Here is a 72,089-nt window from a genome sequence, read left to right as displayed (position 1 = left end):
CCACAGGGGGAGCACCGCTCAGCCAGAAGCCAGGCTCATGGATGGCAAGCACAGCCGCAGTGGCAGGAACCTCTCCCTTCTCTGCAGCAGTGCTAAGGATGTCCAACTGCCGACTTAGGCCCTTTCCCCATGAGAAGTGTGTCTAAGCCACCAGTCGGATATCCTCCGAGGGCTCCCAGACTGTGAGAGGGCATAGGCCAGACTGAGCCCCCGCCCCCCCCCCCCCGAGTGCACAAATTTTGTGCACCAGACCTCTAGTATAAGCATAATTGTCAACCACTATTGTCCAAAGTAGCTAAAGGAGAAGTGGATTTTGGTTTTGTTTCAGCTAGAGACAATCATCTTGACAGAGCACTGTACTTCTTTTTCAATTTTCCATTCTATAGGTTGGTATTATATTTCTTCTTTTTCTGCTTGTCCCACATTAATGAGAAATATTGAGTGGATCTTGAGCTCCCTGAGAGAAACCCAATATATTAACAGAAAGTGGTAACATGGCTATAAGACTCCTTTAGTTGTTCCAGGCTTTATTTAATTTCATTTTTAAAAATTTTCCCACTGTTGTTAAAAAAAATATCAATAAACCAACTTCCACCAAACATTAAAACAAACACAAAAAACCCCACCAAGCTATAAACCCAAGTATCTATTTCTAATCACATCAAATATCAAGAAGTCCAAGACTACAAAGCATTAAAAACATGTGTGCCTTAATTTTGATGTGAAACTACACAGCATAAATAGGTAACCTGTTACTGAAAACTAATTTTGGTATTTTTTTCTTTTTATTCAAAGCATTTTTAGTTTTTTAAAAGAAAAAATACTACTCATTATTTAGGATTTTTTTAATTTAAATGAATTTCTACTCATTACTCAGGATTTGATTTTTTATTTAAATGAATTTAAATAAAATTGAAAATATGCTTTATAAATGTTAAATAAGTCACACGTTAAGATTTTTGCACATACCAATCTTTGTGTTTTTTGTTTTGTTTGTTTTGTCTTGTTTTCTCTAACCTGAAGAATGAGTAGTTAAAACCAAGTTTGGGACAAATAATGTCAAAATGGAAGTTATGTGAGTCATATTAATGGTTAATATGCAACAGCACCAAGGTTCAGTATCACAGGCATAACTTTTAAATAAAGATAAGGAACCTATTATTAATTTTCCTAGAAATAACTTTCCTTTGCTTTACATGTTTAGTGCAAGTCAATAGAAAATTATTATTTATTATAGACTGGTGGCCCGGTGCATGAAATTCGTGCACAGGGGAGGGGGTGTTCCTCAGCCCAGCTGCACTCTCTCCAATCTGGGACCCCTCAAAGGATGTCCTACTGCCAGTTTACAGGGATCAGGCCTAAACCGGCAGTTGGACAACACTCTCGCAATCCAGGACTGCTGGATTTGGGGCCTGGGGCAGCCTGGGTGAGGGGCTGATGGCTGTTTGCAGGCTGGCCAGGGCCCTGGGCAGCCCAGTCTCCCAGACCCTCCTTGAGCGAGGCCACAGAGGCTGGAAGCAGGTATCTGAGATTTATTTATCTTCTATAATTGAAATTTTGTAGCCTTGAGCGGAGTCCACAGCCAGCCTGGGCAGGTGGGAAACTTGGCTTCCTCCATTGCCGGGGGCAACCCAAGCTTCCTGTTCGCTCCAGCTCTGTGGCTGCCGCCATCTTGGTTGGTTTTATTTGCATACTCACTCCTGATTGGCTTGTGGGTATGGCTTGTGGGTGTGGCTTGTGAGTGTAGTGGAGGCATGGTCAATTTGCATGTTTCTCTTTTATTAGGTAAGATAATCTGCTATCAATAATATCAAAAGAGAAATATTTATGTTCAAAAGTAACAACTTCAAAAGCTGTCTTCAAGGCTGAAGGCACTCCTGTCAGGGATACTTTTCTTCACAGGCTGGTGGAATTGACTAGATTCCCATATTGTTGGAGTAAATGAAACAAACAAAATATGTTAATTATTGAAACAATCATCTTTATTAGATCAAATAGATATTTGTTATAAATACTTATTCTACATTTATATGTGCTTTATCTAAATATATGAAAATGTGTTTGTATAGGTTTTCTATTTATATACTAGTGGCCCGGTGCATGAAATTCGTGCACGGGGGAGGGTGTGTTCCTCAGCCTGGCCTACACCATCTCCAATTTGCGACCCCTTGAAGGATGTCCTACTGCCAGTTTACAGGGATCGGGCCTAAACCAGCAGTCGGACATCCCTCTGGCAATCCGGGAATGCTGGCTCCTAACCACTCACCTGCTTGCCTGCCTCCCTATCTGATTGCCTCTAACCACTCTGCCTGCCGGCCTGCTCTCCCCCAACTGCCCCCCCCCTGCTGTCGGCCTGCTTTCCCCCAAATGCCCCCCACCAGCCTGATCACCCCAAACTGCCCCCCCTGCTGGCCTGCTTGCCCCTACTTCCCCTCCCCACTGTCCTGCTCATCCCCAACTGTCCCCCTGCTGGCCTGTTTACTCTAAACTGCCTCCCTGCTGTCCTGATAACCTCCAACTGACCCCCCACTGATGGCCTGCTTGCTCCCAACTGGCCCCCCTCTTGGTCTGCTTACCACCAATGGCCCCGCCCCCCACCAGCCTGATCACCCACAACTGCCTTCCCCTCTTGGCCTCTAACCACCTCTACCTCGGCCCTGCCACCATGCTTTGTCCAGAAGAACATCTGGAAGGTCTCCTGGAAGGTCTCCCAGTATAATTAGCATATTACTCTTTTATTAGTATAGATATATTTGTCTGTAAATATGATTATGATTGCAGATATGAATAGGACCAGATAAAATTTTATAGAATGGGCCTTTTATTACAGATGGTTTGCCATGTATACATTTTTTCTAAAGAAGTAAAAATTACTTTAAAAAATGTTTCAGGAAGACTTTGAGAAATTTACAGTATCTGCTTTTCTTCCAAGAAAGTTGTCACTTTTATGCCAGAGTGAGAATTATTTGTATGCTTTGTGTGTCAACATTGGGCCACTGTGACTGGGGGGCACTTAGCTTGACGTGAGAGTAATTATCGTGCTCACTGGCTGGGAGGGAGGGTGTGTGGCAGAGGAGATAAATACTCAGTTCTGGATTATTACTAGATTGCTGACTTTCTGGATTGATTGTGCAAGCCCCTCCTTTTATTGATGTCCACCTTCTATTGTCAGACATCTACCCTGGGAGAGAAATGAGATGAAACTCTCTTTCTTTTCATTGTAAAAAGCATTTGAATTCCTAAGGTGTGATAAGGCTACTTAGTCATCCACAGTCAAGGTACACATTTTCATGGAGAATGTTCCCACTCTTGAATAAAACAATTTTTTTTCTTTTAATTTAAACTTTCTTCTATAACTGTTTTCTTGTTACTTAAAAGCTAGTTTTTTTGAAACTACTTCTAAAGCTTTTTAAGATGTATATGTCCTTGGAATGAATGTATAAATAAGAATTGAGCTCGGCCGGTGTGACTCAGTGATTTAGCATCGACCTATGAACCAAGAAGTCACAGTTTGATTCCAGGTCAGGCCACATGCCCGGATTGTGGGCTTGATCCCAAGTACGGGGCATGTAGGAGGCAGACGATAATGATTCTCTCTCATCATTGATATCTATCTCTTTCCCTCTCCCTTCCTCTCTGAATCAGTAAAAATATATTTTAAAGAGAGAGAGAAAGGAAGAGAGAGAGAGAAAGAAGAGTATATATGTTTATCAGTAAGAAAACATGTATTTGATGCTCTTAGAAAGTCTTATTTTCTTTCAATAAAATGCAGTATAGGGAACTCCATAGATTCTCTTAATTTGAAGAAAGTTAGAGGTAGGTACTAATTCAGAGTTCTTTGGGAAAATGTGTCACATATATTTTTTATGTTTATTTTTTTAAATCAAAAACTGAAATATTTTCTATTCAGAAAATATATTTGGATCTAAATATCTTCTATAATTTTAACCCTAAAATATCAATTTAAATATTTTAAAAATGGTTGGGATGTTTGTTTTTTTAAAATAAGTTAGATTACTGGAGTTCTACATGTTACTGGATCACTTGGGATAATTTTCTGATTGGAAAATTAAGAATTATAGTCAGAGGGGAGGACATGAGAATTTTTAAGGAACATATTCAATTTACTTTAGAACCCGAACCTCTCTTATCATGTGACTTGTTTTGTATGTTTGTTAAACTATATTATCACATAAGCATTGTTGCTATTAGGACAAACAATGACAGTTGATTCAGGTCATTTGAATGTCCACTGTCTGTTTTAATGTATATGTTCATTTTGACACTGTCATATGCTCAAACTTCAGTGGAAGTAATGAGAACCTATTATTTTTGCCTGCTCCCTCCTTTACATCAGAAATATTCTTTTTTACCCAGAGGGACCTTAACTTTGATGTAAGGGATTGTTTCCGTTGCCAAGGTTTTTCTTCCTTGCCAAGTAAGAGAGTTGTTGTGAACTCTTCAGTGATGCCTTCCCCAGGATATTTGCAGATATGGTTGGGAAAAGTCATTTCATTCCCGATCTTTGCATGTCAGGTGCTGGGGTGCCTGGCTGCCGCCTTGCCTGCGCCCCAGCTCTCTGATCCCGATCGCAATCGAAGGGTCACAGGCAAGGCGGCACCTCCAATCACGATCACCAGCTGGGGGATGGGCAAAGGCGGCACTGGTTCTCTGATCCCGCAGGCTCTTGCCTGCCGCCTGGGTTTCCGATCACTGTTCTTCTGTCCTTCCCCTTTCGCCTCCCATCATTGCGCCTATGTATGCAAATTAACCACCATCTTTGTTGGTTAACCGCCATCTTTTTTGGCAGTTAATTTGCATATTGCTCGATTAGCCAGTGGGCAGCGTAGCGAAGGTATGGTCAATTACCCTTTTTGTCTTTTATTAGATAGGATAAGTAGAGAAATGGATGACATAGGTCACAGAGTGTAAAACAGAGCAAATATTCCGGGGTCTACAGGCTGATTATTGGAATTGAGTGGTAGAAATCCTGTTATCCAACCGATTAACTTTACATGTTAGCGATAGTCACATAGAAATTTTGTTATCAATCCAACTTTGAACTATTTTCATTAGTGAAATTGGCAGGCTCTTCAAAATACAAAAAGTCTGTACTACTTTACCTTTCATTGTAATCTTGTTTTGAAGGATGTTATGGAATTAATAATTCATTTCATAGTAACTTAGATATTTAATGCTTATAGTTGCACTTCTATCAATTTCTGATTGTACCAAAATTTAAAATAATTTTTATCAAGTATTCTAAAGATAGAAAGTTTTCTTTTTATAATTAACACTATAGGCCCTGTGCACAAATTCATGTGTGTGGGGGTAAGGGGGTCCCTAAGCTCGGCCTGCACACTCTCGCAATCTTGGACCCCTCTGGGGATGTCTGACTGCTGGTTTAGGCCCAATCCCACAGTTGAACATCCCTCTCGCAATCCGGGACTGGTGTCTCCTAACCGCTTGCCTGACTGCCTGCCTGATTGCTCCTAACCAATCTGCCTGCCTGCCTGATCACCCCTAACTTCTTTCTTGCCCACCTGATCGCCCCTAACCACCTCTGCCTTGTCTCCTGCCACCATGGCTTCATCCAAAAGGACATCCGGAAGGTCATTCGGCTGTCCAGTCTAATTAGCATATTACACTTTTATTATCATAGATTCTATTCCATTCAACCAACATTCTTTCTAAATAACCAAGTGCCACATGTCATTTGGAACTACTTCTGCTCCTTCCTGCACAAATTAAATCCCTTGCTTGCTCTTACACCTTAAATGGGAACTTAATAAAAAAGTCTTTATTGAAATTTTAGAGAGAGGAAGAGAGAGAAAAAAGATTAAAAAATGTATCAGCTGCCTCCTGCATTCCCCTTACTGGGGATTGAACCCCAAACCCCATCATGTGCCCTCACTAGGAATCGAACCAACGATCTCTTGGTATGTGGGTCGATGCTCAACCACTGAGCAATATCTGCTGGGCAAGAGACTTTTTTACTTTATTCAAAAAGAGATGGAGGTGGAATTTTTATGGTGTGAGTAAATGTTTATTTATATCTATTTTATACCCCCCAAATAATTCATCATAAAATCAATAGGCAAATAATGTGTCTGTGTGTTGTATGTTTGTGCGTGTGTGTATATATATGTATACATACACCTATGCACACATGTATATATCTGTTTGTGTTTGTGGGAAGGGAGTTGTAATACACAGCTGCTCAGGTGATTTTAGTGTTTTAAGTGATAAAAGTAAATCTGTCTATTTGTTGAAATTCTACCACTGTATGTGTTTTAAAGGCTTCTTTTTAACAACACTTTCTAGAGCTTTTGATATTCTTGTGTGGCATAAATATAAAGAACTTTTAGCTTCATACCTTAAGGTTCTTTTAAACCCTCATAATCTTTTCAGTGAGATTAAGATTTACTGAAAATTATGTCCAAGTTAGTAGCAATTATATTGCAGTGGGGGAGATACCTTAAAATTTGGAGAAAAAAAATAGTATATTAAAAATTTCAATAATAACTCTCAAACAAATGAGAAAGTTTTCTGTTTAGCATTGTATATTCATGTATACCTATTATGCTGCATTATATTAATTAACCAGAACTTACACTTTCATGAATCTTCACAAATATAACTGTGACTTAGAATAAGTTCTTTTCCGAAGATTTTCCTAAATTGTAGCACATGTATATATTGTTTTTAGACTAATTTTAATGACGAGTATCAATTGCAGTTAAGGACATGTGACTTAGACTGAAATGTACTCTTATGTGGTACCTCAGATTACTACATTTAAAATACTTCAAATGCATAGAAAATTACAATATATTAGCATTTTTTCTACTAGGTCAAAATTGATAAAGAAAAATAGCCTTTGATCAGCAATATTAAATTATCTCAATGGCACTTTATTCTTCATGTATTTCAATTTTACAAAAAAGCAGAAGCCACAATGCTATATTCTCTTAGCAGTAAGAAACAGATACATTATGTACAGCATATATAATCTGGAATAAATTGGACAGGATAAGAAAATTTGTTTAGAGCCCTCTGCCACATCAGAGTAGATTAGAGCATAGGTACATGGGGATTCAGTAGCAAGGGGTTCAGTAGAAATATATCTTAATCTATATTATTACCTCTGTCTTTAGTTTTCAACGGTTTACTTTTTATATGATTGGCATAGTTATTTTTATTTCGTTTAATTTTTTTTTTAATGTTTGGAGCTCACAGCACTTCTTGAATTTGTAGATTTATATCTTTTACCATAAAGGGGACTTTTTAGACATTATTGGTTTCTAATGTTTTTAGTTAGTATTTCATTCTTTCTTTGTTGTCTTTTTCTGGGTCTCTGATGGCACAAATGCTAATCCTTTTGTTATTGTCTCACAGTCTCTGAGTCTCTATATTTTTTCTAGTTTTTTCTCTCTTCATTAAGATGGATTAGTGCTACTGCTCTATCTTTCCTCTGTCATCCTCATTCTGAATTGACCCTACACAGTGAAAATTTTTATTTCACTTATTTCAAATAAGTTGGGATAAAAATAGAATACAGAGAACATTTTCAGCTTTGGATTCATAGTCATCTTGTAATAACTTTATTAAAATGCTGTTGTTTCTTCTCAGAACAAAATTATGCTGCTCACTACTAACCTGAGAAGACCCATAAAGGATCTGTGTTTTGTCTGATTGCAGCTGTCGCATAAATGTGTGAGTAATATCAACCGAAGGTGTCTCTTCCTTTCAAGTGGCCTCTTAGGAGATCCACTTAATAGGTTTAACCTAGGCTCGTTTTTTTAAGCTAAATTTGATAGGAAAAGAAAAAAAAACATAAGAATTATGAGAGGGATATTTACTTCTATTGTGCTGAATTTTCCAGAACACTCTCCAGTCTCCACCATGCTGTTAATTGAGCATAGTTTCTATGTGTGATACCCCCTTAATAGAAAGATTTGATGGCATCACTGTACACTCGGTTACTCAGGACAGAATTTCAATCTAAGTGTTTCCCTCGATTACAGTATTTTCCACACAGTGCATTTAAATTCTATGAACATACATCTGAGCTTTCCATTTTGAATAGCTCTGAATGCTGCCATCTTCCATTGCTTCTGTTAAACCTTAGCTTAGCATTTGAACATTTCCTGTACAGTTTCTGCGTGATTCTCCCAAGCGGTCTCTTCACTAATAATACAAATATTAAAACTATATATCTCCTATGATGCCCTTCAGTTATCAACTCCTTGGCTGCAGTAGCTTGCTCATTATTGATTCAATAAATTCCTTTAAGATAGGGGCTATTTCAGTGATCGATGCCTTTCTTTCCATTCTAGTCAAAGCAACCACACTATCAGTGGCAACTTTTTCTATATAGGAGTCATTTATTGTGAAGAATATTTTTTTCCCAGTAGATATATCTTTTATTCAGTTGTGTTATATACATTATGTCAAAAGCAAAACATGTCAAAAATAGCTATACTTAAAATTTTTAAAGTCTTTCACATTGAGGAATTTGTTCTAATACTTGTTTCACCAAATTTTATTAATTTTTCCCATGTATCCTTTTGTCAGTATTTACAGACAATTGACTTTTAGTTGTCGTTCTAATAGTTTTATAAATAGATGTTTTTTTTTTTAATTGTGGATTTTTTGGTTTTATTAAGTGAGAAATTACAAATAGAATTCTATGTGTTTAGGATTTTGGATGAAATTGTATAAAGTACTGAACTGAAAGTTGCATGCTTTTAAATGTTGCTGAGATTTTTCTAATTTTTATTTTCATATTTATGAAGTTTAGTTTTGACATCTCATTGATTTTTATTGCTTTATACAATCTACTAGTAAACATTCAAAGCATTATTTTTCATAGGTGATAAGGATAAATACCCATATTTTAAATTGTGGTGTTTTTTTTAATTTTGGGGGGCTGGAATTCTAATTATATTAGACTATTTTTTTTATCCATAGTGAGGCTAATATAGTCAGATTTTGAGAAATATTGACAATGCCATTTTATTTTTCACTTATTCTCATTACTATTAATTTCTTTTGACGGCATTTTTTGTTCTGTTTTTGATTTTGTGTTTTTGCTTGTCAATATTGTACAGGCAAATTTTATTAAATCCATAAAATATTCTTAAATCAACTTTTTTGAACATAGTTAACAATGAAAGGCATCACAATGTACTGAACTGTAGCAACCAATTTGGGGACCACAACCGTGTTCGGCAGCCTCGATGGGCCTTCTTTTTCCTCGGGGTCTCGTAGGGGTAATACATGCCGATGGACACCATATGGAATAAGTGAGCAGCATATCTACATCAATCTGAATATTAAACCTTTTTGGGGCAAGAATCTATTATTTCTTTTTTTTTTTTTTAAATATATTTTATTGATTTTTTACAGAGAGGAAGGGAGAGAGATAGAGAGTCAGAAACATCGATGAGAGAGAAACATCGACCAGCCGCCTCCTGCACATCCCCCACCGGGGATATGCCCGCAACCCAGGTACATGCCCTTGACCGGAATCGAACCTGGGACCCTTCAGTCCGCAGGCCGACGCTCTATCCACTGAGCCAAACCGGTTTCGGCTAGAATCTATTATTTCTTATATTTAGATAAATATACATATAAAAGGAGGTTCTAATATTTTCCCTACATAATTGATTTTATTTTCTGTGGATATGTTTCTCCATAAGTTTTAGACTTCTTATAGACTGCTAGAAGATGTGATTTACAGGGGGATTTGATTTCTCTTTTTTCACATTTTTTATCTTTTATTCCAAATGATATATATCATGTAGGATTTGACTACTGATTTAATGATCCATTATTATTGTGTTATATACGGTAACCAGAAACACAACCAGAGACTCAAATCATTCCAAACTCGTACACATTGCTGACAAGGGGCCATCCCCATGTACTCTATCATCTCACTGTGGGACTATGTGACAGTGTCATCTCTCCTGCATTGAACTGTTTCTCAATAAGCTCACTTCCATGCATCCCCTCCCACCATCCCTCCCTGGCAGCTCTGCTAGAATGTTTGATGACTTATTATTATTATTATTACATTTATCATGTGCCAATAAGCAAGTTCTAGGCAAGGGATATAGATTAATTCACTAAGAGATACATTGAAACATTCTCAGTGATATTGCTTTTTATTCAAATGTTAATGTAATGGATATGGCAATCACAACATAAAATAAAATAAAATATCTCTAGTTTAATAATAGCTGGCTGTTAAATCACATAAATGTCTGAGAGCTCTCTGGGGAATGTTAAAACTGAGCTGCTGAAACCAGCAGGGACAAAAAAAAAAATATGAAAGCCCTCTCCCCTCCCCTCAATCCTCTCCCCTCCCCTCCCCTCCCCTCCCCTTCCCTCCCCTCCCCTCTCCTCCCCTTCCCTCTCCTCTCCCCTCTCTCCTCTCCTCTCCTCTCCTCTCCTCTCCTCTCCTCTCCTCTCCTCTCCTCTTTTTTTTTTAAAGAGCACATGATAATGGAAAACATATACAATCTACAATCATAAATATATGGCCCTTGATATTTTATATAGATTTTTTAATACATGTATAGAAATCTTTTATTTTTCAAAGTAAGCATGATGACGATCTCTCAAACTAATGGAGTTATAAAACATAAAAGTAATTTTGGTAAAGTTTTATTATAATATTTAAAAATATTTTCTATGGAATGCAGCAAAGCATTAGTGATTGAAGATTTAGTTTTAAAGAAAAAATGATGTATGGCTTATGGATGTAAATAATTTGGAGTGGTTCTAGACAAAACGAGGGGAAACAAAACAAAATGTAATATATTCTAATGTGGGTTACATATCTGCTACCATGTCTGGTAACCAGATTAAAACATAATGTGGTTATTGAAGGAAAACACATTTTCTTTCAAAGTTAATTCATTCCATCTTCAAATATTTTCATGTTCATTATATTGTAGGCAATGCTCTCTGAACTGGAAATGTAAGGAGATTATACTGTTGCAGTTCAAAATGGAGGGTTCACGCTAGTGGTGAAGACAAACAGTAAACAAAACAAGCATCATAAATTAGGAATCAGAAGGCACTGTTGAAATACCCAACCGAAAAAGAAAAAAGAAAAGAGATTCAAAAAATATGAAGATAGTGTAAGGAACCTCTGGGACAACTTCAAGCGTACCAACATCAGAATTATAGGGGTACCAGAAGGAGAGAGAGGGCAAGATATTGAAAACCTTTTTGAAGAAATAATGACAGAAAACTTCCCCCACCTGGTGAAAGAAATGGACTTACAAGTCCAGGAAGCGCAGAGATCCCCAAACAAAAGGAATCCAAAGAGGACCACACCAAGACACATCATAATTAAAATGCCAAGAGCAAAAGATAAAGAGAGAATCTTAAAAGCAGCAAGAGAAAGACAGTCAGTTACCTACAAGGGAGTACCCATCCGACTGTCAGCTGATTTCTCAACAGAAACCATGCAGGCCAGAAGAGAGTGGCAAGAAATATTCAAAGAGATGAATAGCAAGAACCTGCAACCAAGATTACTTTATCCAGCAAAGCTATCATTCAGAATGGAAGGTCAGATAAAGAGCTTCACGGATAAGAATAAGCTAAAGGAGTTCATCACCACCAAACCAGCATTATATGAAAAGCTGAAAGGTATTCTTTAAGAAGAGGAAGAAGAAAAAGGAACTCTTACCATTTGCCACAGCATGGATGGAACTGGAGAGCGGATAAATACCACAAGATCTCACTTATTTGTGGAATATAATGAACAACATAAACTGATGAACAAGGACTGATCCAGAGACGGAGAGGCATTGATTGGACTATCGGGCCTTGGAGGGAAGGTAGGGGAGGGTGGGGGCAAGGGGGAAAGATCAACCAAAGGACTTATATGCAAGCATATAGGCCTAACCAATGGACATGGACAACGGGGGGGTGAGGGGGTGAGCGGGGAGAGGGGGGGTAGAGGGTACACATATGTAATATCTTAATCAATAAAAAATATTAAAAAAAAAAAAAAAAAAGAAACAAAAACAAATGGGTGAAATAAATTTAAATAATGTATTGTGTTTAACGCAATAAAAGGTAACATTTATACATGTAAAAAAAAAAAAAAAAAAAAAAAAAAAGAAGGCACTGTTGAAAAAATAAAGAGGATTTAAAAGGCTTGGGTATGGGGTCCTATCTGACGCAGGGTTCTTAGGAAAGGCATCTCAGAGTAGTTGGCATTGAAAAGAGATCTGAAGGAAATGAGGACGTAAGAAAATAGGCATCTGGAGGAAGAGAATTCCAGGCACATAAAGCATGCATGGGTCCTGAGGCAGGTGAACAGAAGGTGTGTTCAAGAGGTTGTAAGGAAGACTGTATTTTGAACAAAAGTGAGCAAGGGTGGTAGGAAAGCAGATTAAGAGGTGGGGGACCATTGTAAGTATTTTAGCCTTTATCATGAAACACAAAACAATTATAGATGGTCTGATTTACATTTTAAGAGACAATATCTATCTCCAGTGAAATGAGAAAATGACCACAACTAGGGCTGAAAAAACTGAAGTGTGCTCCTCCCAAGTTCCCTGAGGGCGGGGACAAAGGAGACTAAAAACAGTATTTAAATGCAATGGTCTTTAAGGTATTCTCTGATTGATTATTAGATTAGAAATAGAAGACATAGAAAATTAACCTCTTTAAGTCTAGTCACCATCAGAGAAAAAAGGGAAATGGAGATGAGCCAAAAGACAAAATTCTAAGGTTTATATTGCTTAGTTAACGAAGGTAACTCAGGGTTGGGGGATAGGAGAGGGACAGTTGTTTAAGTTCTTTAATGCTTAAATGTTCTCATCTGTGAAGTGGGAGTAATACTACCAGCGATGGTAATATATGATACTAATTGTTGCCGTGGTGTTTATTATTATTGTTACTATTATTTGCTGATGAAAATCAAAATTTTAAGCCCATGTTCAAAAAGCTGAATGTCAAACTATAATATATATAAGTTAACATAATGAAGTGTCCCTATGAAACGCTGCATTGTTCTTTACTCTTAATGGCCTTATACTCCCAAACTACAGAACGTATTTTCAATAGTACTTTTAACTATTTGATAAACCCACAATAACACCTTCGCCATACCTCCATGAGATTTGGTGTAGAAACTTTCATTTAGAATTTAAGTACAAAGTAATTATTTACATATGAGACAGTGTCCAAAATATTCATCTTAAATACAGTTAGATAGATTTTAATAATACAAACAGAAACTAAAATTAGGAACTGTGAATCAAAAATTTCAGAACTGAGTTACATAAAAAATGATGCTGATATTATGTGTAGGTGGAAGGAAAATTCTTACTAACACAATATTTTCTCTTTTTAAAAAAATTATTTATTTACTTTTAATCAATAAAAGAGGACATGCTTAGAGAGAGGATGGGAGAAAGAAACATTGATGTGAGAGACAAACATCATCAGTAGCCTTCAGTATGCACACTGACCAGGGATTGACCTGCATTTTCCATGTAGTATAGATATATGAAAAGACAAGACCTGAATAGCAGCATGCATATCAATTGTTTTTCTGTCAAAATACAGGACATTTTTCATTGACAATAATAAAATATTGTAATGACCTAATGACTTAGTACCACTAACAGGTACTGGTGGTAGATACTGGATTTCACATCTTATCAAAAGAAGTTGAGTTATGATCTCTTTGGCCTATTCATTTAAAAACATAATCCGATATAAAGTTATTTGGAGTTTGATAATGGAGTTTTCTGAGAATTTTTCTAATGCTTAAGAATACAAACAACATTTATATTTAAAAGCCAATGTTATTATTTTCTTTAGCTTTCTTAAATGCTTCTTAAAATAATTAACGGATATGGACAAAAAGATCACTTGATTCTGAGTTATAACATTTTAATTTGTAAATGATTACCAGAAGCACTAGCAAACATATGGATTGAATATACCATATAAATTCTAAATGTTCCAACTTTCAAATATTGCAAAGAATTTCATTAGCAAATGCTTCATCAATATAAGGACTTGGTTCTGAAGGTGTAGGTGGGGTAGAAGCATTTAACCCTAATACATTCCTAGTATAGAACATTCCTCTTTCAAAACAGACAGAGCTCTTTGCAGGACTTATTTATTTGCCCTGTCTGAAACCACTCATAGGCTTCAGTTACAGGAATGATGAATCTGCTTTTGAAAGCATATTTTTAAAATATAAAATCACCCTGTGAATTATTTGTTTAATTCCTACTTCATCACTTCATATTGTTTTTCCATGAGACCTGTCATTGAGAACACCATACTTGAAATAGTGGAGATATTTAGTTCCCTTCATTTCAGAATTTATTCTAGGCTTTCGATTTGTCTATCTGTTTGTAACATTAAAATGTACTTGAAAATATGCTGTCACAGGACACAATGAATGAAAAGCAGGGAAAACTAAAATAGTGGCTTTTAAGACAAATTTATTCTGATTTTAGACAGAGAAGAAATGGGAGAGAGAGAGAAAGAAAAAGAAGCATGACCTTGTTGTTCCACTTATTTATGTATTCATTATTTATGTATTCATTATTTATGTATTCATTGATTCTTGTATGTGTCTTGGCTGGGCATGGAACCCACAACCTTGGCATATAGGGATGATGCTCTAACCAACTGAGCTACCCACCCAGTACTAAAAGAATGGCTTTTTGAGGGTGGCCCAAAGTGGATTATTTCTTAGTCATTGTTCTTTAATACTTTAAAAGTTTTTATTGAGGATGATGTGTGTGTGTGTGCACGTGCGTGTGCCCATGTGTATGCTCATGCACTAGCAATTATCTCCTATACAAATGCCAAAAGATATTATCTTCTTATCTTTCAGCAACATTTAGAAAAGATCATATGATCAAATGATGGAATGTTGGGGGTAGTCAAAAGAGATGAAAAGAAAAAGTACTATAGGTTGGGGCCATTTTGCCAGTGACCACCAAGCTTCTGTTAGGCAGATTGGGTTATCATGAATATAATTATAATAATTAATAGAAAAACTAAATAGAAATCTACAGCCAAATAATATTCTCTTAGTTGTTTTCCTTTTGTCCTCTGACATATCAGAATAAATAAATAACCAAGTAATGTCAAAAAATAAGTTATTCCCTTATAAGATTGGTTAATTATTTAACCAACATCATTCCAATAAGTTTAATTTAAAAATTAAATTAAATTAAAATAATATTCATTTTAATAATTCAGCAGCAATGTATTGATAACCCATTCTTCTTGAAATATAGAGTATAGGTTCCTATACATTTTCATTTAATGTTAGAGGCTTAAAAGTTTTTGATACTCTTTGTACTGCAGCTTCACTGCCTGCAAAGTAAGAATAACACTAATAATTACAATGCAAGATTAGTACAAGAAATCAATAGCATAATCCATAGGGTTTAATGCACACAGTGAATAATAAATACTCAATCTTAGCTATCATTAGAAGTGTGAGACAGTACCATATTTTGAGCTGTTAAAATGAGGTTAAACAATAACCAAAAAAATAAAAACCATTTTATGTATCTTCCACACTGCTGCTATGCATCTGAAAACAATTCATTCTTGCCTGGCTGTCCTGGCTCAGTGGTTGAGTATTAACCGATGAACCAGGAGGTCACTGTTTAAATTCCTAGTCAGGGTACATGCCCCAGTTTTGGCTCAAACCCCAGTAGGGGGCGTGCAGGAGGCAAGCCAATCAATGATTCTCATAATTGATGTTTCCTAACACTCTCTCCCTCTCCTTTCCTCTCTGAAGTCAATAAAAGTATTTTTTTTTTAAAAAAAACAACACTTCATTCTATTAAATTGGGGAGAAATAAAGGGTATCTAATGGAAAATTAAATAAAAAGAGGATTGTGTTGGTAAGGCATGCTTTTAGTTATGTCAATGGCAGAATTATAGTAAATTACCAAACAGTATATTTTTAAAACTCAATAAAATAAAGTCTATTGTTAAATAAATTCTAAAATATATGTCTTTTCTGGAAATTTGAGACAATAAGGAAATAAAAATAAACATCAAAAACAAAAAAAAAAATTTGCTTAACACAAGATTTCTCAAATTTAACAAATCATGAATATCTAATTTCCTACCACCCCAAATTCTTTTGTTAGGAAAAGGGTGGTATTGGATTTACTAATCTTTGACTTTAGGAAAATACTGGGAAATGTGATTTAGAAAACAAAGAAAGAAATAGATTTAAATAAGTAAATAAACTTTTCTCATCTTTAAAATGTAGTTCATGAAAGCATGTTTATAAGGATGACAATAAGAAGTTGAGGTAGCAGGCTTTTCTAAGATCAACAATTATATGTGACTTTTAATTTTGAATGAATTATAACTTTATTTTGCTTAATATTGGATAATACAATTATCTATATTACCGTTATGTTAAAAGCATGGATCAAGTTGTCTACATATTTGAAAACAAAGAATAATTTATAGAAAAGAGAATTAAATTTTGAATTATAACTACCACTGCATTTATCTTCATAAAATGAACAGGATGAGAGCATTCCACTGGCTAAATTTTATTTTATTTATTTATTTTTAATATATTTTTTTATTGATTTCAGAGAGGGAGAGGGAGAGAGAGACAGAGACATCAACAATGAGAGAGAATCATTGATCAGACGCCTCCTGCACGCCCCCTACTGGGGATCGAGCCTGCAATCCAGGCATGTGTCCTTGATCAGAATCAAACCTGGGGCCCTTCAGTCTGCAGGACAACGCTCTATCCACTGAGCAAAACTAGCTAGGGCAATTTATTTTCTTAAAACATATTTTATTGACTTTAGAGAGGAAGGGAGAGGGAGAGATAGAAACATCAATGATGAGAAAGAATCAACAATTGGCTGCCTCCTGCACACACACACACACATACCCTGCCCCCACTTGAGATCAAGCCCACAACTGGGAATCAAACCAGGGCTTCCTGGTTCATAGGTTGATACTCAATCTCTGAGCCACACCAACCATGCTACTTTTTTTAACAAATTAGTTATTGAATATGTTTTGAGTTGCTATAGCAAGTTTATGTCTGCCTTTTAGCAGCATCACATGTAATATACTGATATGGTTCTACATATCTGATAAACATTAAATTTATTGCACTGTTCAACAGGATGACAAAATAAAATTTTAATTAGGAGATAGAACATTTAATATGTGTTGGCAGCAGTGTAATTTTCACCATTTCTTTGACTGTATTTATAAATATATATATTTATAGTTATTAAAAATAATGAAAATTCAATAAGCCACATATTTATAAATTATATATTAATATTCCTCTAAATACCATACATAGATATATATATATGAATCAGAAACATACTTTGATGGTGATTATTTCAATGTAAATATAGCACATGATAGGTATCACAGAGGAGATACGTTTTGATAATTAATGTGGAAATAAGACTATAAGTTTAATCTTTATGAACAGCATGACATTTTTTAATAAAAGCAAAATAATAAGAAATTATTTAGGGAGATATCTCTAGTAGGTTTAAAAATGATTTGAGTACAAATTGAATCTGCAGGTATAGTGAATTTTAGTTCTCACCAGTAGAACCTTCATGGTCAATTGTATTAACCATAGATTTCTATTAGAGAAAAGAAGATGTGATAATTTGTATAAGGAGACAAAAATAAATTTTGTACCAAATGAGCTCATCTAATAATTATCACTATTCATAAGAAAGTTGCAAAATCTGCTAATGTGTCCTTATAAAGATGAAGACAAATAAAATGGTAGTGGTCTCTTATTGATTTTCTTTTTCAGTTATTTTGCTGTAACTTAAAAATTAAGTTAATTAGGAAATGTCCAACCTTCCTAGGTGCAGACCTCAACCCTCCTATATTGCAGTCCCTACTCATTGCCATTCATCAGAGCACATTTTAATTAACCCCCCATCTCCAGCACAGGTGGAAAAGTAAAGGCAGAATGACTATGACAATGATAAAGATTGCACTTTTCTATATTGGCTCAAAAACTATTTTATTTGGAGGACAAGACCTAACAAAATATTAATATTAACAAAACACAATCATTCATCTACTGAGAAACTTCCATAATGGTAGTGTGAGTTATTTAAGAAAAAAGTGTCTGGATATTTTCCTAAAAGCATATAGCAAAGGGAGAATCATGTAATCAAATCTCAGAATGAAGAGGAAATGTCTTGGTATTTGAGCCATAATTGCTCCATTGTCACCTCCTCCTTCTCGCCCACCTAAGTGTGGCAGAAGCTCATAAGTGAAGAGACTCCTTTTCCCCACAGTGCCTATTCTGGGGCTGCATTTTCATCCTTGGAGTGTCAGGATACCAGTAACGCTGGTGTTGCAAGAAACTGCTCCCTGCAGGTACAACAGAGAGGGCTGGAGCTCTCTTCCCACCCAGCCCCCACTCATAAAGTGGACACTCTCTTTCTAAGTGCTGCAGGCTGAGAATACTGGCTCTTCACCTCTCAAACCACAGACTTCCCACAGAGTGAAAATTCCAGTCCAAATGGGGCGAGTTGAGATCACCTGTGTCTATCAAACCTCTTAATGTTTTGCTTATAGAGCAGGGGTAACATTCCAAGGGAAGCAGACTGTTGTCTTCACTGCCCTCTTCAATGCGGAATGACAAACCTCTTAACCAGGTGGAGAAGCAGTGCTAAAGAAGAGAATCATCCTTAGAGGGGAGTGACTTTTTTTGAAATGCAACCTGGAGAAGTTCATGCATAAGGAGATGTGGAAAACATTGGTGACCTTGGTAGGGAGCATCTGAGAGAGGGTAAACTGTAAGACCAAGTAGATGTTGAATAGAGAGGAAAGTCAAAGAGACATCTAGGGATAGCTCTTCCGAGGTTGGAGAAAAACCTCAAGCCTGATAACCCTCAACCTCTGAAAGGAGACCCAACTTTAATTGGATCAGAATGTGGAGAAATTTATGCCCCAAAGTGGCGTTGAAACAACAGAACAACAGTTAACAAACCCAGTCAGAGGCTGAATTGAGATTAAGGGAGAGAGGGTCAAAGAGACCTCCACGAGAACCATAGTCATAACCCTCCATCAGGAAGGCTGTGAAAGCCAGCCTCCGAGGGGCAGCGTCAGAAGCATCACACTTCAAGGGAAATAGACTTCACTAAAGTAGTCTATCAACGTCACAAGAGCAAGCAAGAAGAAAATAACAAAGTCACGGGATTCCTGGGTTGTGGGCAGTGTGGATCATTATTTACAGTTGCTACAATATATTATCTAAAATGTCCAGTTTGCAATAAAAGTGACATACAATGAAGTAGGAAAACATTACTTAAATGAAGTGGGAAAAGCAGGCAATAGAACGACTCTGAGGAGGCCCAGATATTTCTAATACTAAGAAAAACAAGATAGTCACAAAGACTACATATTGTGTTATCATTTATATGCCATACCCAGAAGAGACAGATCTATAGTGAAGGACAAACAGATCCGTAGTTACCAAGATCTGAGGCAGGCTCATGGGCTCAGAATGCTAGTTAATTCTTAATGTGTTAACAAAAAAAGTTCTAAATAAGATTTGTGATGATGGTTGCACAAATCTCTGAATATACTGAAAAGCACCAAGTACACCAGGTATATTTTAGGTAAATTAGTTTATACATTATATATCTCATTAAGACTGTTTAAAAAGATACATTCTAATTATTTATAAGGTCACTCTTAATAACAGAATAGAATCATTTAACAGAAAATCTACTTGAATATTCATTAAAATCTGTAAGAATTTTGACAATTGGTACAATATTTACTCTAATTCACTTTCTATGTTAACCGAAAACTCACTTTATATCCTATTCTATAACTTTGTTACTGAATGTGCTTCTTTTTTAAAAAATATAAATTTTATTGATTTCATCATGGACAGGAGAGGGAGAGAGAGAAAGAAATCTCAGTAATGAGAAAGAATCATTGATCAGCTGCCTCCTGTACACCCCCTACTGGAGATCGAGCCTACAACCTGGGCATGCGCCCTGGACCTGAATCAAATCTGCAACCCTTCAGTTCACAGGCCAATGTCCTACCCACAGAGCCAAACTAACTAGGGTGGAATTTGCTTCTTTTTAACTAGGGGTATTCGAGAAGCAGAAGGTGTCAATATTCTTCAAAAGGCAATCCATAAAAACAATCTGACATCTGATTTACCCTTTCTCTGTCCAAGCAAGATTATACAGTCACAGATGTTATTCCTTTCATTGGGAAGCAGAAATACAATGTATTATAGATGGAAGCTCCTCAAATAGTAGTTCTATCAGAAAAAGCAGTAATTGTGAATTATTCTTATAAAGAATTGCAAAATAAAATTATGCTGCAAATTAAACCAAAAGAAATGAGAAAATGAGGTACTTCTTGGTAAAAAGCAGTGAGATCTGGATCCCACTATATGTTTCAAAATAAAACCAACTCTGAAAAATGTATAAACTTCCATTGGTTATTGAGCCTCTAGTCTAGAATAGGAATGGAACACAGCCTAACTCAACACAGGGGCATCCTGAGGAATGTCACTAAGGATGTAAAATAATAGTAAGTTAATCATACACAAAGGGAGAAGACTAGCAAGGAAGTCTTACATAAATAAAACAGCCACTTTAGCCTTAGCCAGTTTGCTCAGTGGATAGAGCATTGGCCTGCGGACTGAAGGTTCCTGGGTTTGATTCCAGTCAAGGGAACATACCCAGGTTGCAGGCTCGATCCCCAATAGGGAGTGTGCAGGAAACAGCCAATCAATGATTCTCTCTCATCATTGATGTTTCTATCTCTCCCTCTCCCTTCCTCTCTGAAATCAACAAATGGCATCCTGACACCATCTGTTTCATACTTTAATTATACTATCTTCTCTTTACAATGTATTACATAAAACAAAACCAATCAATGTAAAGGAACTAATGTATAGATATAGATATAGATATAGATATAGATATAGATATAGATATAGATATAGATATATAGATATATATTCAGTTTTTATGTATCTGATTGAATTCAAAATCTTTAAAAACAATAAAGAACATTCATTTTCTAGCATTTAATGTGAATCTACTAAATATTTTCCTCGTGATTTCAAAGTGAATAATTATTTGAGGAAAATATTTATTTATATACTTACTGATTTTAAAATGTTTTAGGAAGCTACTATCAGGAATTCGAAGTAGATATTCCAGAGGGAAAAACCTGTAAAAAAATTTTTTAGGAAAGTGCAATTTTAATAAACCTGTGCTATACTCAGTTCTTATTTGAACCTTTGTAAGAAGTACATGGTAGCAGTTTGCTGTTCTATAATTCTACCAAGAATATTTGTTAAGAATATAAATATATGCCGAAGCCGGTTTGGCTCAGTGGATAGAGCGTCGGCCTGCGGACTGAAAGGTCCCAGGTTCGATTCCGGTCAAGGGCATGTACCTGGGTTGCGGGCACATCCCCAGTGGGGGATGTGCAGGAGGCAGCTGATCGATGTTTCTCTCTCATTGATGTTTCTGACTCTCTGTCTCTCTCCCTTCCTCTCTGTGAAAAATCAATAAAATATATTTTAAAAAAAAGAATATAAATATAATCATTGTACTTTTATTTCCATTAAATCATGTAACTGACATCTCAATTAGCCTTTAGTAGCTACATGTGTGTGTATCTATAACTTCATTTTCTACACAATAGGTGACTGTTTTCAGTATATTACAATTAAAAACACTAACATATTGGGAGTTGTAGATCTGCAGTCTAATTTTTTGGGGGGAGGAGTTTTAAAACTATGAGAATGAGTAATTTTATTACTCATTATTTTATTACTACTAATAAAAATAACTATTGTACCAGGATGTTATTTTCTTAAAGTACTTTTTACATATTTCTGTTTCTCTCTCTGTCACACACACACACACACACACACACACACACACTAAAAGAGACAGTAAACATTACCTACCCAGTTCAAACCCAGGACTTCAGATAAAAAAACCTGACATGATTTCAGCGAAATCATGATGATATTTTGAATTATTTTTTTCTAAGGATATAGTGAATTATTAATTCAAAATGGATGGAAATCACATCTAGTATTATTGATTATTGCTATGCCTATCCTGAATAATATATAATGAAAAATGATATTATTATTGCATATAATATTAAATTACAATATTTAAAGGATCATATAACTTTTATGGTAATTGCCTTTATATAATACTATTTTAGTGTAGACAAATGTAACAAAAAAGGGATTAAAAATGAATAGAAAATGGTAAAAAAGATTTTATAAGAATATGCTTTGTCAGTCTTGAAAGTTCTGAGATTTTAAAATATTAACAACCTACATAAATTAATCTGTGGTATAATAGAAATATTTCCAAACATATAGAAATATAATTAAAGCCATTATACTATGAACTAATCTTACTAATTGAAAAGGAATTCTATCTCCAGGGTTTTACATGACTCTTTTTATGATCATTATAGATATTTCAATAACTTTTACTGTTTTAATCTTTACCATGTGCGACTCTTGCAAAAATGGGTCATCACTCACTCTAACTATTTAGATGTGGTGGTTCATTTTCATCAAATATTACACATAAGACCTATTTCTTTCATGCCAGTCATATATCATTACATGTACAGTTACTAGTTCAGAAAATGAAAAACGTGTATGACACTATTCCAGTATTAAATGAGTCCTAAACAGAAGTGTTTGTTTATCTAGACATTTTGCAAACATTGCCTCATTTAAGCTTCATAATAACCTTAGGTGGATATACCATTATTATAATTATAGAGATGAGGACATTTAGACAAGGAGAACCTAAATCATTTGTCCATGATCACACAGTTATACAAATGTGGTATTTAGCACTATCAGAATCTTTTTAAAAAAATATGTTTTATTGATTTTAGAGAGAGGAAGGAAGAGGGAGAGAGAGAAATACCTCTCTGCAGCCTCTTGAAGGCCCTCTACTGGAGATCAAGCCAGAAACCCGGCATGGGCCCTGATGGAGAACTGAAACTGTGACCTCCCTGTTCATGGGACACCCTCCAACCAAAGAGCTGCATGGGCCAGGGCCACGTTCTTGATGATGAAAAAGTTTCCTACTGAACTTCCTCAATTCCTTTTTTGCTAAATTGCACAAATTCCACTCCATTTACCTGAAACTAATATGAGCTGTCTGCTGGAAAGCTGCATTCAATTTTTTAATTGAATTTTTTGGGTGATATTGGTTCACAAAACTATACAGGTTTCCAGTGTTCAACTCAACAAAATATTTTCTGCAAAATATGTCATGTGCCCATTGCCCAAAGCAAAGTCTCTTTTGGTCCCCATTTATCCTCCCTTTGCCCACTTCCACCTACTTCTACCTTCTTCCCCTCTATCACTTCATTATTGTCTGTTCTAGGTGTTGATATGTGTGTGTGTGTGTGTGTGTGTGCACGCGTACATATGCATCCATGTTTTTTAGTTGCATTCAATTGTAATTACATAAATCCACACTATTCTAGCTTCCAGGGGGTATTCTAAAATTAGTGATCTATTTTTGACACTGCTTATACATTGGAGTTTATAACCCTCATTATTACAAACCCAGTTTTTTATCTCATAAAGGTATCTTCTGGGAACCTACATATCCCAGGTTTAACTAGTTTTATAGTATTCCCTTTGTGTTTTAGGTTTGTATTTTATATCTAATATAAATATTAAATATATTTGAGTGTGTTGTTGAGATTGAGAGAGGAAGAGAGAATAATGGATCCTCAGAGTGTCTGACTTATAACCAATTTACTCAATTTTAGTAGACTCATTAGAATTTGTGTTTATGATTACTTTAGCTGAAAAACTACAATTGTATTTTCTATGAAAAAAAAAATATAAGAAGATTTAATCTAGCTTATGTCACACAAAGGTTGACTATTGTCCTAGCCTGCTTTGTGAAAAAAGCTTTCATAGTATTTTGCTTTGAGAAAACTAGTGAAAACATTGGGACATATTCATATCGCATGAAATGTCAACCTGCTAAAATTTAGAGAAGCTACACCACAGACTCAGTACCCACATGGATGTTGCTAACATTTATTTGGTAGCCACAATCATGTCCTAAAATATTGCTGTTATAAATTTCATTTTATTAGATTTATATTTATACTAGAAGCCCATTGCATGAAGATTCGCGCAAAAGCCTTCCTTCCCTTGGCTGCCAGCAATGGTTTTCCTCTGGCACCCAGCACCCAGGCCTTCACTCTGGCCGCAGCAGTGAAGCCAAGCCTCAAGGCTAGGCTTCTTTCCTCTAGCTGCAGTGAGGCTTGGCTTCACTGCTGCAGCTGAGAAGCCAAGCCTCTTTAGTCTTCAGTCTTCAGTCTTCACTCTGGCTGGAGCCTTCAGTCTTCGCTCCGCACCTGTGTATGCAAATTAACCACCATCTTTGTTGGTTTAATTTGCATACTCATCCTGATTGGCTGGTGGGTGTAGCAGAGTGACACCAATTTGCATGTTTCTCTTTTATTAGTGTAGATTTATATTTATTAGATTAGTATTTAGTTTAATTTTATTTTAGTTTATGGTTGAATTAACTGTGCAAGCCTGAGAAACGTATGTCTAGTTTTACTAATGTGCATTTTAAGTAACATCATAGAAATTTTGGTAACATATGAAAATTTAAATAAACAATTGGAGTCTATAAGAATTTTTCCCTTTAAGGAGTTTTTAATCATATGAAAGAAATTTTGATATAGTCTGACTAACAAATTAATAATATTTATTATAAAATGTTATGATACATATCTTGCTTTATTCACTTAGAAGTTTTAGATATATTTCAAATACCAAATACATTTTTGCTAAATTATTTATAATGTAAACTATCACATGATTTTTCAATTTTACTATATTAAAGCTTAAACTCTGAAGATTAGGGACTTCTCTGAAGTGACAAAATTGTTATGCAAGAGCTGGGATTGAAACACACATCTCCTAATTTATAATTAAATTTCTTACTTTCACTCTCTGCTTGTACTTCTTAGCATTATTAATGATATAGAAATGAATTTAATATGTAAAATAATTATGGTAGAAAATTTATACAACTTTCATACTAATACTTTACTTATGACTTCTTCCCTTAAGAAGCTTTATCATGAAATCTAGCCACATGTTTTCATTGCACATTTATGCTTTCCACTCTTCAGTGTCATATATATTCCATTTATTTAAATTTACTTCTAGCAGATTAAATGTAACTCAACCACAGTGCAACTGTGGATAACAACATTTCTGCATATTTAAGATAAACTTGAACAATGTGAATCGGTTATACTATTTTCCATGTTAAAGAATGAATCTTGACATTCTCTGTAATAACCATGGCAAAATTCTTCACCAAAACTTTAAGGCTAAAGATCTGCTTCCAGCTCATCTTCCAAATATTTCGTTGAAATGCAATCTTGGTTTCTATGACAATTTGATTGCTACAGAGATGATGTTTAAACACCTAAAAAATATGCTTAACCCACCCTTAATGTGTATTCCAGCTATACTAAATTACTTTTAGTTATTTTAATATACCAGGCTCCAAAGTCCTCTATGACCTCACTCATTCTATATTAATAATTGCATACATTTCTACTCATTCCACTCCCAATTTCCTAGAGAACACCTGCATAGACTTTAAAACATGTCAGATATTATTGGCTGTAATGTATCTTCTTTAACTCATGGAAGTCCAAATTATGGGCTTGTTTGATGTCAAAATATTTCATACAGTTATCTGTCTATTATACCAAGATTGTGAACATATCTACCCCTATTACCTGACCAAATATGTAGTTTACCTGGTTTTATGTCTATCTGCTGTGTGAGACTATAAACCCCTTGAACTCAAATACTGTGCCTTGGTTTTTCCTGTACCTAATATAATGCTTGCTAGAAAGGAAAGGTTAAATAAAATTGTTTCCAAATTAATTCATCTAACTCTAACTGAAAAAATATATATATAGTTTAAGGATGTAAAAATGATGGCGATTTTGAATCTAGATTTTTAACTTCTATGTATTCTTATACATAGAAATAAAAAAATCTAAAACAGTATTTCAGTAACAAATTTATATACAAGTGCTAGACAAATGCAACAATTTTATTTGATATATGCTTGCTTTCTTAGAAATATCCCTGTTATTAATTTTAAAGTGAAAAAAGAAGCAATGTTCAGATGAAATAGAATATAATTGAAATTTATTATTTTACATATAAGGTTTATCATAATTCATAATAGCCTAAGATTAGAAGGAGACATCACTTGGGGTGGTGAACACACAATACAATATATAGATGATGTATTATAGAATTGTAACTCTGGGACCTATATAATTTTATTAACCAACTAGTGGCCCAATGCAAGGATTCATGCACATTGAAAGGAAATTAATTAGAATTCCTGAGGTGGTGCCAAGTCTAGAAGCGTGTCTGCTGAGTGAGGAGTGGGGGAGGGGAAAAAGAAAAAGAAAACTTCCGGGTCATGGTGCTGGCTCCAGTGCAGGGACTAATGCAGGCAGTACCGGGTGGTGGCCAGCAGGGCGGGAATAGGCAAGATGGGCCAAACATACCCTGAAGCCAACCTCCCACAGTCCCCCCGAGCCAGCTGCACCTGGGGTGGTCCTGCAAATCAAAGGGCATCTGTGGAGTGAGCAGGGTCCCTCCAGCAGGTGCGGTTCCTAGGCCTGGCCTGTGGGGATCAGGTCAAAACTGGCTCTCTAACATTCCCCGAGGGGTTTGGGAGTGTGAGAGGGCATTCTGCAAATTTGCTGTTGTACAGCATGTGGAACGCAAACGCAAGTGTGCAATAAACCAGATTCAGAGCCGACAAGTGTCCCAGGAACACATAACCCACAGCCTTGTGCGGCCCCATGGAGAACTGGTCTCCCTCCGCTCTGGTTCCTGGGTACATCACCCAAGAATCGCCACTGCCAAGTCACCACAGCTTGGCAGCTCCTGCGTTGAGCATCTGCCCTCTGGTGGACAGTGTGTGTCATAGGTACTGGCCGGTCAGACCGTCACTTAGCCTTTTATATATATAGATGTCACCCTAATCAAAAAATATGTCCTAATATTTGAGCAGATTAATTAATTTAATAAATTTAGCAAAATTCAGTGAGGCTGCAGTAAGCAGCATCCAAAAATAGAACTTTTAGAATACCAAATCATGTAATTTTAAGATTAACTGACAGACCTGTGGTGAGCCTGGGCAACAGATCAGTGAAGGGCTCTGAGAAGACTGTTACTAACTGACCTGCCTCGCCTCTCGTTCACGGCCACCTAAAGATTGCTCACCCAAGCTTAAATGCCAGGAGAGGGGATTCTGGTGTCTGCATTGTTGGAAGCTTACAGGTCAGTGGTAGTAATCCTGACATAATCCCCTGGTTAGTTTTTCCCATTTTAGGGAGATTAAGCTAATACACTGAAAATGAATACTCACTTTCCACCCCACTCCTGAGGAATAAGTCTCTGTTATCTGGCCATATTAACATGACTTTTATGATAAAATCTTTCATTTCAATCCTCTTAGGAACAATGGCTGGATGGAGAATAGGAGGCAGTTTTTGATCTTTCGTTATGATTATTTGTTATGGTCGCTTATATTAGTGCAGGCACCCACTACATTTATGATGTACTACTGGATTCAGGCAGTCAACAAGACTAGACTTGTTGTGGCAATACAATGTGGGCCGGAGGGAGGAGAAAAAGATTCTTGCCTTACAGGAAATATCAGTCTTCCCAAAAGACAGAAGTAATTATACTAACACACATAATGAACTAAGGCTGCCATTCAAAAGAAAAAAGTTGCAAATGTGACATCATGAGGACATGATTTACCTAGCCAGGGACAGAGAATGTTGTTTAAATGATTCAAAGGATGAGCAAAAGGTAATAAGATGAAGTGTAGAGACTTGACAAAGGTCATTACAGTCCGAAGGCACAGGAAAAACCATAAAGAGCTGAAAGTGAGAAGTTAATGAAAATAGGAAGTTTAGGGCTCCTGGAATAAATAGCAAAAGAAAGAATAATGAAAAATCAATCTGGGACCAGCAATGAATGATTAGCTTTTGAAATTAAAAAACAAAAACTGAAAGTAGCCGTCAGAATAAGGATCTCAGTGGAGCCTTATACCAGCAAAACAACAATTAAGCTGATGAGAATTATAAGACAATCATTTAAAGTCTCTGGAAGTTGTCCTAAAAAGATACAGCAAATTAAATATTCTACTAGAAAGCAAAGAAATAAATATATTTTAAAAATATTTTTATTGATATCAGAGAGGAAGGGAGAGGGAGAGAGAGATAGAAACATCAATGACGACAGGGGATCATCGATTGGCTGCCTGCCTCCCCCCACCCACCACCACCACCCTCTACTGGGGATCAAGCCAGCAACCTGGGCATGTGCCCTGACCAGGAACGGAACTGTGACCTCCTGGTTCATAGGCCGATGCTCAACCATTGATCCAAGCCAGTGTGGTAAAGAGATATTTTATTAAATATTCTACTCAGTCTTGATAGGAACAGCAAGAATTTGTCACATTTGAAATGTAACCCACTTCGTCTCTACCTCCACAACCACCCAATTCTGTGTTACAGAATCTCTAACTAAATACTCTTCCAAGCAGTACAGCCAAGAAGACCTGGGCTCACTCTTTTCCCAATTCCCAGAGAAGGGCTGTGGTTTCACCTCTGCAGAGGCAAGCCCTTGTTTTCCATCGCACCATCCAGCCCCATGCTTCCAAGCTCTACTGCAGGATAGTATGGCAGAGAGCAGCAGCTCTCCCTTCCTCAACACAACCCCACTGATAAGAAGGAGGTTCTGACTTAGGGACAATAGGGGTCCTGACAGGTGACAGAGATCCTTGATTGCCTGTGCTCCAGCTCACTGGTAGGGTGCAGGTTATATGCTGGACAGAGCTAGCCAACAAGAAGAGGGGCTACCACTTTGCTTCCACCAACCACTACCCAGTCTTAGCAGGAATATCACTCCGAGAAAAGTGGTCTGGTGCATCCTCAGTGCATTAACAAGAGTTCTGCCCATGGGAGAGGGGAAACTCAGCACGAAGATTTCTGCAGCTTTGCCTGAGGGTACTGACTTTATTTGGAACAGAGAATGGAAGATTCCTTGCCTAAGAGTATTGTCAAAAAGTGACGGAGATCTTGGTGGAGAGCAATTAAGAAGAGGCTGGTAGGTCCATATTGCAAGCAAAACAACAAAGCAGCCAGAAATTTAATAGAATCAGGGAGAGAGACAGCCCTTAAGAGCCCTCCTGAAATCAGGATCAACTCTGGAATTTGAGAAGTCTTGTGTGCATGCAGGGTTGCACCCACTCAGCAATCAGAGCAAAACATGGGGTGGAATTAAAAAGCATTTCCTAAGCCACATGCAGACCCATCAACACAGGACAGAAGCCTCACTGCCAGGGGCTTAAAGAGAACTTCTAAGGAAACACTGAACAAGTTAGCTACCTATCCTAGGGGTGACTCCTAAAAGAGTCCAGCTTAAAAATAAAACAACACCTACCCCCAGCAGTCTGGAAGGCTGACTGTGTGCATGCCCAAGGTGGCACCCTCTAAAGAGCGATGAGAGAGGCGACATTTGAGTTAATAGTCTCTGATTGAGTATGAAGCAATAGTACATAAACCCTGTGAAGGATATTTTCAGACTCCAAGCCCCAAATACATCCAACAGTAAAAGGGTAAAAATCTAACGGACTAAAGGGACTTAACCACAACCTTTTACCAATAAATGACTTACACCTCACCTCCACAACCCCAGGAGCAATTCCTAGGCAGCTCAGGCTAAAGATAAAAAACAGGAAAAGTAACAATAATAGGATCATAGCCATTATTGAAGGGAAAGTATATTTTACAGAGTTAATTTAGGCATGTCACTAAACAAATACATCACCAAGCAAACGGCAAGAATAATAACCATCATCAGGGGGAGGGTGGGATATTCAGGTGCTACATCATATTATCTAAAATGTCCAGTTTGCAACAACATCAACAAAAATATGAGAGATGCAAATACGCAGGGAAATGTGACCCATGCATAGGAAAAAAAGCAAAGCAAATCAAATAAAATAAAACTGCCTTTGAAAGAGCCCAGATGGTGATTTAGCCAACAAAGACTTCAAAGCAGCTGTTGTATGTTCAAAGAACTAAAGGAAACTAAGATTGAAAAATCAAAAGGAAGCATGATGACACTTTCTCATCAAATAGAAAATATCAAGAGATTCATAAGAAGACACAATGGGAAATCTGTAGATGTAAATTTTAATAATGGCAATGAAAAATTCGTTAGAGGGCTCACTGGTGCTGACACAGCTACAATATAGGTGGCTTTTAAAACTTGATGCTAAGTGAAATAAAAGTTTCACATGCCAATACTGAGGCAGATGAATAGAAGGAGAAAGTAGATTAGCAGTTGGCTATGACTTTGGGGGGATATTACCAGATTGATGTGCCCCGTAAATCTTACGTTGGAGTCCTAACTCCCAGTGCCTCAGAATGTGATATATTTGGAAACAGAGTAATGTGGTAATCTAGATGTGATATTAGAATGAAAAAGGACATAGGTAAAAACTATGTAAATCTGAATAAGGTATAAACTTGTTAACCTAAAATTAGCAGGAGGCAGTAATCAAGTACAAACACTTATTTGGGATCATTAGCATTTAAGTGTATAGAGATTTGGGCAGAAATCCAAATAGTGTCCGGCTTGGGGTTTATAAAAGGGAAAACAAAACCGAACTTGTTTACTAAGAGTTTTAATTTGTGATTGCTAAGGCCATCACTGAGCCAGCTGTTCTTTGCCAAGTCCTTGGACTATTTGTGGTTTGGCCCAGTTCACAAATTCCTGTTTCCACCAGGTGAGGATGTGCCTGAGGTCCAGCTCCTAAATGGCCTCCCAGCTTCATTTAGAACCTTTGACATGAATGACTCCATTTTATTTCACCTTGTACAAATTTTAGTTAATAATAATGCATCAGTATCCCAAAGGTAACATTCCCATGTAAGGTATCAACAATAAGGGAAACTGGGTGTGACCTATATGGAGAACTCTGTACTGTCTTTATTGCTTTTCAGTAAATCTAACACTGCTTTGAAATTAAAGTGTATTGAGTCATGAGGTTGGGGAAGGAAGAAGGGGGTATTATGCTGAATATTGTAGAACATGTAAAGAAATTTAATCTTTAAGATTTTGAAAAATATTTGAGACTTAAATTATAAGAAAGTAAAATATTTTTGAGGAGTTTATTAATCCAGCATGGAACCCGCACCCTCTTGGTGTATGGCACAATGCTCCAACCAACTGAACCACCCAGCCAGCACAGGAGGGAAGGAAGAAGGAAAAAGAAATGTTATTTTTCTGCCTTTGCTTCCAAAAGGTGTTTCTTTCATTTGAATAAAGAGAATATAAGAAATCCTGGGCAGTTTCTGTGAGGGAAAAAAAAAAAGGTTAACAGATTCACCCACAAGTGATTTTAGCATCTTTAGAGATGATTTAAAATAACACATTTACCATATGAACGCTATTGGCAGTCAAGAAGCTTAATATGAGCTTCAAGTAAGTTGGGTAATTTGATTTATTCTGGAGAATTAGAAGAGGAAGATAAAATACTCAAATTCAACTTGTCTAAAATGAACTTCTCTTTTTCTCAACCATCTCTTGCTTTGAGTACTATTTTAGTGATGACATAACTTATCCAAGAGTCATGCTGTCCCCAAGAACGAAGGGCTGTTCTCAATAGCTTCCTCTCACACACTGTCAGTCATTTATCAATTGGCTTCTTTCAAACTCTTACATCATTCTCTTATTCATTCTCTCCACAAATATTGTTGTTACTATGTGTAGACCTTTGACACCACTTCCCTCCTACGTCTTCCCCATAATGATGATTTTGATCCAGCCTTGCCTCCTGAGTTAGTGTGCTGTCTTTTTGTTCTTGTGTGCAAGCTTACAGCTTAAAACCTAATAGTAGAAGCTGTGACTAAACACTTGGGGACAGAATTACTAAAAAGTTCATTTTTTTTTCATCCAATGAGACTCTGCATAACATGAATATTACTGTAAAAAACCCAATTTGATTTTTTTAAAGTCAAAATGTTGGGGAGAAGGTCAGGAGTGAAGTACAGAATGCCACTGAAAACGTTGATTTGGGAACTCACCTAGCTTTGCCAATCAAGTTAGATAATAAAGAGTTCTAATAAAGAATGAGAACAACAAAACAGTACTTCTATACATAATTGCATTTAAAGGTTGTTAAATAATATATTTTTATTATAAGCTCTTAAAATATATAATATATATTTAAATATATTTTGTAATATATAAAGTATATTAAAATAGTAGTATAACCCTTATATACATAATAAATACTTAAAAGGCATAGCAGCATACTATATAGAGTATTCAAGGATTTTTACCATGTATTATAGATTTGTCAAATAATATTACCTAAACATTTTAGCATTTTATACTATACTGGGGGCCCAGTGCACGAATTCCTGCACCTTGAAAGGAACTGTGGGCCGCAAGACTGCAGTGGGCACAGGGGTGGGACTCAGCCCATCCTCCATACCCCCACCTGGCCCCTCCAGCTGCGGCCCCCGATCCCCTGTCGGCCAGCAGCCCCCCTCCCACCGCCACCGCTCCCACTTGCTGATGGCAGTGGCCCAACTCACACCCGCTGACGGAGCCAACCAATTGGGACCAGCGCTGGGTGCCAGCAGCAGTTGTGAGCAGCATCTCTGACACTGGCTATGGGTGTGAACAGCAGCTCTGGCACCAGCTGCGGGTGTGAGTGGGGCCGAGACCGGCAACAGGGGCAAGCGCCAGATGGGACTGTGGCACGAGGGAGCAAAGAATTTTCAGTAACCACGAGAGGCTTTCCCCGATGACAGCAACTGGTGCCACACCTTGGTCTAGCGCCCCTGCTCACCTGCTCCACCATCCAACTGTGGCCAACACCTGCCATATTCCACGTGCGCCCCTTGGTGGTCAGCATATGTCATAGCAACGGGTTGTTTGGTTGTTCCACCCTTTGGTCTATTTGCATATTAGCCTTTTATTATACAGGATGATACCAACATAGTCTGTGCGTAATACTTATAAAGGATATATAATTTTTTATGATTTTGCCTTCAGATTTTAGTATATCAATAGTGTTTTAGCTTTAAAGACTAAATAGATAATAAGGTAAATAAAAATTGTTAAATAACTTAAAAATAAGCAGAAACCATTAAAATATTTAAATCATCACCTTTTCCCACAACTCAAAAAATGTAGTGTTTTAATTCTAAATATTAAGGCAATTATGAGACTTTAAAAGATTTTATCTTACATTTCGTGATCTGTAGTAATTTAATAAAAGTAGGATTTTTTGATATCACATTCATATCCACAGTTCTGATAGCTCAAACTATGCAATGATGCACATGCACACCAACACACACACACACACACACACCATTACATCTGATTAGGAATATTTCTGATGGAGCTTATATAATGAGAGGATTGAGAAATTGTATATAATATTCCAAATTTTCTCTAGACCTTATTTATTTACCTAGTATATTTTATAGGTAAAGCAGAAATTATACAGAACACTTTATATTTTTTTCAATTAAATCTTTATTGTTCAGATTATTACATTAGTTACTCTTTTTTCCCACCATAACTCCCCTCTACCCAGTTCGCACCCCACCCTCCGCCCTCACTCCCCACCCACTGTCCTCATTTATATGTGCACAATTATTGTCAAATCTCTTCCCCAACCCCCACACCCCTTTCCCCCGCCCAAGAATAGTCAGTCCATTACCTTTCTATGTCCCTGATTCTATTACAATCACCAGTTCATACTGTTCATCAGATTATTTATTCACTTGATTTTTAGATTCACTTGTTGATACATGTGTATTTGTTGTTCATAATTTGTATCTTTACCTTTTTCTTCTTCTTCCTCTTCTTAAAGAATACCTTTCAGTATTTCATATAATCCTGGTTTGGTGGTGATGAACTCCTTTAGCTTTTTCTTATCTGTGAAGCTCTTTATCTGGCCTTCACTTCTGAATGATAGCTTTGCTGGATAAAGTAGTCTTGATTGTAGGTTCTTGGTATTCATCACTTTGAATATTTCTTGCCACTCCCTTCTGGCCTGCAGAGTTTCTGTTGAGAAATCAGCTGACAGTCGTATGGGTATTCCCTTCTAGGTAACTGAATTTCTTTCTCTTGCTGCTTTTAGGATTCTCTCTTTGTCTTTTGCTCTTGGCATTTTAATTATGATGTGTCTTGGTGTGGTCCTCTTTGGATTCCTTTTGTTTGGGGTTCTCTGCACTTCCTGGACTTGTAAGTCTATTTCTTTCACCAGATGGGGGAAGTTTTCTGTCATTATTTCTTCAAATAGGTTTTCAATATCTTGCTCTCTCTCATCTTCTGGCACCCCTATAATTCTGATGTTGGTACACTTGAAGCTGTCCCAGAGGCTCCTTACACTACCTTCATATTTTTGGATTCTTTTTTCATTTTGCTTTTCCGGTTGGGTGTTTTTTGCTTCCTCGTATTTCAAATCTTTGACTTGATTCTTGCGCTCCTCTGTTCTGCTGTCAGGAGTCTGTATAATATTCTTTATTTCAGTCAGTGTATGCTTAATTTCTAGTTGGTTCTTTATCACAACATCGAGTGTCTCATTAGATTTCTTGAGGATCTCACTACATTTATCGGCGGTCTCACCAGTCTTCTTGAAGATCTCACTACATTTATCGGCGGTCTCACCAGTCTTTTCGAGGGCCTTATTAAGTTTATCAGTGGCTTCTAGACAGTTCTTTAAAGACCTTAAAAGTGTGGTTTTAAACTCTATATCCAACAGTTTGCTTTCCTCCAATTCTGTTGTTTGTGTCCTGTTTCTTTGTCTCGGCATTTTTTATGCTTCACTGTGTGATAGAGTGCCTTTCTGTGCTAAGTGTCCCAATTACCTGAGGTGGACACTCTTGGTGCACCCCCTTGTGGGCTTTGTGCACAGTCTTGTTGTAGTTAAGCCTTGATTGTTGTAATTATCACTGTGAGGAGTTGACCTCCAGGCCAATTGGCTGTGAGAATCAGCTGTGTCTGCAGTGGGAGAACTTCTGTGCTGGAGACTGCCCCCTGGGGCTAGACTTGCTTCGATGGGGCTTTGGTGCTCACTGAGTCTTCCCCCTGAGTGTGTCTTTTATGGTTCCATGGCGCTGCAAACTGGATGGTCCCACTCTGACCTCTGGGCTCCAGAACACTTTAAAAAGAAATATAAAAACATAACTATCACTCTTCGGCTTTAACAATTACATTGGACCTACTATTGCTAAATGAGTTTTCCAGCTTACTCACAGTAGATATCTTCCTCTTCTTTTATACAGTGTTTTGAAACTATTCATATATCCACTTGCATTTTCTGATGTCTCTTGATTTAAGAAATTCCTTTTATCTTTCAATCCAACGACTTGCTGCAGAGTCTTTGGTAACTAAGGCTTTTAAGATATTACAAATATATTATGTGATTGTAGTCTTTCAGAGGAAACAATATCTCTTCACTAAGAAGATATTAACTAATGATGTATTATTAAATCTAATTATGAAACAGCACTCCAAAAATTTGCCTGTACATATAAAATTTTCACAGCTTAAAAAAAACTTTATTCTTTCCCACTCATCCTTTTGTATATTCATAGTCAAGGCAAAAAAAATGAGGTCTATGATACCCATAGACTTTTTTTATTGTTTAAAGTATTACATGTATCTCCCTTTTTCCCCCTTCCCCCTGCCCAGCCGCTCCCAACTCCCAGGACAAGCCCCCACCTCCCCAGTGTCAGTGTCTATAGGTTATGCCAGTGGTCGGAAAACTCATTAATCAACAGAGCCAAATATCAACAGTACAATTTCTTTTGAGAGCCAAATTTTTTTAAACTTAAACTATATAGGTAGGTACATTGTTATTAATTAGGGTACTCCTAAGGCTTAGGAAGAGCCACACTCAAGGGGCCAAAAAGCCGCATGTGACTCGCAAGCCATAGTTTGCTGACCATGGTGTTATGCTAATATTTCATGCGTACGAATCCTTTGGTTGGTTTCTTACCCCTCCCCGCTATCCCCTGCCTTTCCTCTGAGGTTTGACTGTCTGTTAGGTGTTTCTCTGTTGTTGGATATATTTTTGTTCATCAATTTATGTTGTTCATTATATTCCACAAATGAGTGAGATCATGTGATATTTATCTTTCTCCAACTGGCTTATTTTGCTTAGCATAATGCTCTCCAGTTCCACCCATGCTGTTGCAAATTGTAGAAGTTCCTTTCTTTTTACAGCAGTGTAGTATTCCATTGTGTAGATGTACCACAGTTTTTTAATCCACTCATCTGCTGATGGGCACTTAGGCTGTTTTCAAATCTTAGCTATTGTAAATTGTGCTGCTATGAACATAGGGGTACATATGTCATTTCTGATTGGTGTTCTGGTTTCTTGGGATATAGTCCTAGAAGTGGGATTACTGGGTCAAATGGGAGCTCCATTGTTAACTTTTCGAGGAAACTTCATAATGTCTTCCACACTGGCTGTACCAGTCTGCATTTCCACCAGCAGTGAAGGAAGGTTCCTTTTTCTCTGCATCCTCACCAGCACTTGTCCTTTGTTGATTTATTGATGATAGCCATTCTGACAGGTGTGAGATGATACCTCATTGTCATTTTGATTTGCATCTCTTGAGTGCTTAGTGACTTTGAGCATGTTTTCATATATCTCTTGGAGTTCTGTATGTCTTCTTTCAAAAAGTGTCTACTTAGGTCCTCAGCCCATTTTTTGATTGGATTATTTATTTTCCTTTTGTTAAGATGTGTGAATTCCCTGTAATTTTGGAGATTAAACCCTTATCTGAGATAATATTGGCAAATACGTTATCCCATGCAGTGGGCTTTCTTGTTGTTTTGTCAATGGTTTCTTTTGCTGTGCATAAGCTTTTTATTTTGATGTAGTCCATTTGTTTATTTTCTCCTTAGTTATCATTGCTCTAGGAGCTGTATCAGTAAAGATATTGCTACAACATATGTCTGATATTTTGCTGCCTATGGCTTCTTCTAATATTTTTTATGGTTTCCTGTCTTATGTTTAAGTCCTTAATCCATTTTGAGTTTATTTTTGTGTATGGTGTAAGTTGGTAGTCTAGTTTCATTTTTTGCATGTATCTGTCCAATTTCCCCAACATCATTTATTGAAGAGACTGTCTTGATACCATTGTATGCTTTTGCCTCCTTTGTCAAATATTAATTGAGCATAATGGCTTGGGTTTGATTTTTTGGGTTCTCTGTTCTATTCCATTGGTCTATATGTCTGTTCTTATGCTAATATCAGACAGTTTTGAGAACTGTGGCTTTGTAATATAGCTTGATATCTGGTATTGTGATCTCTCCAACTGTGTTCTTCTTTCTCAGGATTACAGTGCTATTCGGTGTCTTTTTTATTCCACATGAATTTTTGGAGAGTTGTTCTAGGTCTGTGAAATATACTGTTGGAATTTTATTGAATCTATAAATTGCTTTGGGTAGTATGGACATTTTAATAATGTTGATTCTACCAATCCATGAACACGGTATATCCTTCCATTTGTTTATGTTTTCCTCTATCTGTTTTTTTTAATGTCCTGTACTTTTCCTAGTACACAGCTTTTACCTCCTTAGTTACGTTTATTCCTAGGTATCTCAATTTTTCCAGTGCATTGGTAAATGGTTTTTTGTTTGTTTGTTTCTCTTTGTGTGAGTTCATTATTGGTGTATAAAAAAAGCCATAGATTTCTGGGTGTTAATTGTGTATCCTGCTACATTGCTGAATTCACTTATTAAGCCTAGTATTTTTTGATGTAATCTTTAGGGTTTTCTATGTACAATATCATGTCATCTGCGAATAATTACAATTTTACTTCTTCTTTTCCAACTTGGATGCTTTTTATTTCTTCTTTTTGTCTGATCGCTGTAGCTAGCACTTCCAGTACTATGTTGAACAGGAGTGGTGAAAGTGGGCATACCTTCCTTTTTCCTGTTCTTAAGGCAAATGGTTTTAGTTCTTGCCCATTGAGTATGATGTGGGCTGTAGGTTTGTCATATAAGGCTTTTATTATGTTGAGGTATGATCCCTCTATTCATACTTTGCTGAGTGTTTTATCAAGAAAGAGTATTGGATTTTGTCAAATGTTTTTTCTGCATTGATTTATATAATTATGTGATTTTTGTCTCTCAGTTTGTTTATGTGTTGTATCATGTTTACTGATTTGTGGATATCGTACCAGCCTTGCATCCCAGGAATATATCCCACTTGGTCATGATGTATGATCTTTCTAAGTAATGCTGGATCCGTGTTGCTAGAATTTTGTTGAGGATTTTAGCATCTATGTTCATCAGGGATATTGGCCTGTAATTTTTTCTTTGTAGTGTCTTTATCTGGTTTAGGAATTAGGGTAATGCTGGCTTTATAGAAAGATCTTGGAAGTATGCCATCCTCTTGAATTTTTTGGAATAGTCTGAGGAGGAGAGGTTTTAGTTCTTCTTTGAATGTTTGGTAAAATTCACCTGTAAAGACTTCCAGACCAGGGCTTTTGTTTTCTGGAAGATTTTTTATTACTGCTTTAAAATCATCAGTAGTTATTATCCTATTCAGGTTTTTTGATTCTTCCTCATTGAGTTTGGAAGCTTGTATTTTTCTAAGAATGTGTCCATTTCGTCTTGGTTGTCCAGTTTGTTGCAGTAGAGTTGTTCATAGTATTATTTTTAAAATCTTTGTATTTCTGTCAGTCTGTTGTTACTTCACCCCTATCATTTCTGATTTTGTTCATTTTGGTCCTCTCTGTTTGTTGGTGAGCCTGGATAGAGGTTAATCAATCTTGTTTATTCTTTCAAAGAAACAACTCTTGGTTTAATGATTTTTTTTTGGTATTTTTTTGTCTCTATGTCATTTATTTCCATTCTGATCTTTATTATTTCCTTCCTTCTGTTTACTCTGGGCTTTTCTTGTTGCTTTTTTTCTAATTCTTTAAGTTGTAGGGTTAGATAATTTATTACCACTTTTTCTTGTTTATGTAGGCTTGTAGAGCTATGAACTTCCCTGTCAGGACTACTTTTGCTGTGTTCCATAAATTTTGGATTATTATCTTTTAATTTTCATTTGTTACCAGGTTGCTTATTTCCTCTTTGATTTCTTTGGTAACCAAATCATTGTTTAATAGTATTCTATTTAGCCACCATGTGTTTGACTTTTTTTTTTCCATTGTTTTTATTGTATTTGATTTCTAATTTTATGACATTGTTATCTGAGAAGATGCTTTATATGGTTTCTATCATTTTGAATTTGAAGAGACTTTGCCTGTGTCCAAATATGTGGTCTGTCTTTGAAAATGTCCAATGTGCACTTGAGAAGAATGTATATTCTGTAACTTTGCGGTGAAATATTTTAAAGATGTCAATTAATTCCATCTGATCTAGTGAGTCATTTAGGATTGCTGTTTCTTTGCTGATTTTTTGTTCAGTGGATTTATCCAGTGGTGTCAATGGAGTATTAAAGTCCCCTACTATGTTTGTATTGCTGTTGATCTCTCCCTTGATATCTTCCAGTTGTATTTTTTTGTTTTGTTTGGTTTGGTTTGGTTTTTTTAATGTATTTTTGTGCTCCTTAATTGGGTGCATATATGTTTTACCAGAGTTATAGCCTACTGTTGAATTTTAGGGGCTACACTTTGAGGTCTATTTTGTCAGATATAAGTATTGTTACCCCAGCTTTTATTTTTTTCATTTCCATTTGTCTGAAGAATTTTTTTCCCATCCCTTCACTATCAATCTGTGTGGGTCCTTTGTTCTGAGGTGGGTTTCTTGAAGAAAGCAAATATATTGGTCATGTTTTCTTATTCCTTCAACTACCCTATGTCTTTTGTTTGTTTTTGTTTTTTTTAAAATATATTTTATTGATTTTTCACAGAGAGGAAGGGAAAGGGATAGAGAGAAACATCGATGAGAGAGAAACATCTATCAGCTACCTCCTGCACACCTACTACTTGGGATGTGCCCGCAACCAAGGTACATGCCCTTGACCGGAATCGAACCTGGGACCCTTCAGTTTGCAGGCCGATGCTCTATCCGCTGAGCCAAACCAGTTAGGGCAACCCTATGTCTTTTGATTGGAGCATTTAATCCATTTAGTTTAAGGTTATTATTGATTGGTGTTTTTTGTCACCATTTTTATTCTTCATGCCTGTGTTCCTACTTCCCTTTCTATTTCTTCTTTTTGCAATAGTCTGTTTAGCATTTCTTGCATTGTTGGTTTGGTAGTGATAAACTCCCTTAATCTTTTTTGTCTGTGAAGCTCCTGATTTCCCCTTCAAATGTGAATGATAGCCTTGCTAGTAGAGTATTCTTGGATTCAGTCCCTTGCATTGCATTACTTTGTATACTTAATTCCATTCCCTTCTGGCCTGATGTGTTTCTGTTAAGAAATCAGTTGATTGTCTAATGGGAGATCCCTTATAGGTAACTTTCTGTCTCTCTCTGACAGCCTTTAAGATTCTTACTTTGTCATTGGTGTTTGCCGATTTAATTATGATGTGCCTTGGTGTTGGTCATTTTGGGTTCATCTTATTTGGGACTCTGTGTGCTTCTTGGACTAGTGTGAGTTTTTTCTTCCCAACATCTGGAAGTTTTCTGTCATTGTTTCTTCAAATAGGTGTTCTATTCCTTGCTCCATTTCCTCTATTTCTGGCACCGTTATTATGCAGATGTTGTTTCATTTTGTGATGTTCCAAAGCTCCCTTAGGCTCTCCTCCCGATTTGTAAGTTGTTGTTTTTCCAGTTGCTGCTCTGATAGGGTGTTTTTTCATCCCTTGTCTTCTAGCTTACTGATGCAGTCCTCAGCTTATTCTAGTCTACTGTTGGTACTTTCCACTTTGTTCTTTATTGTAGGTATGTCATTCTTCATTTCCACTTTGTTCTTCTTCATTTCTGCTTGATGCTTACACATGTTGTTGAATTTATCTTCCATCCTCTTTAGCATCCTTATAACCATTGCTCTTAATTCTTTCTCTGACAAATTGCTTGCCTCTATTTCATTTACTTCCTTTTTTGTGGATCCTCCTTTCCTTTCCTTTCCTTTGAGGGTTGTTTCTTTGTCTCCCCATTTTTGCTGTTCCTTTGTGCTTATTTCTGTGTATTCGATCAAACTTCTATGTCACCCAGATTTTTGTTGAGTGTGTCTTATATAGTAGATGTTTTCTGGTACCCATTGGTGCAATCTCTCAGGTCTTCTGTGCTGGGTATTTTAAGGATGCCTCTTACTTGGGATATTTGGGTTCTCTTGGTGTAGTTGGGTCTTGAGTGTTACTGTCCCATTTGTGGATGGAGTCTCCTCTCAGGGTATCTGGTTATGTGGCTTACTCTGTAACACCTTGACCAAACAGCACAAAATACAACTTGACAAGACATGACACAAAGGGAAAAAACACGAATGTACTCATGACACCAATAACCCCAATAAAACTGGACACCAGAGAAAAGAAAACTAGGAGAAAGGAGAGAGAGCAAAAATGATTAAAGGAAAAAAAAAGTAAGAGAGAAAAGAAAAAGAAGAAAGGAGAAGAAATAAACATATATGGGGAGAAAACTCCACAAAACAAACAAATAAACCAAAAAATGCAAACAACAAACACCCACAAAAAAGGGGGAGGGGGACAGAATCTTAGAGGCAGAGCTTATATCCAGAAAGTATAGTAAAGGAATTGAATGAATAGGTGAATGGCCACAGTTCAGTGTATATTTGTAATTGAAAAGTCCAATGAAATAGGCTTCTCTCTCCTCAGTACTGTGAGGCTCCGGCTGTTCCTCAGGCTGCCTTTGTGAGCACAGCCTCTTGCGGCTATGGACTTAGATCTAGATTTCACAACTGCCAGCAGTCCTGTGGACTCTCTTCCACAGTCAAGTGTTATGCGACTACCCAAGGGACATGGACTTGGTGCAGTGCAGGTTCCTTCTGACCCTCTCATCCTGGTGGTCATGCACCTTTCTTTCCAGCCCATATCCCTGATCCTGCCGTTCTCCAGGCATCCTTTGTCCTTTCCACCCTCAGATTCTCTCACCAGCTGTGTTTAATTCGCCAGTTCTGGGTGGATGTCATTTGATTTATTGTTCCTTTTTTTCTGCTCCATGAGAAGGCACAGTACACATCTGCCTATTTGACCACCATTTTGAAAACCCCACCCATAGACCCTATTGGGTTTGAGATTACATGATGATTTTCTAAGTCAACACAAGGAAATAGTATTTACTAATCAGATAAGGATCAGTCACCTATGATCCTCTCCTTTGAGAAATAGCACAGCACAAGGATGGAATTTACTTTACACAGGGCAATTTTAGAATTTCATTTTTTAAACCATTGATCTTCATTTAAATAAGCTGGGTTTTGTTCATTTTCTTGGTTTTGTCTTTCTTGGTTTTAGGGATCTTTTTAAGTCCTGAATATTTTAAACTATATATATATATATATATATATATATATATAGTTTTTATACATATAATATTTATATTATATATATAATATATATATATATATATAGATTTTAAAAAAGAATTCTTTATAAAATATGCATTGAGTTAAAATACAGTTTTTCCAAAACAGTGATATCACTACTGAATATTTTTTTTAAAATATATTTTATTGATTTTTTACAGAGAGGAAGGTAGAGGGATAGAGAGTTAGAAACATCGATGAGAGAGAAACATCGATCAGCTGCCTCCTGCACATCTCCTACTGGGGATGTGCCCGCAACCAAGGTACATGCCCTTGACCGGAATCGAACCCGGGACCCTCCAGTCCGCAGGCCGACGCTCTATCCACTGAGCCAAACCGGTTTCGGCACTACTGAATATTTTTAAATGTTTACTTATATAAATGAACATAGTCAATTCCAGGCATTAGTCTCTAAAATAGACATAACTCAAAGGAACATATTGTGTGTCAACATTGTAACCCTGAATTGTGTGAAAATGTCCTCCACATGTGAGGTATTGTTTAAATTGTTTAAATCTAGGAAACTCTAGTGAATAGCAGACAAAAAATAAATTTTGCATTGATGATCATCATATTTAAGCAAAAAGTGTATTTTGCTATCTCAAAATGATTTTAAGACTTGGGGATTTGTAACTAATATTACACTCAGAAAGAGGTATTTAAACTTATGATTCTCTATTGAAATAATCTTAGGGAAAACATGACTAATTGCATTTATATATTTAGATTATTACATGGTTGCAAAATCCTTGTAAATAATTCAGGGCTCTGTTAGTCACTAATTATTTGTACATTTTTCTATGTTGGATTTAAAAACCTGTGGAGTTATAGAACAAAACATGGGAAGACATTGTAACTAATCTAAGATAAAATTATATGATATTAAAGCAAAAGCACGAACTATAACTCAGTCTCTTAAGAATTTGATCTCCTACTTTGATTGCTTCTATTGTGTTATGAGAAGAACAGATGTTGAAATGGCAAGTTGTCTGTGATGCATTCTACCCTTTATCACTCAAGTGAGTATTGTACAAATATTCTCTTCTCATAGCTCATTGATCCTTATATTTCTGCCAATCCATCAACCTTTTTCTTTTTTCTCAATTCTGGTTATGCCTTAGATTACATGGTTGATCATTATAAGAGAATTCCTCTAAGACTTCTTGACAATTTATGTCTTAGAGATCTCTGGCAAAATTCTACTGTCCACTTTTTCTGTTCCTTCACTTGGGCAGTTACATAGACTGTATTATTTTAGAGTAAAGTAGAATTACCTTATAATAAAGCTTGTTTATACCTACTAGACATTCTGGATTTTTTAATATATTTTATTGATTTTTTACAGAGAGGAAGGGATAGAGATAGAGAGTTAGAAACATCAATGAGAGAGAAACATTGATCAGCTGCCTCCTGCACACCTCCTACTGGGGATGTGCCCGCAACCAAGGTGCATGATGCCCTTGACCAGAATCAAACCTGGGACCCTTCAGTCTGCAGGCCGATGCTCTATCCACTGAGCCAAACCAGTCAGAGCCTGTATTATTTTTTTAATTAATATGTTCTAAAATGTGCCTTTGGCACTTTAAAAAAAGAATATTAATATTGCAGTGTTTCTAACTGAACCCTGATTGATAAAAGTTCTCTCTCATTTTTTAATGATACTGTATGCTTTGTCGTGTGTGTGTTTGTGTGTGTGTGTGTGTGGGGGGGGTGTGTTCACTTTATAGTTAAATTAGTAGGCTATGGGGCAGGATTACATGGAGGTGGAGGGCTGGTTAGGCAGACCCATTGTAATTCAGAAGTACAAAATATTTCTTTTAAAAATTTATACTGAAAACTCTCTTCTAATAAATTCAAAAGGTTCTTCATACTACAAGTGGTTTTCTATTCTCCCAACTGTGTGAGTTATCCTCGATTTCAATTTTATCCTCGATTATCTTTTTATTCATGGTTCCTTTCATGTGGTTTTCTTTTATTATACACTATTATTTTCTTTGCCATACACTTATCAAAATGCCTTCTCCTCCCAATGTTCCCAAATTTGAGATTATGCCAATTCATTTCATAATGTGAGACTGTTCTCCAGTGTGCTTACTAACAGCAGCCTTTCTTTATTTTATATTATTTGAAAATTATCCTCTAGATTTTAATTTAAAGTATTAAATGGAATCATTAAATAGACTTAATTATATCAGCTATTATGTATATATACATAAATAGGAAGATAATTTATCCATTATGCAACCTTTCCTCTATTCTCTCATTATGTCATGTTCCTAAAGGAGAAAAGAAAAATAGAATTCCAGTGGGAAAGTTCTCATGTAATCACTGTAAACAAACATTCCATTCCACAAGGACACAGACTGGAACATTAAGCCTCTGGTACTATCATGAGATGCAACACGAGATTATACAAGCAAATGTGATATGTTAATTCTAAAGCACTTAAAATTTTTAAAAATTAGATCCTACGCCTGTGTTTATGAGTGTATTTTGAACATTTATTGTTTGGTATCATTTCTTATTCTGTTTGCCTTTTGTTTTCAGACATCATTTCTTTCATTTATCCCTCTATTCATTTAGAATTTGGTCCCCTCTCAAATCCCAAATCTAGTCCGAACTAAGATATACCAATGGTCCACATGCAAACAGTGCTCCCCGCTGCTCTTATTCCTTCTCACCTTCTATCCGTCTTTGTTCCTTGTGCTAAAAATATAGACTTCTTTGTTTTTTTCTTAAAGTAAACAATCTATTTCTTGCCTGAGGTGGTATGTATATGCTGCTCCTTCTATCTAGGAGGGACTTTCCCCATGTCTTCTGGTGGCTACTTCCTTCAGCTTTATTCAGATCTCTGCTCAATTGCTACCTCCCCAGGGAGCAGGTCCTTGTCCACACTAAATACGGTGCTTGGTCCAGTCTCCCTCCAACACTTACTCAGTTTTATTTCTTTAGTTTCTTACACTTATTTCCACCCCAGTGTATATATTATAGTCTTTGAATTTTGTGTATCCCACAAGCGTGTACACTGTTAGGTAGGACATAGGCTTTTCCTATCTAATCCCACTGCATCACCAGTGCCATTAATGGTGCCTGACATGCAATGGAAATTAGGTAAATAAATATTTTTGGATAAATGAATACATATGGCATTTAACTGTGCGAGGGAATCAAGCTGAGGTTAAGGATATAAAAATAAATGAGACTTTTTCTGTCCTCTCCATAGCTCTCACCTGTGTTAGCAAAGCAGTAATCGTTAGTGGGGGGCGGGTGTGGGATTATGAAGAGGGGAAGAGTGGTGACATTCACCAAGCCTAAAGGATAGAACAATTATTACCATCTGTTTCATATTCTGTCTTTTAAAATGTAGTGAAAAGTTTGGGATCTTTTTTAGTATTAGGATTAGCTCAGTTTACTGTGAGCCAAGTAATGAACTATGAAAGTGCAAATAAAAATAATAACTTCTCTACATATTGGGTTTTGCTGTTTATGACATCACACTACTATATGGTTTATTTCTTACAAACATTTTATGAAAAATATCAAAATTATTTTCGAAGCTCTGATGCCATGTAATAAGACACTGAAATAACATGAACTTAATTGCCAATTATCTTATTTGTAAATATTCTCAGCTTATTGGTGCTCATGTTTTGCTTCTATGTCATACTTTCTGGGATATTATCAATAACTTATCTAATAACACATGTGGCCACAATAATTCATGATCATGGAATCAATTTTATTTTTATTTCTCACTGCTGAATGATTGCTAATTACTTATTTGCTGACCTCTAGTTCAACATGAATCAATTATTGTAAAAGTTATGAATTCAATCAGCACAATTAAACAAGATGTTCCTAAAATGTTGTATATTTTATGGAATACATATTATTATATCTAGACTTTTCCAAGTTATTTTGTACCAGTTTTTATTATAATGATAAATAACAGCTAACAAAATAAATATCAAAATGTTGTATATCAACATATGCTGTACCTAATCTGCTTTGAAACTGATCTGATTTGAAGTTTAAAATTTTAAAAATAAAATTAGCATTCCATATGCTTTTTTTACCATTAGGTACTTCACAGATTGTAAACCAAGCTTGAAAGATCTTTACCAATGTTCCTGCCATTAAGAGCAAAAAAACCAACAATATCATCACCTTTTGGGATTATATTATCACTTTGAACTAGTTATGGAAAGAAAGCAAACCTAATAAAAGAATATACACTTTTTAAAATTGCATAAAAATAATATACAAAAATCCACATAAATGACTAAGTAGCTCACACTGAATGGAGACAATATATGAATTTTTAAAATAAAAGCAATATATTATAAAAAATAGTTGTATAAACTTCTATAGAAAGTGGAAGATGGAGTGATTCATAGTGTTAGTCAGTCTAATGAACAACCTGGCCATGAAATGATTTACTCACAGTAAATAAAGTGGACTATTAAAAACTATAATTAAATTAATGCATTAAAAATTAGTGACATTATTAAAATATATCAGACATTTATTTTATATTGTTTATGTTTCCTTGTGATAATAAAACATTCTGGAACAAAGTAAAAACAAAGTGATGAAAAGATTTTCATTTACTTACAGTCATTTGCTGCTTAATGATGTTTTATTCAAAGACAGACTGCCATATATGATGGTGGTCTCATGATATTATAATGGGGCCAAAATATTCCTATTGCCTAGTGACATCATAATAGCATGAACATCATAACAAAATGCAATACACACATGTTTGTGGTGATCCTGGTCTAAACAAATATGTGCTGTTATTTGTGTAAAAGTATAGTGTAGCGATTTGCACCCGGTATGGCATAAAAATTTTTAAAATGTGCTACCTGCATATTTAATCAAGGGAACTGACCTCCTTTCTCTTAGATTGTCAAATTAAAAAATGACGACAGCCAATACAATAGCCATCTGGTGTGAACGAATCAAAATTATTCCTATTTTTTGTCAGATCGGCAAAAGATATAATGTATATTTTGGTGTGCCACAGAATTTTAGTAATTAGCTTATGTGTGCCAGGAGATGAAAATGTTGAAAATCACTGGTACAGCAAAATAATTATGTAAAACACATCATATTTGTTAATGATAATAAATAACTGTTATTTATATTTTACCATACTTTTTTAAAAATATATATTTTTATTGTTTCTAGAGAGAGAGGAAGGTGAGGAGAGAGAAACATAGATCAGCTGCCTCCCGCATGCTCCCCACTGGGGATTGAGCCCACAACCCGGACATGTACCCTGATCATGAATGGAACCTATGACTTCTGAGTGCAAGGGAGGATGTTCAACCAAATAAGCCATACCAGCCAGGGCACTTTACTATACATTTTATCATTACCATAGAATGTACTCTTTCTACTTATAAAAAATGTTTGCTGTAAAATAAAACACCATGTAATCTTTATTGCAAAAATATATCTCAAATTCATAAACTTTTCATCTTCACAGCTACCATCTAATCTAAGCCACTAAAGCCCTCTCCTGAATTAATCAAATAACTTTTTAAAATGGCATTATTACTTCCATTCTTGCCATTTCCTTTCACCAAAATCAGTTTTCCAAAGAACAGCATGAAAGCTTCCAGTGGCTTTCTCAGTTTCCTGAGACTTAAATGTAAACTCTTCACTGTGACGTAAACGGTGCAACATCATCCTGCCTCTGTTATTCCCATTCACTTAATATCAGTTTCTCTCTGCATCTCTTTATTCCCAAAACAATGATCTTCTTTTGTTTTTACATAAATTTGATTTTGTATGCTGTTGCTCTTTCCAGAATTCTCTTTTTATGGTTGTCAACTTCTGGTCATTCTGGTGTCAGATTGAATATAATTCTATATTAGATCCTTGATTTTCCATAGAGAAGTAGTACCCTCTAGCTTCACTCTTCATTTTACCAATCTATTTAATTTTTATCATGTGATTTATCACTACCTTAAATATCCTTTCTAAGTATTTATTTTTACCTTTCTTATACGTCCCCAAACCAGATTATAAACTCTGTGAAAGGGGGCAGGGGTCTTGATCAATACTGTATTCGGTTACCCATGTACAGTACTTTAAACAGTGCCCACAAATGCATCTACTTTCATTACTCTCCACAAAACTATCAGTGATGTTTTTAAATATCTATGTTTAAAGTGCAATTTGTGGGGAATTAAATTGGAAGTCCTATCGCAGCAAGATGTATTACCCTATTTGACTAATTTACTGCCTTAAACCCCAATAGAATCACCCTTGCTGACTCCAGTCTGGTGAAACTCCTGGGCTCTGTTATTCCTCCAGCATACTAAGCATGCTCAGTTACTTGCTCTCTAAACATAAAGCACTTACATCGATTAGTCCCTTGCTTTAATGTTGCCTTAACAGAGATGTGATTTCTGATGAATCTGTTTGGAGAAAAATAATATCGTCACCACCAAAAAGTCTTTTACTCATTATCCTCTTGCCACTTTAATTTTCTTTATGGGGGTTCTCAACACACCAAATATGCTTGCTTTCTCTTTACACTACAATTTAAATGCCATAAGGGCAGATAGTTTGTTTTGTTCACCGTTGTATCCCCAGCCCCTAGAATACTGTTTGGTACAATGTAGTTGCTCAAGAATGTTGATTGAATGAATAAAGATTTGGAGCTTAATGGGTGTTTGTTGATTAAATGATTAACCAGTATATATATATATATATATATATATATATATATATATATATATATTTCATAAATTTTAATTTGATACTCTACATAATAAATGGTGACTGGAAGAATAAATGAGAGACAATGGGAATAGTAAATCTCATTTGTGCTCGAGTACATGAAAAGCATAATACATTTTTTAAGTATAGTGCATCTCCTTTATAAGTGAAGTTCAGTCCATCATGATTCAGATAATCTTACTTGTTTAGAAATAATCTTTAGGTGCAGGGGCACTGTTTTGTTAAATAAGAGCTTTGTGAGTGAGCAAAATTAAAGCAAACTTATGCCAAAAGTGTAAAAAAAAAAGATGTTTGTAGAATAACATGATTAGTTTTATTAGTCTGTTTAGTATATTATATATCTAATTATCTTTCAAAATAGCTTGTATAAAAGCATTTGGTATCCACTGTAGGTTGAAATGATATCCATTATGCTGCCTGCTAGGTGGATGATTGGCTAGTTGATGTTCCTTGGAGCTAGTCTCTGAGTTTGACAGATTTTATTTCAGAAGTCTGTTTTGGAAATATCATGTTGTGTGATTTATTGTTTCACAGTCGTTTTAGATACAGAGACAGATGTTTGTTCTGTATGAGGTATTTTTCCACTAATATTAAAAAAGTAGATCTCTATATCTGTATGGGCATTAATAACAGACAGAGTCTTTTACACAGTTCTTTTGTGATACATGAATACGATGTGCTCGCACTGTACACATAAGTGAAATGAAAAACTGCTTGGCTGCTCTCAGCCAAGTGCTAGGAGAGATGGTGATATACTCACTCAGATCCCTTCAATATTTCTAATACAGATGCATTCTAACGTTTGAGTACCTCAGAATTTCTCAATCTAATTTCAATTTACCACTTTCTGCAGATACAGCATCATGAATGAGTCTTCTCCAAGAGAAAATAAAGTATGAAATGTACCAATTTAGTGGTATGATTACTTGATTACTATTTTCTTATTTTAAACCAATATCTAAATTATAAAGAAATATTCATATGTAGGTATACAAATAAAGCCATATTAATACTATATGGAAAAATACAGTCTAATGTTTTATGAATAGAAGTAGATCATGTTTATATTAAATATTTAACAAGTAATATCCAGCATAATAATGTACAAGTTGATGATGACATACATGTTGATGATGGAATTGTAAAGTAATTTATTAATTAATACATCCCATTAGGTCAAATGGAGACAAAACAGATTTCAAAAGATATATAAAAGTTAGTTAATGAAACTCAAAATTTATTCCAAAACTTTGTAAAGCAAACAAGAAGTAGAAGGGCACATTCTTAATATAATAAAATATAGGGTGGGTCAAAAGTAGGTTTACAGTTGTGAGTATGTGAGTTTATTCTTACATTGCTATTTTTTTAATTTTGTATTATTTTCCATATGAACAATTGTAAACCTACTTTTGACCCACCCTGTATGTTCAAATCAAATTTATATCCAACAAAATGTAAAATTTATAGCTAATTTCACATTGAAATATGAGTGAATAGAAATAATCCCTATATAAGTAGCATTATGACAATATTTTATAATCACTAATATTAATTAATATATAGTCATTGCAACCAAATGAAATAGAGAAACCACTAGAAATTTAGATCACCCAAGAGAAGATGAGCTAAACTAGGTTAAAATTTGTATAGAATTCTTTCCCTGGTCAGTGTGGCTTGGTTGGGGCACTGTCCCTGTACACCAAAAGGTGGTGGGTTCAATTCCCCATCAGGACACATACTTTGGTTGAAGATTCCATCCCCAGGTTGGAGTGCCTGCGGGAGGCAACTGATGATTAGATGTCTGTCATATATCCCTCCCTCCCTCATTTCCTCCTTCCCTCTCTCCATTCCTTTCCCTTCCTCTCTCTAAAATCAATGTAAAAACTTAAAAAAAAATGTCCAGAGTTTCATCACCAATCCAAGTCTAAAAATAAAATTGACAAGCTTGAGATCCTCACTGATTTGTACCAACACCCCAGGCCTCCTTCAGGAGGTCAGGCATGGATCGCTCCTGCTCCTCAATTTTTCATCACTGGATCTTCTCTCCAGTGTTAAGAAAATCTTCCCTACCTGCCTCACTGTCCTCAGAGGAGCTCCCCCTCCTCACCCTTTAGGATAGAATGCCACTAGTGGACAAAAGCTTTATCAGCGGGTAAGCAACTTGTTTAAATAATGATTTCTTCTTGAAGTACTGCCACAACTTCCCTGTTTTGCAAAGGAGCATAGAGCCTGCTTCCAGTATAAATGGAGAAAAAAAGGAGGGGGGTAGAATAGAAAACACACACACACACACACACACACAAATTAGTATCTAAATTAGTATCCTATTTTATCAATGTAAATTAACTATCCACATTGTGTTTCAGAAATTGTCAACTTAAAGAACACATTTCAATATCTTCATAACTCACAACAGAAATTTATTTTGATTTAGGCACTAACCCTAAGCAATATTTATTGCAACATTTGGGGAAAATAATCCTATCTCATCAGGTGAAGAATTTAATGATTTCAAATGAGCCCATTTTAATTATTCATAAAAAACAAGCAAAACTTTCTAATAAGATAGCCTTCAATTGAAATATTTGCTACCCCATGTATTTCAAAATGCACTCTTATTGCCTGCATCTTAATCTGGTCTGCTCACAGGTGTACTGAGACTTGGATCTCATTGGCCCTCAGGTGTTTGTATTGGGTACACCTATGGACCCAGGTTATGAGCAGCCGTAACCACTGACCTCTGGGAATTAACTATTATTATTTTCTGTACTATCATATAAGCTCTTTGTATACTAGAATACTTACTCTGTCCTCTGCAAGTATGTAAAGTAGATAATGGTAGAGTTTTTTTGTTTAGTTTTGTTTTATTTATATGTTCTATGTTTCCAGAGCAGTGCCTGGCTTAGAGTAGGCACTCAATGAATAAGCCAGTCAGAGAAAGATAAATACCACATGATCTCACTCATTTGTGGAATATAATGAACAACAGAAACTGATGAACAAAAACAGATCCAGAGACAGAAAAGCATCGATCAGACTGCCAAACCCTTAGAGGGAAGGTAGGGGAGGGTGGGGGTAAAGAGGAGAGAGCAACCAAAGGATGTATATGCAAGCATATAGGCCTAACCAATGGACACAGACAACGGGGGGGGGGGGGGGGCGGCGGTGAGGGTATGAGTGGGGGAGTAGGTGGTAATGTGGGGATAAGGACACATATATGATAAATAAATAAAAATTTAAAACAAAAACAAACAAACAAACAAAACAAATAATGAATGGATGGAATGTTGGGAAGCACTCACCTAGGTTATACAGAACATGCTCTTATTTCTAAGCTGCTTCAAACCTTCAGCAGAAAAAATGTTGCACCCCCACTTACATCCCCATCTTCTCATCTGTCTTTCTTTGTCCTTATGCTTTCATTCCATCTTTCTGAAAAGACACGTTAATGGTTGCCCTTTTTTGTGAGTACGCAGGTGTGAGGACTATCTAAGCTTTATCATAAGTGATTTTCAGAGTTACAAAACAGAGAATATTCTAGTAAACTAGTGGTAGATGTGGACTCTAGCAAAAATCATATAGGTTCAGATATTGAATACTGCATTAATTACTGGCTCTGTTAACCTGAGCAATTACTTAAAATCTATGTATTTTAGCTTTCTTGTCTATAAAATAAGAAAAAATAGACCTACCTCATTAGGTTATTGTGCTGATTAGGTAGAATATAATTTGTTATGAAGTATTAACTATATGAGTATTAGGTATTTATTAAGAACACTTAAAAAAAGTAAGAGCTTGGATTTCTAAAATTCACTTTTGCATCAAATCAGTGTTTAAAAAAATAAATATATCTTTTAAATAGTATTACTTAGTTTTTATTGTAAAAATTATTAGGTGAGACTTTCTTAACAAATGTTGAATTCCTGTTTTGTTGATGTTTTCTTTTTCTTAAATGGCATATATAAAACTTGACCATCCTTGATCAATCATATAATCATTTCTGATAAAAAGTTGTACAGAAAAGCAAGTTTTAAAAGAATATATATATATATATATATATATATATATATATATATACTAATAAAAGAGAAAAATGGTAATTGGCGTACGGCGATACCTTTTTCATTGGCTAATCAGGGCTATATGCAAATTAACTGCCAACTAAGATTGGCAGTTAACTGCCAACAAGATGGCAGCTAATTTGCATATGTAGGCACAATGCAGGGAGGCGAAAGGGAAAGCAGGAAGAAGCCCCCTGCCACTGACAGTGATCGGAAACCCAGGGGGGAGCTAAGAGCTGGGGGGCAGCCCTGGGGCCGCCTTTGCCCTGCCCCCCAGCCATGATCAGAGAATCAGGCGCCTTTGCCGCCCTGGCCAGTGATAGCAGGAAGTAGGGGTGGAGCCAGCGATGGGAGCTGGGCACGGTCGAAGCTGGCAGTCCCGGGAGCTAGGGGTCCCTTGCCTGGGCCTAAAGCAAAGCCCACGATCGCGGCGCCCCCCGCTGCCACTGCAGGTCCCCGCTGCCCGGGCCGGACGCCTAGGCCAGAGGCGTTAGGCCTGGGCAGGGGCGGAGCCTGCAACCGCGGGGAGCTGGGGGTCCCCTGCCCAGGCCTGACACCTCTGCCGGAGGCCTCAGGCCTGGTCAAGGGGCCGATCCGGTGATTGGTGATCGGAGGGTGATGAGGGTCAACTCCTCTGGCCGAGGCATCAGGCCTGGGTGGGGGGCGGAGCCGGGGGTTGGGGGGATATGATGGTCCCCTTGCCCAGGCCTGAAGCCTGGGTCAGAGGCGTCAGGCTTGGGCGGGGGGTGGAGCAAGCGATCAGAGGGAGATGGGGGTCCCCTGCCCAGGCATGATTCCTGGGCCAGAGGCCTCAGGCCTGGGCGGGGGCCAGAGCCAGTAATTGGGGGGAGATGGGGGTCCCCTGTCCAAGCCTGACACCTCTGGCGGAGGCGTCAGGCCTGGGCAAGGGGCTGATTAGGCGATCGGAGGGTGATGGGGGTCAACGCCTGAGGGCTCCCAGTATGTGAGAGGGGGCAGGCTGGGCTGAGGGACACTCTCCTCCCCCCGCCCCCCACCCCACCCAGTGCACGAATTTTGTGCACCGGGCCCCTAGTGTGTATGTATATATATATATATATATATATATATATATATATATATATATATATATAATCACAGATGCCACATGCACACACCACAAAATAAGAATACTTTAGGGAAAAAATCATATTTAATCCTAGGATATGTGATCATAGATATTTTTGTAATTGCTTATTTTTTCAATAACAAACCCTGAATAAAGAATTATTTATTGTGAAAAATCAAAAGCCTAAGTATAAAAACACTTAAAGCATACAGTATTTCTAACACAAAGAAACTGGGTTGTATATTAATGTGGCCAATTAAAATTAGTGTTTTATTTTTCTTCCTTTGAATTTGTCTTTTGTTTTTAAAACTGAATTTCCACTTGACTACATTTCAAAAGCAATAGACATCTTGGAAGTCTTTTAAATTTGGAGAAAAAAAGTACAGATTAATATAATTTCTTTTACTCTTAAATTAATTGCTAACACAGACCAAACTATTTCTAGTCTGCGGTTATAAAATGGCACAAAGCAACATGCAGGCGACCTATTTCCACGGGTCAGAGCCTTTCTTTATAGCACTTCTTCCCTGGACACCTGTGTGTCCTATTGAAGGCTGAGTTAGCACATCAATCTACAGTGTCCTTTGCCTACAGATAACTCTTTGTTGTTCAGGGCCCGAGTACTCTTCAGCCAGAGTGATGTATTCACTGATTTTCTTTTGGCAAGTCACAGTTTTATTCTTCTCCCAAAGCTTTGATGCATGTGTAATTTTTATTGTGGTTTAGTTGATTGCCTTGAAATTGTTTTCTATTTCATGTAAATTTTCAAATATCTATGTATGATTCGTGTTCACAGTTGAAAGAACATAAATTGTTCCTTTTTGCACAGGTGATATGTGAGCATATTTTCCTAAGTTCCTTGAAAGAAAGGCAATACGCTGAAAATCAAATAACAGTAATTTATCTGTGTGTAGGAGCAGTTGCTACTGTGCTTTAAAATACCCATCCCATTTTTGTACTCTGGCCCCAACAAAACCAGTATTCCTTAGGTCCAAATACATTCAATATATTTGATATTCATATCACATTTTACAATTTTCCTGGGAGGCAAGTGTTATTTTGCTAAACCTAAACATTTACAGTTAACACAATCTCACATATACACTTTAATTCAGAAGTAGTAAGCCTGAAATTGAAGTAAGTCAAAATTACAGATCATTTTAAGTAAATATGTTTAGTCTAGAGAGAAATGTTGATCATACTGCATTGACTCAGAATGAAGGCTAGATTCTAAGAGTCTACTAGTAGCTACCTAACTTACCTGTAACTTACCACATGGATGGAAAATTTTCCTAACGCAGTAATGGAATTAGTTCAATCTTCTCAGGCCATTTCTGTCAGTGCAAACATTTCAGACCAGCATAGGAAGTGTCATCCCCATTCTTTCAGCTCCTCATTCATATCCTACAGCATGACATGGAGAAGTTTTTGGAATTTTTCTATAAGTAATATCCTGAAACTAGTCGTCACGCATTTCTTGCTTTGACTAATGTAGTCATTTTCAATGTCCACTTGTTTGAGTGAGAGATGACACATGCAGATTGTAGAATATTTTCATAAAATATACATTTGTTGTCCTCAAGTACATTTTCAAACACTTGGGCCAAAAGAGAAGCAAATTTAATGGTTTTAACAAATATGTTAATGCTTTAATGCATACATATAAATAATTTATTCTGAGTTCATTCATGTTTTGAATTATAAATAATCAACTTGCCTATATTATTACCAAGTTTAATTTGATTTATCAAAAATAGAGAATTGGCCGAGACCGGTTTGGGCTCAGTGGATAGAGCGTCGGCCTGCGGACTGAAGGGTCCCAGGTTCGATTCCGGTCCAGGGCATGTACCTTGGTTGCGGGCATATCCCCAGTGGGAGATGTGCGGGAGGCAGCTGGTCGATGTTTCTCTCTCATCGATGTTTCTAGCTTTATCTCTCTCCCTTCCTCTCTGTAAAAAATCAATAAAATATATATAAAAAAATAGAGAATTGACTCTAGCTGGTTTGGCTCAGTGGATAGAGTGTCAGCCAATGGACCAAAGGTCCCAGGTTTGATTCCAGTCAAGGGCCCTTACCTCGGTTGCAAGCTCCTCTTCTAACCTGGGCCCTGGTCAGGGCATGTTCAGGAGGCAACCAATCTATATGTTTCTTTCACATCGATATATATGAAGGCTATATTCTAAGAGTCTACTAGTAGCTACCTAACTTACCTGTAACTTATCACATGGATGGAAAATTTTCCTAACGCAGTAATGGAATTAGTTCAATCTTCTCAGGCCATTTCTGTCAGTGCAAACATACAGACTATATATATATAGTCTTTCCCTCTATCTCCCACTCTCTAAAAATCAATGGAAAAATATCCTCAAATGAGGATTAAGAAAAGAACTAGAGAAATCTGAATGAGCATAGAATTATTGACATTAGTAGATGGTATAAACCAGGAGCAAGTTATCCTTCAGACACAGTAAGAACAGTGCCTAGGACTGTGGTAATTTTATGACCCCATGAAAATGCTGTAATTTTAAGTTATATTAAAAAACAAGAAAAAATAAGTTTGATAAGAATGCATAATAATGAATATAAATATATATATATATAGCCTGTAATATTCAGTATATAATATTTATATTGCATATATATGCATATATATATATTATCTATCTATCATCTATCTATCTATCTATCTATCTATCATCTATGTATTTATCTATTTGTCTATATATAGAGAGAGACAGAGAGAGAAAAGAGAGGTAGAGAGAGAAGAAGAGACCCACAAAGGCAAAAATATCTGAAGCCCACGAAACTTGTAATGAGGCCCCAATAAAAACATACAGCTGTATGCTGAAGGCCACTATGTTTGGTATATTACTACTTGCCTCATTAGGATTCATTCCCATCTTTGCTTTTGTTTTGGACATCGTGTTTTGGTCCCTCATGCACACTGTATACTAGTACAAATGATCTTACTGGAGCCATGTTCCATTTTTTTCTTACACTAATACCTTAGTGAGAGATCCTGCAAAACACTGAGGAATATCATCTAGCCAAAGTGGTGTCAATAATGCAATCCATCTACCTGCCAATATCCCCACCATGGCTCTTCTGCCACCATGGGCAGAATCACATCCACCATCATTTGCTCTGCTGCTCTCAGGGAATAGGCCACCATACCAGGAAGACACTGGGGTGATAACTAGTCACCCCTTTGCCCACAAGAAGAGTGAACTGTCTTCATATGAAACCTCAACTACCCAAAGCTGTTCCATTGACTGTGTCTCATTTTGGCTTCAGGAACTGTGTGTCCTCTTCTGGCAGGAACCCTAGCGTGTCTTGTCCTTGTGTTTAGCACAGCAGGAGTTGCCAGAGGAGCTTGAACTAGAGGAGTATAGGGTTTTGTTTCCTTCTAAATTGGTCTGCAACTGACTTTGAACTTGTTCTTTTTCTCCTTGGTTTGTTTGCCTGTTTTGCCTTTTTTTTTTTTTTTTTTTTTTTTAATGGTAAGTATATTAACGTTCCTTCGAAGAGGCTTAGAAAACAATCACATAAGCTTTTCATCATTAGTTTGTTCAGGCATGATGATCCCACTCAGCACCTAGGGACGGATTTCAACTTCAGAGCACTTTACAAACATTCGGTAAAGATAACTAACCAACTGTGATCCCGGAAGCAGCACAACCAGGTACTCCATCATTTCTAGTATACGCACCTGTCACTTTTAAGCTTCTTTAACATAAAAGAGAAAGGTTCAATAGCTAAGGCATAGTTAATGAATTTTATTTGTGCCGATTTTGCTTTATTTCATTCTCTTCTGTGCTTTAATGAGGCAATATTTTTTACTAACATTAAACTGTTGCTGCAAGGAAGCACTGAGTAGCATTGACCCTGAGAACTATATTAATATGTTCCGTAGAGTGATGCAGATGCTGTGGCCACTCTCATTTTTTTTATAAAGTAGGGGCGCAAATGACACATAAGTATAAATTGTCAAGCTGGAAAGCTCATGAAATAAGTTTTCCAAAATAATTATATGCTAGTTTGGCTTATAAAGATCAAGTCTATCTTGAATCAGGAATATTTTTATTATGACAGTTATTTAGACTGGTATATTAAAACTTCAATTTCAAACAAGAAAGTATTACAATTACTATTATAAATAATATATACATACATATATATAATATCACATACATATACAAGGTGGGGCAAAAGTAGGTTTATAGTTGTGAGTATGCAAAGCACAGTTTATTCTTGTATTATTACTTATTTATTGTATTATTTTCCATACAACTATTATATATATATATATACTAGAGGCCCGGTGCTCAAAAATTTGTGCACTCGGGGGGGGGGGGGTCCCTCAGCCCAGCCTGTGCCCTCTCGCAGTCTGGGACCCCTTGGGAGATAACGACCTGCTGGCTTAAGCCTGCTCCCGGGTGGCAGAGGGCAGGCCCAATCCCTAGGTGCAGCCCCTGGTCGGGCTCAGAGCAGGGCCGATTGGGGAGTTGGGGCGCCGCCCCCTGTCATGCACAGAGCAGGGCGGATTAGGAGGTTGTGATGCCATCCTCAGTCACGCTCAGGGTAGGGCCGATTGGGGGGTTGGGGCACTGCCCCCTGTCACACTCAAGGCAGGGTCAATGGGGAGGTTGTGGCGCCACCCCCTGTCACGCACAGAGCAGGGCCAATCAGGGGGTTGGGGTGCTGCCCCCTGTCATGCACAGAGCAGGGCCCATCAGGGGGTTGGGCAGCTCCCCCCTGTCACTCACAGAGTAGGGCCGATAGGGGAGTTGGCACACCACCCCCTGTCACACACAGAGCAGGGCGGATCAGGGGGTTGGGGCGCCGCCCCCTGTCACACACAGAGCCGCAGGGCGATCAGGGGGTTTGGGCGCTGCCCCCTGTCACGCTGATCCCGGTGCCGGGAGACCTCTCAGCTCCGCTGATCCCAGTGCTGGTGCTGGGAGGCATATTACCCTTTTACTATATAGAATAGAGGCCTGGTGCATGGGTGGGTGCCGGCTGATTTGCCCTGAAGGGTGTCCCGGATCAGGGTGGGGGTCCCCACCGGGGTGCCTGGCCAGCCAGGATCAGGGGATGATGGCTGTTTGCAGCTGGTCACACACCCTTCAGGATGGGGGTCCCTACTGGGGTGCCTGGCCAGTCTGGGTGAGGGGCCGAGGGCTGTTTTCAGGCTGGGACTGAAGCTCCCAACTGCTCCTTTTTTTCTTTTTTTTCTTTTTTTTATTCTGGGCCAGCTTTAGCTCTGAGGTTCCAGCTCTTAGGCCTTCGCTCCTGAAAGCAGGTATCTGGTTTGTTTCTGTTCTCAAAACTCTGTATCAACTCCAGCTCTGAGAGCCCAGCTGGCTGAAAGTTGGTTTCTGGAGTTTTGTTTAGCGTCTGTATTTGTTACAATGTTTGAAACTGCAGGCTCAGAGGCCTGCAGCGGCAGGCGGGGAACATTGGTTTCCTCCGTCACTGAAGCAAGCAAGCCTCATGTTAGTTTCAAGCTGCCTGGCTGCCAGCCGCCATCTTGGCTGACAGTTAATTTGCATATCTCGCTGATTAGCCAATGGGAAGGGTAGCGGTCGTATGCCAATTACCATGTTTCTCTTTTATTAGTGTAGATATATACATTATATATATATATATATATATATATATATATATATATATATATATATGTATATGTATGTATATATATATATATATATATACACACACACACATATATATGTAATATATTACAACTGTAATATACATACAAACAACTGTTATATATATACTTTCCCAGAAAAAAAAGTTTGGTTGCTAAGTTACTTATTCAATTTGCATTGCCTTATTTGTCTTTTCCTTGAGCACATACTGCCTATATAGCTCACAACTTCTAGGGGGTTGCATTGTTAATAACGTTTTGGAAATTCAAGTACACAATTAAGATAGATGCAGACTCAGAAATGGTATTAGTGTTTTATAGTTGTTGTTACAAATTGTTACAAACTTGGTGCTTTAAAATAACACAAATTTATTAACGTATGTTCTGTACCTCAGAAGTAGGAAAAGGGCCTCGATGAGCTAATAAGATTGACTGGGCTGCATTCCTTCTGGAGGCTAGGGGTGATTCCTTCTCTTGTTCTTTCATTTCCAGAGTCCAGGGTATTTTGTTGTTGTTGTTTGTTTGTTTTTGTTATTGTCGGGAGTTTTATTATTATTATTATTATTACTGTTCAGATTTTCTGCTTCTTCCTGATTTAACCTTGGATGACTGAATATTCTAGGAGAAGATTGTATATTTTTAGGAATTTATCCATTACTTCCACTAGTTCAATTTGTTGGCATATAATTATTCATAGCACTTTTTATGATTCATTTTATTACTGGTTGTTACTGCTCTATATTAATTTCTGATTTTACTTATTTATTTTTTTTGGTTCCTCTCTCTTTTTCTTTTCTTGATGAGTCTGGTTAAAGGATGATCAGTTTTGTTTATCTTCTCAAAGAACCAGCTCTTGGTTTCATTGATCTTTTCTATTGCTTTTTTAGACTCTATGTTGTAAATTTCTGTTCTGATCTTTATTATTTCCTTCTACTTACTTTGAGCTTTGTTTGTTATTATTTTTCTAGTTTCTTTAGGTATAAGGTTAGATTGCCTATTTGATATTTTTCATGTTTCTTGATGGGGTCCTCTATTGCTATATATATTTCCCTCTCAGAACTGTTTGACTGTGACTCATATTTTTAGTCTTTGTGTTTTCATTTTCATTTGTTTCAAGGTATCTTTTGATTTCTTCCTTGATTTTGATAACTGATTTATTGTTTAGTTTCATGTTATTTAGCCTCCACATGTTTTTGTATTTTTTTTTAGTTGTTTTTTTTTTTAGATTTCTAGCTTCATTTCACTGTGATCAGAGAAGATGCTTGATATGATTTTAGTCTTCTTAAATTGATTAAGACTTTTTTGTGACCTAAAGTGGTCTCTCCTGGAAATTGTTCCATGTGTGTTTGAAAAGAATGTGTATTAAGCTGCTTTTGGGTAAAATATCCTAGAAATATCAGTTAAATCCATCTGGTTTAATGTGTCTCTCAAAGCCACTGCTTTCATGTTGATTTTCATCTGGATGATCTATCCCCTACTATGACTGTACTACTGTCTACATTTCACATCTTGTCCATCAATATTTGCTTTATATATTCAGATGCTGCTATGTTGGGTGTGTACATGTTCACCAGAGTTACATCCTCTAGTTGGTTTGCTCACTTTATCATTATGAAATGTCTTTGTCTCTTGTTACAGACTTTGTTGTAAAGTCTGATATAAGTATTGCTACCTCAGCTTTTTATTTTCATTTACATTTACATGAAATACTTTTCTCTATCCCTTTACTTTCAGTGTGTATCTTTTTTTTTTTTTTTAAACACATTTTATTGATTTTTTACAGAGAGGAAGGGAGAGAGATAGAGAGTTAGAAATATCGATGAGAGAGAAACATCGATTAGCTGCCTCCTGCACATCTCCTACTGGGGATGTGCCTGCAACCCAGGTACATGCCCTTGACCGGAATCGAACCCGGGACCTTTCAGTCCGCAGGCCGACGCTCTATCCACTGAGCCAAACCGGTTTTGGCCAGTGTGTATCTTTTAATCTGAAGAGGGGTTCACGTAGGCAGCATATGTATGGGTCTTTTTAAAAAATCCATTCAGCCACCCTGTGTTTTGGTTAGAGAATTTAATCCATTTGTATTTAAAGTAATTTTTGATATATATGTAGTTATTGCCATTTTATTAATGTTTTCTGATTGTTTGATCATGTTGTAGTTCTCTGTTTATTTCTTTTTAAACATATATTTTTTATTGACTTCAGAGAGATTGGAACATCAGTGATGAGAGTGAGTCATCTATCTGCTGCCTCCTGCATGCCCTCCACTAGGGATTGAGCTCACAACCTGGGCATGTGCCCTGACCAAATTGATCTGTGACTTCCTGGTTTATAGGTCAATGCTCAACCACTGACCCATGCTGGCTGGGTCTCTGTTCCTTTCTTATTCTCTTGCTCTGTTATTGTGTGTTGGCAAGTTTATACAGTGTCATGTATGGATTTCTTTTTTATTTCTTGTCTATCTCTTATAGATTTTTTTCAATTTTTTATTTTTTAATTTTTTAAATTTCTTTATTGATTAAGGTATTACATATGTGTCCTTATCCCCCCCATTGTCCCTCCCCCCCACTCATGCCCTCACCCCCCTGTGTCTGTGTCCATTGGTTAGGCTTATATGCATGCACAGAAGTCCTTTGGTTGACCTCTCCCCCTTAACCCCACCCTCCCCCACCTTCCCTCTGAGGTTTGATGGTCTGATCGATGCTTCTCTGTTTCTGGATCTGTTTTTGTTCATCAGTTTATGTTGTTCATTATATCCCATAAATGAGTGAGATCATGTGATATCTTTCTCTGACTAGCTTATTTCACTTAGCATAATGCTCTCCAGTTACATCCATGCTGTTGCAAATGGTAAGAATTCCTTCTTTTTTACGGCGGCATAGTATTCCATTGTGTAGATGTACCACAGTTTTCTAATCCACTCATCTGCTGATTTCTTATAGATTTTTGTTTTGTGGTTACCATGTACACCCTTTATATCAAGCTATGTTTATAGCCATTTATTTTAAGTGATGGTTGTTAAGTTCAAACACATTCTGAAATCACTACCATTTTTACTTATGTTTTTGTCATTATTTTTACTGCTTTTACATATTTCTGTGTATCACTTAACTTACTGTAATTACACATGACTTTCCTACTTTTGCCTTTCAACCTTTTTACTAGCTTTGTCCTTTGTTGATCCACTTATTTTAGTGTTTGCTACTATCAGTGAGAATTTTTCCCTTCCCTTTCTTTTTCTAAATTTTATTTTATTGTTAAAGTATTACAAACAGTAGTACTTATGTCTATTTTATTCCCCATTGACCTTCCCCCAGCCTTCCCTACCCCCTGGCACATGCCCTCACCACCCCCCACCCACCCAGTGTCTTGCATCCATTGGTATGCTTATATGCATGCATACAAGTCCTTCGGTTGATCTTTTACCCACTTCCCCAACCCTCCCCAGCCTTCCCACTGCAGTTTGACAGTCTGTTTGATGCTTCTTTGCCTCTGTATCTAATTTTGTTCATCAATTTATAATGTTCTTTATATTCACTAATGAGTGAGATCATGTGGTATTTTTCTTTCTCTGACTGGCTTACTTCACTTAGCATAATGCTCTCCAGTTCCATCCATGCCGTTGCAAATGGCAGGAGTTCCTTCTTTTTTACAGCAGCATAGTATTCCATTGTGTAGATGTACCACAGTTTTCTAATCCACTCATCTGCTAATGGGCATTTAGGGTTTTTCCAAATCTTAGCTATTGTAAACTGTGCTGCTATGAACATTGGTGTGCATATGTCCTTTCTGGTTTGTGTTTCTGATTTCTTGGGATATATTTCTAGAAATGGAATTACTGGGTCAAATGGAAGTTCCATTTTTAACTTTTTGAGGAAACTCCGTATTGTTTTCCATGGAATTATTCTTATTCTGGCAAAAAGTGTCTGTCTCTCTGACTATACTATTATTTTCTTTCTCATTCTGTGTTTCTAAAATAACATGTTGACATGAGTTGTTTTTTTTACTAGTAGCAACTGAGGCTAGAATATGTTGGAAAAAAGTTGACATGCTATTTTAATATTTGACATAAAAACTATAAGTTGAAATGTAGAAAATGCTATATTGCCTCCACGCTTTGCCCCATCCATTTTTGGTGCTTTATCCCTTGTTTGAAGGTGTGAAATTTTACTTAAAATACAATTTCCCAAAATTATCCCTAGCAATCACATAAATTATATTTTAAATTGAGCATTGCATAGAATGGAGTACAGGTAGGCCCCGCTTTCTGAAAGTCCACGTTATGCAGCCTCACGTTTATTTAAGAAGCCACTGTGTTAATGTAGATCTTTCTTAAAAGTGGCATCATGTGAACTTTCAGCAAGGGGGTGATACTGTTTATGCCATCTTGTCTTATGAAAGTTTTCATAGGAATGCTTTATTTTCAGATAGTGGGGAAACTTGTATTGGTAAGAATAAATGTGATGTATTCCTAATGTAGTATAAAGAATATATTTAAATGACACTTTAAATGAATTTGCAAATTTAATGTGGCCAGACTGCTGCTGTCTATGATGGTATTAGCATACCATCCCACATAGTGCTCTGTTTACAACCTATTTGAATAAACTCAATCCCCAATGTGACAGTGTGGGGAATGCTGTTGCTGAGGATGCTAAGGCAGATCTTCAGATGTGGAAATAGCCAAAAGGAGGGCCACTTGCCTCAGCATGTTTTCAATATAAACAAAACTTGGATTTTTGGAGAAACAATCTAAGGGATGAATCCAGTATCAACAGGAAGGACAAAAATCTGTCAAACATTAAAGTTTTGTGGGAACAACTAACCCATTTGTTTGAAAAATATCTTCAGGAACGAGGATGTTATATGACTTTCACAGTTGTTTTCCTAACCTCGGAGGAAGTCCTGGTCTTAAGAGCCATGTTTTAGAAGATGTAAATAATTTCCATGAAAAGTCATGTTTTTAAGTACATAGCTATGTGTATGAATTTGAAATGATCCTTAGTTATTGTGAATTCTGTCATCTTACTTCCAAATTATCTTTGTCTGCACCATTTCCTCTCTCATTTTGCTCTGAATCCTTCAGCCCTGCGTTGTGTCACTATGCAAAGATCAGCCCCCAAAGTGATGAGCTGTAAGCAGCCTTAGTTATAACTATGTCACTGCCAGTACTCCAAGGATAATGTAAAATCACCCAGTCAACTAAGACATACTACATCCTCCCACTTACCACCCTAACATACCTTGCTTTAGAGTTCTATATGCTTGAAGAGTAATTTAATTTTTTCCCCAGAAATCCCCTATCAAGAAAAAGTATTCAATCCTTATAGGAACTGCCCTCCCCAACCCCCATTTTAGTTTCACAAATTGCCAGGAACATATTTCTTTAAAGTACATCATATAGCTTTATATAATTTTTGTTGAAATAAAATTCTCTCAAAAGGGGAATTTTAGAAAGGAAGTTGAAAGATACCAAATTACTCAATACATCTGTAATAACCAATTAACACATAGGGTATAGCCAATATCTAATACAGAGGATCTGTTTATTTACTTATAATATCAAAGAGCAAGCAAATATCACACCTTCTACACCTAGGTTTCTGCTACAGAAACTGTATGAACTAACATAGAAAGAGAAGTGTTTTTTGAGGAGTTTTGCAATCAATGAAATTGTCATTACAATTTTTTAATCTGCCAGTGTAATTATAACATATGGCTTTAAGTTTGACCTTATTATGCAACTAAATTTCAAGCAAATATAAATAGAACTTTAATTGCAACATAATTATTTCAAGAATATAATGCAATAATTTTCTTTACAAAAAATTGCATATATAATTTTAATAGAAAAATGTTTTATTTCCTGTGATTTCCCAATGTTTAATCTGTAAGGAACATTCATTAATGTCTTTAATAAAATTTTAAAAATGATAACCTATATTATTTATATTCTTACATAACAATAAGAGATTTGTTGTATAGCCCATTAATGCATTTTTGATAATTGTTTGAAATAGATTTTCATGTGTTGCATTTTAGGGAATATAATATTTTTAATAAATTTAAGAGCAATATTACATGTCAAGAAAGAATTATTAGATTTCAATGATATTACATAGTATTTTTTTGTAACATCAGTTTAATAAGTCTCCCATTTTGATCTATAGTCTAATTTTCTGATTTATATTTTAGAGAGATTTGTAGATTTACCCTGAAGTACCAAAAGTTCTTGGTCTCATTGATTCCTGCTAAATATTTACAGTTCTTCAGAACATGAGCTATAAACCATAATATATTTTTAGGAAGCATGTTCCAAAAGACCCAAAAAACAGGAAAAAAATCAGTGATGTTTAATATTTTCTATAATATAACAAGCATTGAGACTATCACAGCATCAAATTATTTTGAGAAAGGATGAGATTATTTATTCTAACATGTAGGCCAATATGATGGAGTCCACTGCAAGCGTTCTGGCAAGCAAACATCTCCCTCCTCTTTCATTATTCTCATCATAAAGCAGCAAATTATAAAGTCGGTCATTAAAATTAATATTCCTTTATATAAGCTGTATATAAAAATATAAAGTTTTCTTTTGATTTCCAGGTTCAGTACTTATTTTGTGTGTGTGTTATTTAAATACAACAACCCAAATTTGATCTTTTGACCACATTGGTTTTTTTTTATGTTCTAATAACATGTAATGCATTCTGTGTCATCTAAGTTTTTATGGAAATGCTAAAGACTATTATCTTCCTATTTAAGTGCAATATCAAAATATCCTAAAGAAGTATTATTTGGCATAGTTATAAGATAGACCTCTCAAGGTCGCTATCACCTCATGTAAATGTTCTTTAATATGCCCCTCAACAAATTCTTAAGAACCAAAATTGGGAACAGTATTTCATATGTGGTCTGATCTGCATAGTTGACAACAGAAAATTAGTTTCCTTAATACCAAAGGGGTGATCAGGGACTAACCTGAGGGATTTATAATATTAGCATATATTTTCTTAAAATATGATGGCTGCATTCAATCAATTACATTGCACAATTAATTAAAAAAATATTGCTTTTGTCCTTATGAGCTTTCAACGACATCCTCTTCCCTATTCTCTCCTTGTAGACCTGTTTGCCATATTAGGAATATAAAATAATGAGTGTTTTAATTGATGCATGGAATATTTTTAAACCTTAAGAAAAACATAAATATTATACATGTTATTTCAGTATCTCAAAACTAGTATTGAAATGAAAGTGTATCCTAGTTCATTTTATTCTTTTCAGGTAGCAGTATGTTCAATACTATGGGTGTTTGGAATACCCAAATGATAATTTTTAGTAAGCATTCTTATGAGATAATTTTTAGATATAATACTATATCTGTCCATCAGTGTAAGTCCAGGACTAAAATCTCAAAATCGTGCTAGAGCAATGAGTTAAGATGATGTTAGAGAGGTCATCTTTTCTATATCAGCTAACTTTCAGGCAGGATTTCCAAAGAACTAGCATTCCTATATTTTAAAAGCTGAAACTGGACAAAGATTTCCTGTAACTCAAGTTATATCCTATGAGTTAATAAATAGACAGATTTACCTTAAGATTATTTTAATCAAAATTACAAAGTTTTATATAAATTAGTTATCAATTGTGATATTAAAGAGGAATTCCATGACTTCTGGGGCTTTATGTGAGAGCTAGATCCTGCAGTAGAGGTCAGTTTGCTATTTGCTCTGTTGATAAAATTTACCTCAAGAAGGTACATTGAGCTTTAGGGATATAACAAATTTCTATTGTCACATGTTTTTCTGATATTGTGTTATTATTTTCTAGGTTGATACAGTTCTTTAAACTCACAATGCTCCTGGTCTCTAATATTTTAAGCAAATGTAAAGTAAACTAAAACAATTGTTTTTAATAGATAATTTTTAAATAATTGAGTACTTTTTTATCCTTTAAAATTTTTTATTGATTTTCAGAAAGGGAGAGAAGAGAGAAAAACATTGATGTGATATGAACATCAATTGGCTGTCTCTTGCATGCCCACTCCTGTAGATGAAACCCACAACCTGGCATGTGCCCTGACTGGGGATGGAACTGACCATCTTTAGATGCACAAGACAATGGCCAACCAGCTGAGCCACCCTGGCCAGGCCTCTTATCCATATTTTAAAAATACTTGTAGTAATTTATCAAATTAAAGTGTTAACATACATTTTAAAGACAAATCTTTTAATTTAATTGGGTAGAATTTTTCAGCTTTTACAGTTTCATGAATATTGTGTGTATTTCTGTCTTGCCCCAGGAGTAGGTGGCAAGGATTTTTGGTTTTGTCTTTTTCTTTTCTTGTGAACTTATTTTCATTCACTTCATTTACAGCTCCAGAGATTGCTGATGCAAAACTAAAGTAGTGCAGTGTTTTTGGCAAATAAGTAGAAATGTGCAAATGACATTGTAGAGTTTTGCATTTGAAATACTTTGTGTTTCTGTTTAACTTCATTATCATGAATAGCAACTTTGTGGTGTATAACTTGAAATGAAAGCAGTGAAAATTTAAGTTAAGTTGAAGTCCCCAAAGAAGATTAGCTGTTAATATAAGAATTATTATTATATTGCATGAAGTCATGAAGATTATTAAATAGGTTAGCTATGAATAATCCATGGTTATAGTTTATGTGCTTTTCTGGAAAAAGGAGGAAGGATATAAAGCATAAAGGCTATTAGAAAAGTGCGTAAGACCCAATAATTATGAAGTCAGTAATAGCTTAATAGTATTTTTGAGAAACTGGTTTGGTCTGGATTGCTAATTTAACACGTCCTTTTCTCAAGCTGCCCACATCTGTTTCAGACCATAAAGTAACAAATAATTAGTGACATGACCTTGTAACTCTCACAGTCTGTGGAGCTCCTATTCAGTTTTTAATAAGAATTATGATTAAATTATTCATTATCTGTGGGAGTTACCCTGAGGAAAGAAAGTAGTTGGAAGTTTCAAAAGAGAAATTTGCTACCTAAAATATTGAAATTATTGAAAAAAAATGATGGTGGATGCTTTATTGTTGGGTGAATCTCATTGTGTCTTAAAACCATTGCTCATTTCAACCACAATTTTTGACTATACAAAGGTTATGATGTAACTATGAATATTTTCCCCAAATTTCTGTGTTAAATGACTTATAAATTTCTCTAGCCTTGATACTTTGTGGTAGGCAATTCCATTCTGTTGCCTTTGTATTGGTCTCATGTATTAAACTCTGCATGCCTCAGATTACCAGTATTTATACAGTGTTTAGAAAAGAGGAAAGAAGCCACTCAGTATTTGAGCCTTAAAGCTATTTTTGGTTTAGAAATGTTAGTAAACTTGTACCAATAGGTCTGGTAGTTATTTTATGACCTTTTAAATTAATAAATTTCAGCTTATTAAACTGACCTTTTTAAAGAAATTTTAATACATTCTTAGAACTTTGTTACCCCCGAAAAGCAAAGAAGTTTAGCATTGCTAGATGCTCTAGCAATGCTTTCACTGTAACTTCCACCCTTTTTGAAACTAGGAAATGGTTTATTTAACATCCTCTGTGAAAATATCACTTTATTTTAAAAACTGGCTTTCTTTTCTTCTACATGATAAGCCTCATGTATCTTTTATTATAGAGACATAGTTCTTTTCTATCGCATAAGTGATTGTGTGTGCGTGTGTGTGTGTGTTTTCTAAAACTTCTAAAAATCTAACCCCTTAACAGTGGGGTTCCTTGATAATTGCTTCATTTAGCTACTGCCTGAATTGAGTCACTTATATTAGGAAAATGTCCGTATAATTATTTTATTACCATTGCCTTGTTACAAAAATAGTTCGTGCAGGTGAAAGGAAGTTTTCCATTTTTAGAAGTCTGCACTAAAATGGTATTTGATTTTTCTCTTCCATTTTATTGCATACAATTTAAGGCAATACACATTATATCTATATTTTTTTTCAGTTAAGGCTATTCTATTTAATCGCTTCTCAATATGTATGCTACCAAAGCAAGCTATCTCAACAATTAGTGAAGGATTCTTAAAAATGTAACAAAAATCAAGAAGATAGTAGTAAGTGAACTAAAATTTGAGAAACATTATACTGTGTGAAATCACATCATGAAATAACTTTGAATGTTTCTGTTAAATGGACATCAGTATCCATGAATCTGATACATTTCTAGTCACACAGCGCCTCTAGAACATTCCATGAGTTCTCATGTTTCAGGTTCCTTTGTTGTTGTTAACTCAAAGTAGTTGTTTTAATACTGATAAGAAATAGCCATAATTGGAAGACACATCTTATAGCTGGTTTACTTTGACTCTGTCTGCAAAAGGAAATGCTCAAGAGAAGTAAATTTATACTGCATTTTTCAATTCTTATATTGTCTGTTAAAATTTTAATATTTGAGAATATCATATAATAAATGCATACGTATAATAATTCAATGTTTGTACAAATATTTACCATTTTCCTTAACTATCATCAAATTTGCATATTCATCATGTATAATGTAGAGCTTAGAAATGCTTATTGCAGACATTGAGTATTCTCCATGGTGCAGGTATAGTGTACTTGCTCAGTCCCTGACTGCTTCCAATCTGATTTCACAGAGAATAAGAAAACTGACTAGTCAAAAATAATCAAATGCATTTCCTCTTTATATAAAAAAATTTCATTATAGAAAAAAATAATTGAAAATCAGGTCTGATGCCTAAAAGCCCCTCTTCTTAAACTCCATCTTGTAGCAAGTAGTGTATACTGGTTCACAAAAACAGAGTGTCCCAAAAATGTATACACACATTGAATAATTATTATTCTAGTGGGTGAAATCTGAAAAGAAACATCAGTTGAACTATTAGAAAAGAGTTTGTATACATTTTTTGGGGAGGACACCCTGTATGTTCAGTGATGTTTATTTCAGGAATAATTATAAAGGCAAAAAAGGCACTGCAATATGTATCAAGAAGGGCATAGCACTGTTGATTGGGTGTCATCCTGCGCAACAAAAGATTGTAGGCTTGATGCCCAGTGGGAGGCATGCAAGAGGCAGCTCTCACATCGATGTTTCTCTCTCTCTCTCTCTCTCTCTCTCTCTCTCTCTCTCCTCTATATCCCTTCCTCTCCCTCTAAAAATCAATTTAAAAATCTTTAAAAACAAAAAAGAAGTATATAGTTGGAGAAAAATTCATATAATAGGCTACTATGTAGATGTTTTAAAAAATAAAGGTTTAGATCAGTATATACCAATTCATAGGGATTGTTTGTCATATAAGAAAAGCAATCTACAATAGCTAGCACGATCCTATTCTTGTGAAATTAAAATTGGGTACTTTCACTCCCATAAGAGAAATTCACTTTTCAGGTACAGTGGACTACTTATAGATCAACTTTCTTGCTTACAACAACTCAAAAATTGTTCAAGTATGTTTTAAAATATAGGATAGGTAAAATGCCAGTAATTTTCACCAAACCAAAGTATTGAAGAGGGCAGATGTCTAGAGTGATATGTGATGGTATTCATTTTGGGCATTTGTCAATTTTTAAAATGTTCCCTGTAAGGTTAAGGGACTGGACAGCACTAATAACAGACTCAAAGGACTGGAAGGGTGAGGGGCATCTCTGTCTGATGCTAAGTATGGAAAAACCTCTTATTTAAATGGGCTGAAACTTCAAAGGGACAATGACTTATAAAGAAGGATGACTTGGAAGTTGATAAACTCTAACATGGATCGCAGGCCCACTTCAAACCATCTCAGTTCTTGAAATGAGAATATAACGACCCTAACTGCTACTGAATTTACTGGCCTTTCCCGGCTGCCGGCTGCTGGCCGGGACTTTCCTTCATTCTATGCCC

The sequence above is a fragment of the Myotis nattereri genome (genome assembly GCF_964212035.1).
Source record: "Myotis nattereri genome assembly, chromosome: 6".
Lineage (NCBI taxonomy): Eukaryota > Metazoa > Chordata > Mammalia > Chiroptera > Vespertilionidae > Myotis > Myotis nattereri.
This window is presented reverse-complemented; position numbering follows the sequence as displayed.